The sequence below is a fragment of the Pelodiscus sinensis genome, chromosome 7, assembly GCF_052426305.1.
Source record: "Pelodiscus sinensis isolate ZL-2025 chromosome 7, ASM5242630v1, whole genome shotgun sequence".
In the NCBI taxonomy this organism is placed as follows: domain Eukaryota; kingdom Metazoa; phylum Chordata; order Testudines; family Trionychidae; genus Pelodiscus; species Pelodiscus sinensis.
The window spans coordinates 3,962,334-4,034,422 of NC_143058.1; the positions used below are offsets into that span (position 1 = coordinate 3,962,334).

At 48.2% G+C, this 72,089-nt stretch overlaps 1 long non-coding RNA gene across 5 annotated transcripts; it reads right to left on the bottom strand.

The window, feature by feature from the left end:
- Positions 1-2,127: 2,127 nt before the first annotated feature.
- Positions 2,128-32,397, bottom strand: LOC112546075 (uncharacterized). 5 transcript variants are annotated; one of them, XR_012905101.2, is made up of 5 exons: positions 32,170-32,397; positions 31,366-31,611; positions 24,826-25,117; positions 23,975-24,193; positions 2,128-2,142 (listed from the first exon to the last, which is right to left on the bottom strand). It is a non-coding gene; the product is annotated as an uncharacterized LOC112546075 (long non-coding RNA). The 5 variants fall into 5 exon arrangements; XR_003089705.3 differs by lacking the exon at positions 2,128-2,142 and adding an exon at positions 20,788-21,578; XR_003089704.3 differs by lacking the exon at positions 2,128-2,142 and adding an exon at positions 20,788-21,578 and having other exon boundaries at positions 23,864-24,193.
- Positions 32,398-72,089: the final 39,692 nt, after the last annotated feature.

The following is a 72,089-nucleotide window of genomic DNA, read 5'->3' on the forward strand; positions in this document are numbered from 1 at the left end:
GGGTTGGAGAACCCAGGACTGTCTAGCAGGGTGGGACGGGAGGTCCGCTTAGGCATTGGCAGACCTCCACTGCAGGACAGGTGGGTGTCAGGAGGAAAGTGTGTTTGCAGAGCTGGGCTGAGAGAAGTGGCTTTTACCCATGAAAGCCCAAGACCTAATATATTTCCTAGTCTCTAAGGGGCCACAGGACTGCTCGTTGTTTTCAAAGTTACGGAGCAACCCAGCTCCCCCTCTGGTACGTAAATCTCGCTGGGAAGCGAGTAAGGTTTCCTCGTGGACCCCTCTACCTGATGAGTGCGAAGATGAGAAATGAGGCCAGTTCTGGTGAGGAACACGATGCTGTGGCAGTGGCTGCCCGTGAGGTCTCCAGTGATGCCAATGCAGGATCCGGCGTGCTCCTTACATTGGGCTCCCTGGTCCTCTTCATGGAGACGATGCTTGATCTCAGAGTGTCGGGCATCGTTTTTGATGGGGGGTCCTCTAGGTTCCCCGACCCTTCCCCTGCCTCGCTCTGGTGCCAGCATCAATGCCGCGCCTTACCGAGGTGTTCTTAAGGACGTCTCTGTAGCGCTTGCTCTGCCCGTCCCGGTCCTCCGCCGAGCATAAAAAATCTCTGTAGGCAAGTGTGTGTCAGGCATCCTGACCACGTGACCAGCCCGTCATAGCCGCCTGTGGGCGATTATCCCCTCGATGCTGCAGGAATCAGCCTCAGCGAGGACACAAACGTTGGTCCGTCTGTCCTGCCACATGGTGCCCAATCTTCTCGTATCAGAGGGGTAGCCATGTTAGTCTGAATCTGCAAAAGCGACGAGGAGTCCTGTGGCACCTTATAGACTAACTGAAGTGTAGGAGCATAAGCTTTCGTGGGCAAAGACCCACTTCGTGCATCTGACTACATGCATCTGACGAAGTGGGTCTTTGCCCACCAAAGCTTATGCTCCTACACTTCAGTTAGTCTCTAAGGTGCCACAGGACTCCTCGTCGCTTTTGCAATCTTCTCCTCGGGTATCTTTGGTAGAATTTCTCCAGATCTTTAATAGGACGTCTATAGGGAGCCTATAAATTCAGTTTGTCTCCAGCACCGGCATCTGGAGCCTCCCCTTTTGCCAGCCAGAGAGCAAGTCGGGATGGGTAGGAGGGAGGGTAACCGTATGGCACCCTGACAAATCCAACCACCTCATCCACCCAGCTTGTTCTGCGCAGCTGGCAAAGTCCTCAGCAAAGTGTTAGGGCCCAGCGGATTCAGGGCCGGGGTACTCTGATCCGGGACACCCCTGGGCACTTTCCCAGCAGCTGCGTGGTTAAAATCCCTGTGACCCCCTTTCTCCTGGAGGGGTGGGACCGAGGCTCCCTGCAGCAGCACGTTTTAGGTGCCCGCCCACCTTTTATTTTGGTGCCCTGGGTTTCAATGCTGCCATCACCTTCATTACTGACCATAAAAATAGGCCCGGGCAGCTCGTAAGGTCTAATTTCCAGCTCCCACAATAGCATCCTGCTGTCCCGTTTTGCTTTGTGATCAGATCTGTTTTAAAGGCTACCAAACCACAGGAAGGCACATGCTCAGAGAGGTGCTGGCTCCCTGCCCACCGTCCCATGGCCTGTTCTAACGGCTCGCCCTGGGGAGCGAGAGATGCAGTCATAGGTCGAACCAAGGCGCTCTCCCTTCCTCGTGGCTTTTAAAGGCTGGCTTCACCTAGAACCGGAAGGACTGAGGGCTATACCTGGGCTAGGTCCGCTCAGAGGTGGGGGAAGCGGGCTTATCCTGGCTGCTGGTCCCTCTGGACCAAGCAATTGCAAAGAAAATGTGGCAATCAGCCGACGTCCAGGTTTCTGTGCTGTCTCCAGGCCCGGGAGGGTGGGGATGGAGGGAACTCAGTCCGCCCGGGCAGAACAGTTACACGGCTTGTATTTCTCTGTGCTTGTCAATGGGCACGATCTCTGAGTGCACCAGCGGGGAATGAAGCTGCCAGATGAGCTCAGACCTGCCAGCCGATTGTACCAGCCTGTGTCTGTCCCGCGGGGGGCCGTTCTGCTAGGGAGGTCAGAGAGGCACACACCTGATGACTCAGTGAGGCCCTGGGTGTACGGGATGCTGCCGAATGCCAGGCTGGCGGCGCGCGACCGAACCAGGAAGGACAGCGCCTGCGGAGAGGAGGAGGAAGACTTTTTTTAAAGATAATTCAGTGATCTCGGAGCATTGGTCATGACCCTGCAGCCTTCTCAGTGGGAATGTTTAGCACAGAGTTCTGGGGTTCTATCAGTCCTCCCGATGGGGAGCAATTTACTTTCATGTATCATGGCCCATATGGCCGGGCAGTGAGTGATTTCCTTGGACCAGGACTTAGCCCTGGTAGTCCCGAATAGCTCCTTGCAAACGTGCTGAAATCCCAACTCTTCCTGGGCATTGCAGGACACAGGAGGAAGGAAACGGTTGCTGGGTAGGGGGGAAAAAGCAGGAAGGTCCCACAAACCATACTGCCACCTTGACCTCTGAGGACAGGACAAGCAGCAATGGGCTTAAATTGCAGCAAGGGAGGTTTAGGTTGGACATGAGGAAAAACTTCCTGTCGGGGGTTAAACACTGGAATAAATTGCCCAGGGAGGTTGTGGAATCCCCATCTCTGGAGATATTGACGAGCAGGTTGGATAGACATTGATCAGGGATGATCCAGATGGTCCTGCCGTGCGGGCAGGGGACTGGACTTGATGACTCATGAGGTCCCTTCTGTTCGCTGAGAGCCAGCTGGCTTTTAGCTCAAGCGGCAGAGGCTCATGCACTAAGCTCCAGAGGTCCCAGGTTCGGTTCTACCACTCGGTGGACATGCCGTGGGTGGACACCTCAAATTGCTTCTGCCTGACAGTGCTGCTGCCGGGACATGCACTGAGCCTCTGCCCCTATCCCATAAAACGTTCATGTGGCCCTGGAAAGCCACTTAACAGTACTGGCTGCAACTGGAGGGTGGGCCCAGGCCCAATTAAAGACGAGTCCCAACTGGGGAAGGAACTGGGTGGTTTCTGTTACAGAGAGGAGGAAGCATGGAGCAGAAGGTGGCTGAAGGGTGAGAGAGAAAGGACTCTGAGGTCCCTCTCTCTGGGTACAGAGAACAGAGTTTCAAGGAGGGAGTTTCCACTCTGGCCGTGAAGGCAGAGCAGCGGGGGGGCCTGGGAGAAGGTCGGCCCTTAGGGTAGGCTGGAGTGGAGAATAACCCCATGAGAAGAGACCACCACAAGGCCAGATCAGCTGTTGGAAGGGGGCGCTAGGCAACCAATGAGCTGCGGCACAGTGCTAGGCCATGAGCCTGCAGGCCTGCAGCTTCTTCCCCTGATGCGGACACAGCCGATCCGGCATCGAACCTGGTTTTTGTTTCCCCAATAGCAGCCTCCCTCTGGCTTCCTGAAATGAGGTTTACAGGAACGGTCAACAAAGGCTTCCCCTGTCGACCGATCCACGTCTTGACTGCTGCGCTGTGCCGACGATCAGCTGAGCCGGCACAGCGCGGCAGCCATATTTATTTTAATGACGCCGGGGATATTTAAATCCCCGCTTCATTGACTATGTCGGGTAGACTATTTTATATGCCTCTGTCGGCAGAGGCATGTAGTCTAGACATACCCTAAGGCTGTGTCTAGACTACATGCCTCTGTCGGCAGAGGCATGTAGATTAGACACATAGGCAAAGGCAAATGAAGCCGCCATTTAAATGATCGCGGCTTCATTTACATTTACATGGCTGCCACGCTGAGCCGACAAACAGCTGATCAGCTGTTTGTCGGCTCGTGTGCTAGTCTGGACGTTCCCCCTGCCGACATCAAAGCCCTTTGTCGGCAGCCCCGTTATTCCTCATGGGATGAGGTTTACCGGGGCTGCCGACAAAGGGCTTTGATGTCGACAGGGGGAACGTCCAGACTAGCGCATGAGCCGACAAACAGCTGATCAGCTGTTTGTCGGCTCAGCGCGGCAGCCATGTAAATGTAAATGAAGCCGCGATCATTTAAATCGCGGCTTCATTTGCCTTTGCTGAACAAACAAATCTACATGCCTCTGCCGACAGAGGCATGTAGTTTAGACGTACCCTAACAGTCTACATTGGCAGGCGGGGATATCGTAAAATCTGTTGCGTGACATGAAACCAAGGGGACGTTGTCCAAGTGCAAGGGAGAAGAAACTCTCTCGGGAGATTAACGCTCGCTTGACAGACCACCAATGAGCAGCCTCTGTTCTTACCTCAGACTCAGCGTGGGCTGGGAATGCAGCAGAACGGAGAGGCTCTCCATTGCTCCACCCAGAAATAACACCTCGGGGGATTACTGCAAAACTCGGAGCAGGCAGTGAAAATGATTAGGTGCATAGAAAAATGCTCATCATGACAAGAGACTTGAAAACTGGGCTGGTTTGCCTGAGAAAGGAGACAAATGAGAAGGAACGCAGTGAATGGACCCAAATTACAGATGGGCTAGAGAAAGTTGTTTGGGAGAGTCTGTTCTCCCTCTCTCTTTACACAAAAGACTTGAGAGTCACCAAATGAAGTGAAGACACAGCAGGTTTAAAACAAACAAAAGGAAGTTTTTCTTCACACAGTGCACAGTACAACTGCGGAACTCCTTGCCAGAGGATGTTGTGAAGACCAGAACTTTAACAGGGTTCAGAAAAGAGCTAGATACAATCATGAAGGACTGGTCCATCAATACTTATTAGTCAGGAAGGGTAGGAATGGTATCCTAGCCTCTATTTGTCAGAGGTTGGAAATGGGTGACAGGGGAGGGATCACTGGATGATTTCCTGTTCTGTTCACTCCCTCTGGGACATCTGGCATTGGCCACTGTCGGCAGACAGGACACTGGGCTAGACGGACATTTGGTCTGACCCATTCTTATGTTCTTATAAAAACAAGGAGACATTCAACGAAATGGAAAGGTGGCAAATTCGAAACGGATCAAATGAAATACTTGTTCACACAGAGCATAATTAGACTGTGGAACTCACCGACACAGGATGTCAGTGAGGCCAACTGTTTAGCAAGATTCAAAGACAAGGTTAGGACACTTATATGAAGAAGATGAATACCCAGAGTTGTTATATTTAGGAAGGAAATTTGGGAAGGATATGAAACCTCATACTTCCGGGAACACAATGGGCTCTAACTCTTAGGCTACGTTTAGACTGCATCTCTCTGTCGACAGAGGGCTGCAAATCAAGCATGTTGAAATTGCTAATGAAGCCAGGATTTAATTATCCCATGCCTCATTAGCAGAAACATGGCCGCTGCTTTTTTTGAAACGGAGTTTTTTGGGAAAAAAAAGTCAGTCTAGATGCAGATCTGTCAAAAATAAACCCTTTTTCGACAGATCCTGTATCCCTGAAAAAAACGAGGTTTACGGGATCTGTCGAAAAAAGGTTTATTTTCGACAGATCCATGTCTAGACTGCCATTTTTTTTCGAAAAAACTCAATTTCGAAAAAAAGCGGCGGCCATATTTATGCTAATGAGGCACTGGATATTTAAATCCCAGCTTCATTAGCAATTTCCATGTGCCTAATCTACATCTCTCTGTTAACAGAAAGGTGTAGTCTAGACCCACACTTATAGGGATTAGGATGAGGGGTAGATTATTCCACTTCTAATTATTGGGGGTTCTTGCACTTTTCTCCGATACATCTGGGACTGGCTGCTGTCGGAGACAGGATATATAACTGGGTGGATCAAGAGACTGCTCCAGTCTGGCAATTCCTATGTTCCTCATTAAAACCCACATGCCTTTTGGCTTTTTTGGAAAGTGCTTGGGCTTGAAAATAGCTCTGTTCCAGCTCAATAAAATTAGTACATAGACCTATAAAGTGTAACCCTAGTAATCTCGCTGCACTCCCATCCCCCCTTCCCTCCCTAACCGCATCCCTTGTCCCACAGCGTTTAAAATGCTTTCTTTACAAGGACCCAGCTCCAGAAGTCACCAGGAAGTTGTACATTTGAAACAAATTCAACCGTGCCGTCGTAAAACAAGTTTAATAGCCCAGCTCTGCATGCCGGCACCCACCTCACATCCGCATAGAAGAGACGGTGGAAACAGAGTACGCTGACCCAGAAGAGAGGGACTTGCAAGGAATTCAGAGACGGGACAAAGGATGCTTGGAGGGAAGATCTTGGGGGGGGAGACAGACCCACAAAAAAGCCTCTGCCCTATTGGGACTGAATTTTGGGGTGGTGAATAAAATCCATCCAGGCGACCTCAGTTGTCTTAGAATCATAGAACACTAGAACTGGAAGGGACCTCGAGAGGTCATCGAGTCCAGTCCGCTGCCCTCACGACAGGACCAAGCACTGTCTAGATCATCCCTGATAGATGTCTATCTAACCTGCTCTCCAGAGATGGAGATTCCACAACCCCCCTTGGCAATTTATTCTAGTGTTTGACAACCCTGATAGGCAGGAAGTTTTTCCTAATGTCCAACTTAAACCTCCCTCGCTGCAGTTTAAGCCCCTTGCTTCTTGTCCTATCCTCAGAGGCCAAGCAGAACAATTTTGCTCCCTCCTCCTTGTGACACCCTTTTAGATACTTGAAAACCACTATCATGTCCCCTCTCAGTCTTCTCTTTTCCAAACTAAACAAGCCCAATTCTTTCAGACTTGGTTGGATATAGAGTGAAAAGTGATGCTGGAAGAATCTTAGCTGGGTGACTGTGGGCAAATCACTACTCTTCTGTTGTCCTCATTTTCCCCATCTGTAAAATGGGCATAATAAAGCTGCGGTGTCCCAAAGGAATGTTCTGGGGCTTACAGCTTCAAAGTCCCAAGAGTTCTCAGACAGAAGGCACTACAAAAGGCACCAAGTTACCAAGAGATTCCTCTCTTTGACCATGAAGGGATGTTTCTCTGTTCGTTGGCTGGTGGTGGCAATCAATAGGAAGGCCTTTGGAGTGAGTGAAACATGGTCAGTGGCATGGAAGCCAAGAAAATCTGGGAAGGTCCCACAGGGTTACCTGGCTGGGACATGTCCTGTCGTGCCCTAGAATTAAGTGAATCGCGGCGATTGTAAATACCTATGGCATGGAACTAGTCTGGCCAGGTAGTGCTGCATGGCTATTTACAAGCCAGAGGGAATACGGAGACATGATTCAACAATCTAGCCAGGCTAATATACTGGCCATTCACATTACGGAGGGCTCCAGCACCCGTGCACACAAACAAAACCGTAAATCACTTCACAAAAGAGAGTCGACAGGTTTTAAAGGCAGGTTGCTTTCCATTGCTGCCCAAAATACTCGCGCTCCTTCCGTCCCCAGAGCTCAGGGCTGTGAATTCGTTTCGCTTCTTGGCCTCAGGGTTCGCTCCCCACCGTGTGCTCCGTCATCTCCAAGAGACAAACTAAGACTGTCTTTGCCACGTCCGGCTCCGCGGGAGGCCAGGCTGACTCGCTACAGGTGCCCAGTCTCGGTGAAAAGCAGGTACCGAGAAGACCAGGAACTCTGGGAGGTTCAGAGGGAAGGGTTAACCTAGACTTCCGTGAGTGCAGGGTTGTGAGGGGGTGGGAAAGGAGGGGTTAAAGAAAACCTCTGAGTCCAGCCAGCTCCGCCTCACTTTACCGACAACCAATGCGAGAGAAAAGGAAGGTACCTGGCTCATTTTGGGGCTGACTGGTGAGGGGGCAGGAGCTTGGTTTGGTGACCTGAGGGCACGAACCAGGGCCTGCCAGCCCAGTAGTCATGGCAGCAAGTAAGCCCCACTCAACAGAAGCAACCTATGAAGAAACTCCCACTAAGGGGAATCTGGATTCTTGGGGCCACACCTCAAATTTAAGGACTGAAATAGGGAGTTGCTTGGAGTTTCTGAGAGGAAAGATAAGGGGGCAACCTTCCCCCCCTTTTCCACCCATCTCAGCAGCCTAGCCACTAGGCTACACAGCCTCCAGAGACCCGGCCACAAGGGGTATATGCTTTAAAGTCTGATCTAATTCACATCTCCTTGCCACGCTGCTCAGCTGAGGCGGCGTGTGGCACCGGTTGTCCTTCACAGAAGGAGCTGGTGGCTCTGAAAGGTTTGGCCGAGGTGAGCAATCGATACGCTGGCACTGGGCAGTGCTTCCGGGCCTAGGCCACAGCAGAGACACAAAGCCAAGAGCAGGAGAAGGAACGAGAGAGAGCAACCCTGGATTTTTATTAGTGCCATTTTACAGATGGGGAAACCGAGGTGCAGAGCGATGACCCGGCTAGCCCAAGGTCGCCCAGGAAAAGAGTCTGGGGCGTAGACTTGAGGAGTCTTGACTCCCAGTCCTGTGCCTAAAACACAAGACCGTCCGCATCCTGGCCCTTGGTAGAGGTTCTACCCTGGAAGATACAAGTACCAGCCGTCCTGTCTGACAAATGAACCACATGCTTGTGGGACTGAGCTGGTGAAAGGACCCCAGCTCACCCCTCTCTCCACCACCAGCCATCCTCACGCACCAACGTCCCCCTCTTTTAATTCCTTCATTCCTGTTTTTACTACTCCGCATGAGAACGTAAGTGTGGCCAGACTGGGTCAGACCAAAGGTCCATCTAGCCCAGTATCCTGTCTGCCGACGGTGGCCAATGCCAGGTACCCCAGAGGGAGGGAACACAACAGGGAATCATCACGTGACCCCTCCCTTGTCGCCCATTTCCAGCATCTGACACACAGAGGTTAGGGACACCCTCCCTACCCATCCTGGCTAATAGCCATCGCTGGACCTCACCTCCATCATCCACAATAAAAAAGAGTGCTCCTCCAAAGCCCTGAGCATCCTTGACACCCTTTTATACAGCTTCAGCGGGATAGCCGAGTGAGTCTGTAACAGGAAAAACTTAAAAACCAACAATTAGTCTAGTAGCACCTTAAAGACTAACAACACGTGTAGCTGGTATCATGAGCTTTCCTGGGCACAGCCCACTTCTTCAGATGACTGGAGTATAGTGAGTCCAGATCTAAGGATAAATAAGGGATGGGAGTGGGGGAAAGGGGAGGGGAGGATGAAAAAGAGAGACAGTGAGTAGATAAAACTTAAAAAACAACACTCAGTCTAGCAGCACTCTAAGGACCAACAAAACATGTAGATGGTGGGTAAATAGTTCAAGTAGTTACAGGAATCTGTTAAGAACCATTAGCACGTTGGTTGGTTGGTTGGTTAATATATGGAGATATACCATCTCACAGAACTGGAAGGGACCTTGAGAAGTCATTGAGTCCAGTCCTCTGCCCTCACAGCAGGACCCAGTACCATCCCTGACACATTTTGCCCCAAATGGCCCCCTTAAAAATTGATCTCACAACTCTGGGTTTAGCAGGCCAGTGCTCAAACCACTGAGCTTTCCCTCCCCCCTTTAAGTTATTAAAAGGTTGAAGATAGCGTGTGAGCCGTCCAATATCCTTGGTTAGCCCATTAGCATAAGAATTAAACGTAAAGTGCTACCAGACTATTTGTTGATTTTTAAGGTTAGCCTTTTATACATATACTCAACAACTAACTAGAACCACCAGTTGTCCCAGACAGGCCGGCCTTCCCGGAGCAGGGTTCACCTGTCCCCCAGGCCTCGGCCATCGCTAGGTATTTTGTGCCTGGTGTTAGCATGCCCCACATATTAAAACTCCTACAGTTCTGCCTGTCTCGCTGGCCCTTCACATGGGGCTGGAAGCCATTCCAAGAATACTCCCCTGGAGGCCCTAGACTTTCATTTCTTATTAGCCGCCTAAACTTGGCTGACGAGCGTTGTTGTTCTGCAACCGTTGTGCCAAAGTAACAGTCGCTGGAGGAATGGAAATGGGTTGCCACCGTGTTTTAATGTTTGGCCATGGACATCCATGCCAAGAGCGCTCTGGTTTGGCTGGGATCTGGGATCCCGGTCTAGTAAAACTGCATTCATTGCAAGCAGCTCTTTGGATATTTTCGCTGTTTGGGACAGAGGGAGTCATCATCTTTCTCGCCCGGCTTTCGGAGGGCCCGTCCAGTATCTTGGTGGAAAGCAAGCAGCCCCAGCATCCTCCATTGTGTGGGTGGAGATCTGGAATGTGTGGCGGGATAGAGGGTTTTACTTCGGGAGCTCTGCTCGTTTCAAGATGGGAACCACGCCTCTGTCCTCGACGTGTGCCATCAGCTCGGCAAAGACTATTCCCAGCGACTTCTTCGCCGTTGTTGCTTTGTTTCTTTTCCTTCTCCCTAGCTTTGTTCCACCAAAACACCAGGCGTCTTGCAGGACACGTTCTCCTGGGCCACAAAGTCCCCTGCACTTAGTTTTTGCGAGCAAAATGCTGATCTCGAAGGTCAAGTGCACCCTTTGGGATTCGGTGATCCAGGCCAAGGGTGGTAGCTTCAGAGAGCTCTTGTGAGGGGATGCACCTTTCGCAAATAAAGTCTGTTCACTGAAACTTAGGTATTTCCTCCGTGACCTGCAGTTTTCAAAGCCCTTTTATTTTTTTCTCCTCGGTCCTTTTAAGTTTGAGCCTGTGAAATTTGATGTAGCAGGAGATGTGCCAAAGTGCCCTGTTCTGAAGTATTTTCAACAGCATCGCCACCCTCTGATCTCTCTGGGTACGTCTACGCTGCAGGGCTAACGTCCAATTCAGCTGCACAACTTCAGCTATGTCAATTGCGTAGCTGAAGTCGAAATAGCCTCACTCGGCATTTGGCGCTGCCTACACAGCCGGAAGTCGAAGGAAGAACACTCCTCCTTCGATGTCCCTTACTGCTCGTGGAATGGAGGTTGCCAGGAGTCGGAGTAAGAAGTCCTCCAGCTCGACGTGATTTCAGATTAAAGGCTTGTAGCGTTGATGCGTATTTAGTTATTTTGAAATAACACTGCCATGCAGACGTACCCTATATGCCTACGGGTAGGGGCAGTGCATTCATCTTTTGGAAACACCTGGTGTTTGGATAGCCAAATCCTTGCTTTCTTTCTGATTCTGCTGGATTAATTAGCCATGCGTCTGTGTCGTCCTACCCGTGTGCACTGGGACAGAGCAGGTGCGATAGAGCAGGTTAAAGGGCTTGGTGGAAGGGGAGAGAGGCAGCCCTTGCAGAGAGAGTCAGCAATCCTGGCTAATTAGGGCAGCTTAGTCAGGGCAGCTACAAATCAATTAAGGTCCAGGTGAAGCTGATTGGGGCTGCCTTGAGGCCTACTTAAAAACCCTCCCTACAGGGGGGAGGGAGAGGAGGAAGAGAGAATTTCATTTTGCCTGTCTACACTGGCCTCTTGTGCAAGAACAGTTGTGCAAGAGGGCTTATTCCTGAGCGGGAGCATCATAGTTTTTGTGCAAGAAGCCCTGATGTCACATATTAGAATGTCAGTGTTCTTGTGCAAGCACTCCCTGCCAGTGTAGACAGGCAGCATGTTTTTGGGCAAAAGCAGCCGCTCTGGTGCAAGATCATGCCAGTGTTGACACAGCCCTCGTGTTTCGTGTTCACGGAGCCATCCTTTTACAAAACACGGCTTGCCAATATGCTTCAAAATGCCACTTGCTGGTAGGTGCAGCACCAATTACACATGGCAGCAATGTAAAGCCACTGGATGGAAAATAAATTACATCGCATTGAAGGGTGTATAGTTCCCGTTTGCCAGTTGCTGGGGTGTCTGTAGCAGCGTAGCATCAAAAGCATGCACGGCACTTCACAAACAGGTGGCAGACATAAATGAGTTGCCCCAAAAGAGCACAATCCATCAAAGGTGGCAGGACAGACTCCTAGGGTATGTCTACACTACCCTCCTAATTCGAAATAGGAGGGTAATGTAGGCATACCGCAATTGCAAATGAAGCCCGGGATTTGAATTTCCCGGGCTTCATTTGCATAAAGCCGGCCGGCGCCATTTTTAAATGCCGGCAGTTCGAACCCCGTGCCGCGCGGCTACACGCGGCACGGAGTAGCTAGTTCGGATTAGGCTTCCTAATCCGAACTAGCTGTACTCCTCATTCCACGAGGAATTCAAATCTCGGGCTTCATTTGCAATTGCGGTATGCCTACATTACCCTCCTATTTCGAATTAGGAGGGTAGTGTAAACATACCCCTACAGAAGATCGGATCCATCCCCTAGAAAAGTTTTGATTAATTTCAGTCTGTGATCATTCATTTTGCCCTGCACGTCTCTCAACCAAAAGTCTGTCTGATCCCGTGTTTCCTTGTTCGAGCGGTTTCCGATATATATTTGGACAGGGCTAGGGGATGAGGGTTGAAAACATGGTAACAGCTTGTGAAAATCAATCTCTTTCCCATGTATTGTTTGCTCCAGGGACCTACTTCCTTAGTGTCGAAAAAAGGTTTTATTATATTGTGTTGTCCCAGAGGGGGGCAGGGGCGGGAAATCTCATCACTTTACATATGAATGAAATAGTTCACCAATGTGGTTTTGATTGTTTGTTGGTAGTATTATTAAAAATGTAAGTCTTGGAATTAGATCTAGAATGTGGAGGCTTATAGAGCAACACAAAACACGATTGTTGTCGAATAACTGAATCCATTTCATATCCCAAACCTTTTGCGGAGTTTATATATTAAAATATACGCACCTCTGTGCATGTTGCCTGTAGCATCTGTATACCAATGTATAAGGAAGAGCTCTGTGTGCCCCCAAACCTTATCTCTGCCTCTTCCACCAACAGGAATCACTATAAAAGATATGACTTTACCTCTCTTTTATATTCTGGGACCCACATGCCTACAGCAACACGGCCAACATAAAAATGTATAGGTTGAACCTCTCTAATCTGGCTCCCTCAGGACTTGACTGGTGCCGAACCAGAGAGTTTGCCAAATCACAGGAGGTCAGTGTTGTCTAGCACCATGACCAACACTTCCACTGTTTACTGGGGTCTGAGAAGACATTTAGGGTAAGTTAGAGCTAAATAACAGCACAGAACACTGAGAGCCACTGTAGCTGTAAACAAACTTTATGGGACAGCAGGAAACTTGGCCACACCCATGATAAGTGGACATCTGGCTACCTGAAATCATGCCGGACCATGGATGTTGCCGGACCAGAGAGTGCCGGACTAGAGAGGTTCAACCTGTATTGCAGGCCTACGATAAGGCTAAATAAAAACGATAACGCTTAATGAATAAATATTGTGCAATTGAGTTTCACTGCTGTTCCCAGATGCCCCATGGAGTTCTGAGTATTAGACCATGCAGTTTTGGATTTAGGCCACAGACATTAGGTCTTCAGGAGACTAACAAATGCAGTCCTAGTCTCAGCATTGTTCTTACAAGAAGACTGGCTTCCACCCCAAGGTGCATGTGCTACTACGGTCTGGGACTTGGCACGTGATTGGCCAGCTGCCTTCCTGTTTCCGTGATGAGCCCTGTATGAGGCCTGCTGTCCCAGCTCTTTCAGTGTCCCAGGCTCAGCCAGCCTTTGCCAGCCCCCAGATTCATGCGTGTTGGCACCCACAAGCCTAGTCGACACTAGACCAGGCAGGTCAGCTGAAGGTCCATCATCCAGCTACGTAAAAAGTGTAGCTGGATCTGGATTACCTTAAACTGAGCCACCGCACACAATGCAGTCAGTTTCCCTTACTCCTCACAGAATGAGGAGTACACGACGCCGGAGAGTGGGACTGCCTTCGGCGTTTGATTTGGGGGGTCTAGACTAGACCTGCTAAATCAAACGCTGAAAGATCGACCTCTGGAGGGTTGATCTTCTCTGTAAGGCAAGCCCTCTGTTATCCAGAGCACCCACTCCACTTACTAGGTGCTGCTGAGAAGGCAGGCAACAGCCTTCTTGGGGGCTACTACGGAGGCAAGCCACGGAAAAGACCCCCTGCACAGGTCCCTGGCAGCAGGGAAAGGGTGGGGCTTTGCCAGGAGAAGGAAGGTGGGGAAAGGCAAGGGGGCAGCAAAGGAAATGGCAAATGGGGTACGACTGAGATCTATGAACTGGCTCTGTCCTGTGAAATACAGAGCCTCTATTACGGCGAATACACACCTCGTGGGGATGCCCACACTTCAACACCAGGCGAGTCACTGTGAATGTTCCCAAGAAGACAGGTCGGGGGTGGCTTTTTTAGACCCTAAAGCAATCTCAAATCAGGCAGGAGAAGGAACGCCCAGGCTAAGGTGCATAGAGCCATAGAATCCCAGGGCTGGCAGACAGCTCAGGAGCCATCGAGTCCAGCCCCCTGCCCAAAGCAGGACCAACCCAACTCCATCATCCCAGCCAGGGCTTGGTCAAACCGAGACTTCAACACCTCTAGGGATGGAGATTCCACCTCCTCCCTAGGGAACCCAGCCCAGTGCTTCCCCACCCTCCTAGGGAAATAGTTTTTCCTAATATCCAACCTAGACCTCCCCCACTGCAACTTGAGCCCATTGCTCCTTGTTCTGCCATCTGCCACCACTGAGAACAGCCTTTCTCCAGCCTCTTTGGAACCCCCCTTCAGGAAGTTGAAGGCTGCTCTCAAATCCCCCCTCACTCTTCTCTTCTGCAGACTAAACAAACCCAAATCCCTCAGCCTCTCCTCATAGGTCATGTGCTCCAGCCCCCGAATCATTGTACGCGTGGTTGATGAAGCCACATAGGCCACAGGACAGGAGAGTGACACGGTGGGTGAGGCAATCTCTTGCATTGCAGCAGCTTCCGCTGGACAAAGAGAAGCATCAGGCCCCGAATACGAGCTCCGTGTAAGCTGGAAAGCATGCGTCGCCCGCTAGCAGGAGTGGATCCAATAAATGATATACCCGCACCCATCTTGTCTCTCCGGGCAACTTCAGAGAATGAGGCAGATGGCCGAGCCGTCCCCTCAGGGCGGCTGGCCAAAACAAGAAGCGGCCATTTTGATTACCCGCAACAAGAAGTCTGCTCACATTCATTCCGGAGTCTTGGGCATAGGTCAAGGACATGAGGGGAATCGTACGCAGCCAGCACCCTTCCCAAAGGATTCATCAGCACTAGCTTCCTGGAATCCTCCTGGAAAAACTTCTCGGAAGAACAACAAAGCCCCAACCATGGAGCAGCAGGCCTAGGCTGGGAAGGAGGTCATCACGGCACTTGCACCCAGCATGGTCTGAAGAAGCGGGGCTCTCTTGGCGGTAATACGGGCCAGCTCCTCCCTCTGCCCCATTCCAGCCAAGGCCGTGGGACTCGCAGGCAGTTCGGTTCCCAAAGCCGTTGAAATAAGAACCCGCCAAGGAAACGGGAGACATCCCAGACTTGGAACGGATTCCTGTCCCCCAGGGGGACAAGCTGGGCCCGGCCATGAAAAGGAAGGACCGTTATCACGCTCTTCTCCCTCTCCCGTCTCCCTCTTGCCTGTCTCTCCCTTCTGAGAGTGCCAGCATGCAACAGGGGGATCTTGCATGTTAGAAATAGGCCATATTCCCACAGCCAAAACAAAACCCAGAACTGGACACGCACTGAAAACTCCCACTTGCTATGGGAACTGCATACCCACGTAGCTGAATAAAGAGCCAGCGAGCTAGATAGCTTGAGATTTTGTGAAACCTAATAGAGTCTCCTCACACTATCTCCAGTTCTAAAACTGTGCTTGGCTTGCTGACTTTGCCAGCTGACCCAGTGGGTGTAAACAGAACAGGTAATCATTGCGTGATCCCTCTCCTGTCATCCATTTCCAGACAAACCGAGGCTAGAGACACCATTCCTACCCATCCTGGCTAATAAGTACTGGCGGACCTATCCTCCATGAATTTATCTAGTTCTTTTTTGAACCCTGATAAAGTCCTGCTCTTCACCATATCCTCTGGCGAGGAGTTCCACAGGTTGACTCTGCGCTGCATGAAGAAATGCTTCCTTTTGTGTGTTTTAAACCTTCTATCGGTTGATTTCATTTGGTGACCCCCTAGTTCTTATGTAATGGGAACAAGTAAATTACTTATTCTTATAAACTTTCTCCATACCTATCATGATTTTATAGACCCCTATCCTATCCCCCCTTCGTCTCCTCTTTTCTAAGCTCAGTCTCTCTCCGGATATCACTACCCAATGTAAGTTGTAGCAAAGGACAGAGGAAAATAATGCACTCTGATCCTTCAGGTCCAATCCTGAGTAAGAACTGCAGGGTTTGGTCTTTTAAGGGCAAAATGGCTCTTTCTTGGAACAGCTTCATCTCTGAATAATACTCACCCCCATGTGGCAGTGCCTAAAAATAGACTTTTTTGAGTCAGGATGGAGGCAGAATGGTGAAACCAGAAACAAGTGAAGAGCAGGAATGACTCTGTTTGGAGATCAGACCATGGGCAGGGGGCAGGAGAGGGGGAATAGATCAGACCATGGGGTGGGGGGGGAGTAGATTTCTATATAGGACTTCAGATGTGGGCCCGATTTGGTCCCGAACGTATCAACGTATTTTGGATGTGCTTATAAACCACATAAAAAGGCATGATGTAAAAACAGGACTAGAGTTTTATAGGGGAAACTGAAGAGAGAGATGCCAGGTTACGCAGGGGCTGTGTCTACACTGGCAACTTATTCCGGAAAATCAGCCGCTTTTCTGGAAAAACTTGCCAGCTGTCTACACTGGCCGCTTGAATTTCCGGAAAAGCACTGATGATCTAATGGAAAATCATCAGTGCTTTTCCAGAAAAACTATGCTGCTCCCGTTCGGGCAAAAGTCTTTTTCCGGAAAACTGTTCCGGAAAAGGGCCAGTGTAGACAGCACAGTAGTGTTTTGCACAAAAAAGCCCCAATCGCGAAAATGACGATCAGGGCTTTTTTGAGGAAAAGCGCGTCTAGATTGGCCACGGATGCTTTTCCAGAAAAAGTGCTTTTCCGGAAAAGTGTCCTGCCAATCTAGACGCGCTTTTCCGAAAATGCTTTTAACGGAAAACTTTTCCGTTAAAAGCATTTCCGGAAAATCATGCCAGTCTAGACGTAGCCTAACTGTATTGAACCTCGTGGCTAATCCATCAGTCTCCAGTTATATTTGGCATGATGCAGGGGAAAGGCCCTGATGCTGGGGCTTGGATCTGATTCCTATCTCGGCCTCGGGCCCACTGTGTGACTTGGGACAAGTCATTGCCTCTCTCCATGCCTCAGTTTCCCCTCCCGCCCTTTTTCTGCCTCAGCCATTCAGCTTATACAATCTTCGGGGACGGGGAGGTTCCTGCCTTTGATGGAGTCTCTTCCTCTTTGGTTGCTGCTACATCACCCCTGCTAGAAAGAACATTTCCCGGGGGCGTCTAATGAGATTGGAGAAAGGTAACACTTAGGAATCTGGCTTACACAAAATGGCAGTTACTTTCTAAAAAGGTGAGTGGGGCAATAGATACAACTGGAATCCCCTGGCCATGAATTCTTCTCAGGGACATTGTAAGGATCCACCCCTCTGCTCACCAAATCCATCCTTGCACCCGGCCATGCTACCTCTACGCTCGGTCTAGAAACAAAAGGATGAACTTTCCCGGTAATGCTGATGGAAATAAAGTTTGTCTCCACTCTACCAGGAAAAATTGCCTCCCTTGGTTGTGATGCTGAGAATCAGTCTCCGACGCTTCCCTGTTCGGCCCATGCGTGCCCCTGGAGAGAGAGGGAGCCCTTGTTTCGGGGTGTCCTTTATTAAAAATGCAGCCGCACCTTCTCCAGTTCGTTAGCTAAGCTGGCTAGCTAGCCAGAGAACTCCACTTCTCTGGGCTTGCATGAGGTTGCTCCTCCAATAAACCCCGTGTAAGCCTGGCACCGAACAATTTCTTTCCAGGGACCGAGTTCTCATTCTCAGTGTCTTTTCCCAGGTTGGAGGGGGGCGTTGCGGGACTGTGTTGCCCGTCCTCTGCTTTTTAAGGTTGACCTGGAGCATTTAAAAGCATGTGTTTCTCACTCTGAGGTTACGATACTGTAATTTCCTTTACCCAGGGCTCAAGCGCTCCAGAAATGACAAATTAAAGCTTTTTATGACAGCCAAGTGTAACCAATACACAGTATTTCTCCTGTGCAGCAGAGCCTTTGCTGGCTGGGGAATTTTTTTGCTGTTGGAAACGCACGCAACTGGGAGCAGACGGAAGTGAACAGAGTGTGCTCTTCCAAATGATTTTTTGTGAGCCAGGTAGCAAAGTTTCCCCCAGCTGCACTTGTTCATCGGGATATAGAGAAGAAAAAGAAATCCAAGGTAGCAGGCAACACTCTCTCTCTCACACACACACACACACACACACATGCACACACACACACTCTCTCTCTCTCTCTCTCTCACACACACACACACACACACACACACACACTCTCTCACACACACACACATACATGCACACACACACACACACACTCTCTCTCTTGCACACACACACACACACATGCACACACACACACACTCTCTCTCTCACACACACACACATACATGCACACACACACTCTCTCACACACATGCACACACACACACTCTCACACACATGCACACACACACTCTCACACACATGCACACACACACACACTCTCGCTCATACACACACACTCTCTCTCTCTCTCTCTCTCTCTTTCACACACACACACACACACACACACAGGTCTGTATTTTTTGAAACAATGACTATTATTTCTTAGCAGAAAACACCTCGAGGGCTACATCTAGACTGGCATGATTTTCCGGAAATGCTTTTAATGGAAAAGTTTTCCGTTAAAAGCATTTTCGGAAAAGAGCGTCTAGATTGGCACGGACGCTTTTTCACAAAAGCCATTTTCGCGATCGGGGCTTTTTTGAGCAATACAAATCTGAGCTGTCTACACTGGCCCTTTTGCGCAAAAGCTTTGCGCAAAAGGGACTTTTGCCCGAACGGGAGCAGCATAGTATCTCTGCAAGAAGCACTGATTTCTTATAGTAGGAAGTCAGTGCTTTTGTGGAAATTCAAACGGCCAGTGTAGAGAGCTGGCAAGTTTTTCCGGAAAAGCGGCTGATTTTGTGGAAAAACTGGCCAGTCTAGACGTAGCCTTCAAGATTATGGTGGCATTTAAGTAGCTTAAGGACATGCTACCACAGTTCGTAGACTCCTAGGGTCGGAAGAGCCCTCAGGAGGCCATCGAACTCAACCCCCTGCCCAATGCAGGACCAATCCCAACTCAATCATCCCAGCCAGGACTTTGTCAAGCTGGGATTTAACAACCTCTAGGGATGGAGATTCCACCCCCTCCCTAGGGAACCCAGCCCAGTGCTTCCCCACCCTCCTAGGGAAATCGTTCTTCCTAATCTCCAACCTAGACCTCCCCCACTGCAACATGAGACCATTGCTCCTCCTTCTGTCACGTGTCACCACTGAGAACAGCCTCGCTCCATCCTCTTTGGAACCCCCCTTCAGGTCGTTGAAGGCTGCTCTCAGATCCCACTCCTTCTTCTCTTTCGAAGATTAACCAAGCCCAAATCCCTCAGCTTCTTCTCATAAGTCATGTGCTCCAGCCCCCTCATCATTTTTGTTGCCCTTCACTGGACCCTCTCCAATATATCCACATCCTTGCCATCATAGGGGCCTTGAATTAGATGTGATACTCCACATGTGGCCTCACCGATGCCGAATAAAGGGGAATAATCACTTCTCTAGATCTTCTGGAAATGCTCCTACGAATTCAGCCTAATATTCCATTCACCTTCTTGGCTACAAGGACACACTGTTGACTCATATCTGTAATCCCCAGGTCCTTTTCTGCTGAACTGCTGCTTAGTCAATCGGTTCCCAGCCTGTAACTATGCTTGGGATTCTTCCGTCCCAAGTGCAGGACTCTGCGTTTGCCCTTGTGGAACCTGATCAGATTTCTTTTGGCCCAATCCTCCAATTTGTCTAGGTCACTCTGGACCCTATCCCTACCCTCCAGCATGTATCTGTTGGCATTTGACTGGAACACCAATGTTAACACCCTGTTCCTGAAATACCAGCCAACAGATTTTTAGTAACCATAAGGAAGTCAATAGTTTTATGTCTCTAATGAAAGACCGTACACCTAATAAATGGGGCCAAAAATGTTGACCAAAACATTTGAGGTGAGCACATGTTGCTGATTTAGTAGAATTGTTCATCTGGAAAAAAAAATTAAAACTCTAAAACTAAGCAAACTGAAAAGTTTCATTTCACTGGTTTTGAAACATACAATTCCATGTTTGCTGTTGAAAAGGACTTTTGACTGTGAAATCACCTGACATTTTATGCTTTTAAGCCTTCAAAAACTCAAAATCAAAACAAAGCATTGAGTGGTGGGAAACATTTGTATTTGACCCCCATGTTGGGTTTGGATTTGATTTTGAGGCCTGGAAACATTCCCAAAAAAGTCATTTGGTTTCCGACCCAAACCAATTTTTTATTTACTTTTCAAGATTCCCAGTGAACTGAAAAATCTGCTATGTGCCTGGCATTTACAGATCCATCTGCAGCATCACAGAACCTAACACCAGACTGGAGCTTTGGTTTATTAGGAACTGTGTGACCTACTGAATTAGCGACTTGAGAGACTCGTTTCTCCACTGCTGCCTTGTGCCTTCTACAATCATTGTCACATGTGCAAGTCAAGTGTAAAATGATACCCAGACAAGCTCAACTTATTAATATTTGTAAGGCGCTTTCAAGAGCAAAATATTATGAAATTGGAAGCGATTTTTACAGTTCTAACCACACAAATGGTCAAAACAGAAGAACAGCCATCCTGGGTCAGACCAAAGCTCCATCTAGCCCAGTATTCTGTCTGCTGACAGTGACCAATACCAGTTGCCCCAGAGGGAGGAAACACACCAGGTTATCTTCATGTGATCCGTCCCCTGCCACCCATTTCCAGACAAACAGAGGCTGGGACACCATTCCTACCCATCCTGGCTAATCGCCATTGATGGACTTAACCTCCATGAATCTATCAAGCTCTTTTCTGAACCCTGTTCAATTCATTCTCTTTATTATTCTGAAAACATTCTATCCTTCTTTCAAGCATCTTTCCTTGTGTCCTACGCTTCTGCAGCAAACTCTTCAGCAATAGCAGTGCAGAACTTCCAAGCATCCGAGCTGAAGAACACAGCATCCGCCCTAAGGTTACCATCTGGCTGGATGTAGATTTCATTGACTGTGTCATGGACCTGTGTGAGGATTAGCATCCTCTCGGCTTTGTTTCATCTTTCATAACCGGAGCAGACGCTGTGCTCGGAGAGGTCACTGGCATGAGGGAAGACTAACGGTGGTCGGGGCAAAAATGATGCCATGGTAGTGACAGGAAAAGGCAGGAGAGTCGTCTGATTGGTCGCAAAAAAACCCAGCGCCTCACCTGCTCGCTCTGCACCTCCGAGGTGGGAGCAGTGGAAGAAGCAGAGATGAAAACTAGCAGGCTGTCAAGGGTGGAGTATTAACGAGTCCTTGTCGGTGAGGTGACACCACCTGGCCTTTAGGCGCTCCACCTATTATGTCATAGGCCATTTCCCTGCGGTCTCCTTGGGTGCAGCATGTTCTTCCGCGGACAGGGCGTCCACCTCAGCCCATCCCTTCCTCCCACAAGGAGAGGGAGGCAGGAGGAAATGAGGGCAGAGAAGCAGGCCAGAGAAGAGCTGGGAAGGGCCTTCCTGTTGAGCCATTTCAGGGAACATGGCCCAGCTGCTGTCATTTACCTCCGCAGAGGCTGGTGGAGAACGTGATGCCTTCCACAACGTGGCCAGAATGCGACTCTACTGCTCCACCTGCCATGAAAGGGCAGGTCAGCTTGTGATGTTCATAGAATCATAGCCTCACAGAACACTAGAACTGGAAGGGACCTCAAGAGGTCATCACGTCCAGTCCCCTGCCCTCCCGGCAGGACCAAGCACTGTCTAGACCATTCCTGACAGGTGTCTGTCTAACTTGCTCTTCAATATCTCCAGTGATGGAGATCCACAACCCCCTTAGCCAATTTATTGCAACAGCGTCACACTGTTGGTTCATATTTAGCTTGTGGTCCACTATGGCCCCTAGATCCCTTTCTGCCGGACTCCTTCCCAGACGGTCGCTTCCTGTTCAGTGTGTGTGAAACTGATTGTACCTTCCTAAGTGGAGCACTTTGCATTTGTCCTTATTAAACGTCATCCTGTTTACCTGAGACCATTTTCTAGTTTTTCCAGTTCATTTTGAATTTTGACCCTGTCCTCCAAAGCACTTGCAACCCCTCCCAACTTGGTATCATCTGCAAACTTAATAATCATGCTCTCTATGCCATCATCTAAATCACTGATGATGATGTTGAACAGAACCACCCCCAAAACAGACCCCTGCGGAACCCCACTTGTTATGCCCTTCCAGCATGACCGTGAACTGTTAATAACCACTCTCTGAGAACGGTGATCCAGCCAGTTATGCTCCCATCTTATAGTAGCTCCACCTAGCTCCATCATGTTCTTGGGATTACGGCTACATTCCGGCTCCTCAGTGGTCTCCATCAGTCCCTCGGACTGAGAGAACCCACACAACATTTGGTACCAAAGCCCTCAACTAGGGTTAGACTCCCAGCTGCTTCTGGATGAGTAGACGGGAGCAGAGAGCCTGGGTGAAATTCTGCCCTGCCCCTAAAGAGGAGCTTCACCCAGCAAGAGGGGGCGTTGCTGATGGAGCATTGTGGGTGAGGTTGCTTTTCCCTTGCTTTTCCTTGCCCCATCCATAGTAGCATAGAATCAGAGGGCTGGAAGGAACCTCGAGAGGTCATCTAGTCCAGTCCCTGAACTCCTGGCAGGCCCAAGGATCAGGAACCTATTGAACGTATGGGCATATGGCAAAGCCTATCTCTTCCAACGGGCAGTGGAGACCAGCTGATGTGGCTAGGGAGGACTATGTTTGGGGGAATCTGCCATGCAAAGGAGTTTTAATCCTTAGTAGACTTGCTGATCCACCATCAGTTGGATGCCGAATGCAAGGTTATAGATCTAGGCAGCAGGAATGCAGGTGGTATGTCAGGACTGGACAGTCGGTCCTAGTGGTCAGGGCTAGACTCCAAGCCAGGCATCAGAGCCAGAATCAGAAACCAGGGATCAAACCAGAACCAGGCCCAGTGCACCTGCACCCTCTCAGGACGCTTCTCGGATGTTCAGATAACTTCCTGTGCCATCCTTTGGTTTAAATGAGGTAGTCTGGCCAATCAGTAAAGCCGGTTATCACCCCCATCAGTAGCCCTGGGGCCAGGGCTTCTGAGAAGGGGGTCAGAGTTCTAGGTTCTGCTCTTTTCCAGTGGTTGTAAGTTGCTCCCTGGTGCCTAGGGGGGGGAGAACTGCCTGCAAACCCATGATGCATACTCTGTATGCTGGGTATGTGCAAGAAACCCCTATGGGAAAAAGCCATGCAGTGTGGACGCTCTTTTGCTCAAAAGCACATCACTTTTGCGATGCGCTTTGAAGTGTAGACGTGCTCTTGCGCAAGAAGTTGTGCACAAAAACTCTTGCGCAAAAGGCTTCTTGCACAAGAAACCTGCAGTGTAGACGTCACCAGGGTGTTTTCAGTGAAACAGAAGGGCTACGTCTAGACTGGCATGATTTTCCGCAAATGCTTTTAACGGAAAAGTTTTTCCGTTAAAAGCATTTGCGGAAAAGAGCGTCTAGATTGGCACGGACGCTTTTCCGCAAAAGCACTTTTTGCGGAAAAGCATCCATGCCAATCTAGACGTGCTTTTCCGCAAAAAAAAGCCCCAATCGCCATTTTCGCGATCGGGGCTTTTTTGTGCAAAACAAATCTGAGCTGTCTACACTGGCCCTTTTGCACAAAAGCTTTGCGCAAAAGGGACTTTTGCCCGAACGGGAGCAGCATAGTATTTCCACAAGAAGCACTGATTTCAGACAGTAGGAAGTCAGTGCTTTTGTGGAAATTCAAGCGGCCAGTGTAGACAGCTGGCAAGTTTTTCCACAAAAGCGGCTGATTTTCCGGAAAAACTTGCCAGTCTAGACGCAGCCAAGATGTGACTGTTAGACATTCCGCACAATAAATGTTTTCCAGGGTCTTTACCTACCTAGAAAGCCGCTTCCTCATTTGTTCTCAGAACGCTGTCCTCAAATGGCCACTATTAGAAGAAACACCTTTAAGGAATCATCCTAACCCTAGAAAAGACTAGAAAAGTTACCTGGTAAAGACCCCGGTGATACAAAGTAAAATCACAGCATACGATTCGTTCAACCAAGTTTACTACCAGGTGGTTCTTATGGCCAGTGGTTCTTAGTCCTTGTGCTCCCAGAAGTCAAGATGGTCCCAATGGGATTGTTTATATGTTACAGGATATAGGACGGGATGCAGCAGAAGGCTTAATACATCACACGTATCCTATAGTGGCAGTGGGTTTCACCTGCAGAAAAGAGAATAGAAAGAAAAGTCTGGTAAAATGCACTTAGCTCCGACACGGTTCCAGGTTGGCAGTGGCAAAAATACATTGGACCCTCTGAGAATTTGAATTATGTGGTGGGCATATGGTCCCATAAAGGCCTCTAGCACCAATGCCACTAATTGGCCCCTTTGCTGAAAATTCCCCCGGGAGACTAAAGATTTAGTGGGACACATAGATTCAGTGGCTGTTGAAGGTGATCGGAACATCTCCTTTGCCGGTGACCATCCTGTGCCATGTTCCGAGAGTAATGGCGTGCCTCCAGATAGTCCAGGTGGTGTCATTCTCTATCCGGATGAGCAGCAAAGAGCTAGGGTTCTGTGGTGGTGACTTCCCAACTCATACCGGACAGCTATAATAAATGTATCGACCATTATATCACATCCATGACCAGCTAGGGCTTTATGGTGATCGCTGCAAATTTCACAGTGGCAGCAGGAATAGAATCCCAGAAGCTACTCTCAAAGAGAGTCTTGCACAACTATTAGCACTAGAGGGCCTATGACCCTCAGTTCAAAAGTTCTGATTCCTTCCAGCAGAGGGTGAACATACACCTTGTAGCTAGTCATAATATTAAATCCTGTATAAGGCTGTACCTCCTTTTCTGCCTCTCCTCCTCCTGCGTCTCCTCCTTCTGCGTCTCCTCCTGCCTCTCTTTGCTCCTTGCTTCCTGTCCCTGGCGTGTCTTCTAAAACGGGAGGTTCTTCTGCTTCGGTGCCTGTGGTATCGCCTGTATCTCATCGTTTCCTGTTTCCAAGATCTCTGCAGCAGCTGAATGGCTGTTTCTCCATGGGGCCATTCGCCTGTCTTGGTGGATGGTATTGGCCTCCTTCAGGTGGTGAGTTGACGCATCTCTGCCATGTATCTCAAGAGGCCAACGATTATGACCTACGAGGGTTAGATTGGGTTTGCAACCCATACCTCATAATGGTCCACTTTGGCCATACATAATCATACGCAGCCAATAGCTTTCCCATCGTTAAAGAAACTGCTTTGCAACTGGCCTTTACCTGCATAATTGTTCTCCTTGGTCTCTGAGGATAGGACAAGAAGCAATGGGTTTAAAACTGCAGCAAGGGAGGTTTAGGTTGGACATTAGGAAAAACTTCCTATCTGTCATAGTGGTTATACACTAGAATAAATTACCTGGGGAGGTTGTGGAATCGCCATCACTGGAGATATTTAAGAGCAGATTGGATAGACACCCGTCAGGGATGGTCTAGATGGTGCTTGGTCCTGCTTGATGTCCTCTTGAGGTCCCTTCCAGTTCTAGAATTCTAGGATTCTAGGATAACAACAACTGATCCCCCCAGAAGAGGAATTAAAACACACAGGAAACAACATCTATGGTATCTGCAGCCCATAGGGAAACACAGTGCTCATAGACCCATACACGCAGCACCATCCTTTGCTGGCCATTTCCTCCTCGTCGGCTCCTCTTTGGTGGGAGAATGAAAGGAAAAGTAATCAAAAGAAAGGGGAAGTAGCAGGACCCACCACCGGGATGAGTGCCGAGGAGTAAAAATGAGGAGAGGGAGGTTTCTAACTCATTTCCATGAACGATGTCTTCCGTGACTTCCCATCAAAGCATGTCATGTGCCTTGTCACAATTAAATTGCAATGAGATCACGAATTGCCCCCTCGGCCCCCGGAAATAAAGAAACAAAGACCATCCTCCCAATAGTTCGGTGTGCTTGTCTCTCTGCTTTTCAGGCTCACATGGTACTTGGCGAAAATAATTACCCAGAGAACTGTTACTGCGTCTTATGGAAGAGGAAATCGAACAATGTGCCTAGAAGAGGCCATGAATGCTGTAGGACCTGCATGGAAATTGAAGTGACCCTACCAGAGTACTGTACATCATTGATGGTCTTCAGAGCCTCATCTTGAGGCTTTAGTGAACTTGGGAGATGAGACCTTTTCTGCTTTCCTCCCAACAGGAGCTTCCATGGGGTTGTTGTTTCAAATCGGGATTGGACGCCACCAAAAAGCTTGGATGTTTGGGCAGAACCATAAGACATGACCACTGAGCGGAAACTAACCAGATCTCTCCAGAATGCCATTTGAGGCATGGATCTGGATTTTCTGCCCAGCCTCCTGTGCTTCCTAACTTCTATCAGACTGAGACCCATGTCTCCCATAGGCAGCTCTGTCAACGCATCATAGAATCATAAAACACTAGCATTGGAAGGGACTTTGAGAGGTCATCGAGTCCAGTCCCTTGCCCCCATGGCAGGACCAAATACTGTCTAGACCATCCCTGATAGATGTTTATCTAACCTACTCTTAAATATCTCCACAGATGGGGATTCCCCGGGCAATTTATTCCAGTGTTTGACCACCCTGACAGTTAGGAACTTTTTCCTAATGTCCAATCTAAACCTCCCTTGCTGCAGTTTAAGCCCATTGCTTCTTGTTCTATCCTCAGAGGCCAAGATGAACAAGTTTTCTCCCTCCGCCTAATGATGCCCTTTTAGATACCTGAAAACTACTGTCATGTCCCCCCTCAATCTTCTCTTTTCTAAACTAAAGAAACCCAGTTCTTTCAGCCTTCCCTCATAGCTCATGTTCTCTAGACCTTTACTCATTCTTGTTGCTCTTCTCTGGTCCCTCTCCAATTTCTCCACGTCTTTCTTGAAATGCGGTGCCCAGAATTGGACACAATACTCCAACTGAGGCCTAACCAGCGCAGAGTAGAGCGGAAGAATGACTTCTCGTGTCTTGCTCACAACACACCTGTTAATGGAATGTTAATGTTAATGCATCAGTCCCTATGGGTCACAGGGGGTAGTAACTTACTGCGCACACAGCCATATTGATTACCGCTGATTGGAAAATGTTCATTTGGAAAATTGAGGGTCGGAAATCCCAGAATAGTCCATAGCCTGATGACCAGCATCTTCATGTGGGAGACCCACGTTCAAGTTCTGCTCTAAGGAAAGGCCTTGAACACGGGTCTTCCACATTCTAGGTAGGTGCTTTGACCATGGGGTATTGCTGATGCTGGAATCTAGTGCATCACCCTTTTCACAAAAAAAGTCAAGAGTTGTGTTGTCATTCTGCATCGGAACACAATTTTGAAGCCTCAGTGGTTTTTTGCCCAAATGAATTGTTCTTTTGTTATCTCAGTGGGGGCAGATGACCAGAACAAGGAGCAATGGGCTCAAATTGCAGTGGGGGAGGTCTAGGTTGGATATTAGGAAAAACTATTTCCCTAGGAGGGTGAGAAAGCACTGGGATGGGTTCCCTAGGGAGGGAGTGGAATCTCCATCCCTAGAGGTGTTTAAGTTTCAACTTGACCAAGCCCTGGCTGGGTTGATTGAGTTGGGGTTGGTCCTACTTTGGGCAGGGAGCTGTACTCGATGACTCCTGAGGTCTCTGCCCCCCCTAGGATTCTAGGATTTTCCAGCCAGTCCTGTGATGTCACTTTGTGAAGTGAGGCATTTATGAAGGGTAGCGGAATATGACCCTTAAAAACAAATCACCCTGAAACTTAACTCAGTCATTTTCAAACCTGGATTCAATGTCATGTTGTTGGTATGCATCAATCACAATGACTGTGACAAAGGACCATGTCACATTATGGATACCAAGTTATGAAGGTAGATAAACAGAATCAGGGGCTTTATTTTTGTCTAGTGCTATGATTGTTATGGATATTTATTTTTTTATTGCTTCTGTCATAAAGACCATAGGGTGTGTCTAGACTACATGCCTCCTTCGACGGAGGCATGTAGATTAGCCAGATCGGAAGAGGGAAATGAAGCCGCGATTAAAATAATCGCGGCTTCATTTAAATTTAAATTTCCCTCTTCCGATCTGGCTAATCTACATGCCTCCGTCGAAGGAGGCATGTAGTCTAGACACACCCATAGTGTTTTGATTGTAAGGAACGCTTTGTCTACTGATATTAAAGGATTTTGTGAGCCATCTGGTATATTTTCATCAAGTCTTACACACAAGTTCTGTGCTTCTTCAAGATGTGAAGGTTACAATTGGAAAAAGCATGTAGTTAGGTCGTTTGGCTCCATCAACTTTGATTTGCTTTCTCATAAACGTATCTATAATATAATAAAAATTCATAGATGTGATGTCCAAAAGGGACAGTTGTATCTAGTCTGATCATAGAACTTCCTCAAAACAATCCATAGAGCAGCCCTTTTAGATAGTCAATCTTCATAGAAAAATGGTCAGTGGTTGAGAATCCTCCATGACTCTTGTAAATTGTTTGAATGGTTAATGATTCTTACCACTATCCATTTATACTTCCAAAAGGAAGTTTTTCTTCACTCAGCGCACAGTTAACCTGTGGAACTCCTTGCCAGAGGATGCGGTGAAGGCTAGAACTTTAACAGAGTTCAAAAAAGAGCTAGATAGATTCATGGAGGTGAGGTCCATCAATGGCTATTAGCCAGGATGGATAGGAATGGATAGCCCCTGTTTCTCTGGAAGTGGGTGACAGGGGAGGGATCACGTGAGGATTACCTGTTGCGATCCCTCCCTCTGGAGCATCTGGTACTGGCCACTGTCAGCAGAGAGGATCCTGGGCTAGATGGACCTTTGGTCTGACCGAGTATGGCCGTTCTTGTGTTCTTATACCTTATTTCCAGTGTGAATTTGCTTAGCTTCCATTTCTATATTGAGCTACGGGCTGCGTAGGAGATATCACTGGGTTCTATGACAGAATGCTGGAATTTGGCCAAGTCACCTGGGTTTCGTACAACACCCCTGGCACTCAGAAAATGATCTCCCAATCTGCCAACAATTAAACTGTGGATGACTGAATCAAGCAAAACCATTCATGTTGATGCCCACAGTAAAGGCCTCCTGCCTTACAATCTGTGAATCAAAGGTGCCTATCAGCTCCCAAAGTCAAACCACCAAACTGGAGGAATTCGAAGTTTGTTGAAGTACCACATCAGCTTCCGTGAGAGAGAGATTTTCTTCCTCTCGATGTGAAGGGAGAACATAAGAAAGACATTTCCAGGCAGTGGCTAAAGACTACAGTGCACATGGTCTTATTCTGTTCTAGAAAACCTGGTTCACAAAGGAAATAAAAAGATCTCCTGATTTCTTCCATAGTTGTTAAACTATTAGTAGTAGAAATTTACAAGCCCTTAACAGAATCTTCTTTCACATTCACGTAAGCCTCAAGTCACTTCTTTGCCAACAGTGATGGGCCAGTACACGCCAGCGCACAACTGTTGTGAGCTCAGAATTATATCACTAGAATCCATGGCATTACGTTTGTCTATGTGTTGTTATTGTTCATGTTTTTAATGCAGTAGGCAGCTGATAGAAGACACCTCATAGGCCAAATTCATCTCTGGTGTTATCTTGACTAGGCCAATAAAATTACATCAGGGATAAAAGTATTCCCCCCTTCCCCCTCCTTTTTTTTTAGTTTAGCCAGAAATCCCAGGAGGATCATGAAATGTCCCTTTTAATAAAGCATTTGAACATTTACGCTTCAGTGAAAGAGGGCAGCACACTTGTGAGGCCAATTAGGACTAATTCTTTTAAAGTGCTTAGTTCACGTGCGTAATTTCGGTCTTCCACACATATGAACCTTTCTGGTATTTTACTGTTAACACTCAGGAGGGTGCTTTTGATCATAATTTTTAGAAATGAATCCCAAAAATGAGTAACCTGGGCTAAACTCAGGACAGAGATGCTCGTTTCTGTAGCAAGAAAACAGTATCGCGCTTACTCCGCTGCTTATCAGGTGTCTACATGGCTGGGACTGTGAGCAAACATTCCGAGCAGGTATCGCATGATAGTTTTGTATTGCTGTTCTACATGCACATAAACACAGCAAGCTTAATTAATAGGCAGCAGGTTCAAACCAAACAAGACAAAATATTTCTTCACACAGCACACAGTCCACCTGTGGAACTCCTTGCCGGAGGATGTTGTGAAAGCCAGGAATTTCACAGCATTCAAACAAGAACTAGATATATTCATGGAGGTTAGGTCCATCAATACTTATTAGCCAGGTTTGGGGTGAATGGTGTCCCTAGTCTCTGTTTGTCAGAGGCTGGGAATGAGCGACAGAGGAGGTATCACTTGATGATTCCCTGTTCTGTTCACTCCCTTTGGGGCACCTGGCATTGGCCACTGTGGGAAGACAGGACACTGGGCTTGATAGACCTTTAGTCTGACCCAGTGTGGCCGATCTGATGTTGAAAATGTCTGTGGGATTGAGAAGGAATGTCCTAGCCCTTTAAGAAACAAACAGGAAATGACAACAAAAACAGTCTGGGTATCATCTGAAGAAGTGGGCTATGCCCACGAAAGCTCATGATGCCATCTACAAGTTTTGTTAGTCTTTAAAGTGCTACCCGACCATTTGTTGGTTTTTAAGTTTTTCAGACTAACTCAGCTACCCCTTGTGGCTGTGTCTAGACTGGCCACTTTTTCCGGAAAAGCAGCTGCTTTTACGGAAAAACTTGCCAGCTGTCTACACTAGCCGCTTGAATTTCTGCAAAAGCACAGACGATCTCATGTAAGATTGGCAGTGCTTTTGCGGAAATACTATGCTGCTCCCGTTCGGGCAAAAGTCTTTTTCCGAAAAACTTTTGCGCAAAAGGGCCAGTGTAGACAGCAGAGATTTGTTTCCCGCAAAAAAGCCCCGATCGCGAAAATGGCAATCGGGGGTTTTTTGCGGAAAAGCACATCTAGATTGGCCACGGACGCTTTTCTGCAAAAAGTGCTTTTGCGGAAAAGCGTCCTGCTAATCTAGACGCGCTTTTCCGAAAATGCTTTTAACGGAAAACTTTTCCGTTAAAAGCATTTCCGGAAAATCATGCCAGTGTAGACATAGCCTCTGGGTATAATTAAAGTGACTCCTTCCACTTCCAGAGGCTATTCATCTGGCAACAGGAAGCTGATAGGGGAGCGACAAGGGCTGGTCATTTCTCTCTGGCTCCCGTAAATGAGTATGAGCAGACACAGAGACTTTGTGGAAGTTAAGTTGAGGAACACTGAGTGGAGGTGAGGGTCTTTCCCCGTCTTGCCCCAGTCGGTGAAAGGGGACGTACCGATGTCCAACTGAGGGAAGTAAGGTGGAGCTGACACCTGGCCACAAGGGGGTGTACCGGGATGGCCTACCCTTTCCCAAGGATGTGCTGACACACCATGCATTTTACAGCTTTACTGGCAGGTTGGTGGCAGGAAGCCTCCTGGGTCTTGCAGAGTGCCCCGTTAGCTGGCTTGTCTCTTGTGGTGTTTCCGGTGAGGGGCGTTGCTGATTTTCACCCTCAAGAAGCAGGAGGCGTGTTGGCTGGGGGATTGCTGATGAGATGCACGGCTCCAGACCGGCCCACAGACAGGCCTCGCAGATCATCTCCTGTAGTAGTACGTCGTCATCACACGCACGTACCCTGCCACAAAAAGACAGAACACGGCCCTCCCTGAAAACCCAACCAGTCAAAGAATCGGTAGCCATAAGCAATACAAGCATTGTGTGAAAGTAAAGACATTGCTAACTAACGCAGTGGGGGGCCGATAGCCACCACAGACCCTGGGGCAAAGTGTGGGGAGGGCCAGCTCCGCCTCTTTCCAGGGGGCGGAGCCACAGGAGGAAAGGGCAGGGCTGGAAGAAGCGATCCCTTAACACCGCCTGCGCCGCAGCGCTAGGGGTCCCCCTCCGGCCTTCAGAGCACCCCGTAGCACCCCGCATAGTGAATTCTGGCCCAGAGCTCCTGGATACTGCTGCTACTGCTAGAGTCACCTGGGACAACTGCTCTCTTTGCCCCTCCCACCACAAGGAATTACACCGCACACCCAAACAGCTATCTAATCTGCCTGCACACTGACCAATTAGCTGCCCCATGCTGGTTTCTCGGCATATAACTCCCTTTACTACTCACTCAGTCCCTCCGCTTCATATTCAGTAGCTACAGAGAACGCGTTAAGTATGAAACGGGCATGGTGTTTACCCTTCCTCTTCTTTAATGGTGGTCTTCTACAGGTGCACCTTCTCCTGTTCTTCCTTGTCCTTCTGCGGGAACGCCTCCTGCGGCGGTGGCGGCGGCGGCGCTGGCGTCGGCATCTCGCCATCTCTGCTTCGGCTTCGTTGGCTCAAGCGCCCAGGAGGCGAGGTCTCATTGCTTGGTGGGGCCAAGCCAACCTGTCTGCTCGGATGGTGTGTGAGCTTATGAGGGGGACTCAACTAGACTCAGGCAATTATAGTCTGTAGCGACTATGATGTCATAGAGGGTCTGCCTCCCGGGGTGATATCTGCTGGCACAGCTAGGGAATGTTCCTGGGAAGCTCTTGCCAACCAAACCGGCCATCGTGAACGTTGTGGCGATGGCCACATGTGGTTACAAAACTGATGTTGTTTGCTGTGGATTCCAAATGAAGCACCTTTGTACATTCAGTGCTCAGTTAGTAGAGTAGCTGGACCCCACGATGGGGTCTTCCTGTTTGTACATCAGCCTCTTCCTGTTTGTACCTCAGCCTCTTCCTGTTTCTACCTCAGCCGCTTCCTGTTTGTACCTCAGCCTCTTCCTGTTTGTACCTCAGCCTCTTCCTGTTTCTACCTCAGCCTCTTCCTGTTTGTACTTCAGCCTCTTCCTGTTCATGCCTTTTGCTAATATTTTCTGACACATTCCGCTTGCATCCCTTTTGTCTCAGGGGAGTCCCAAGCTATGTGAGAAGCTCTCCCCCCCCCCCACCCTACAGAAACAACAAGGAGTCCTGTGGCACCTTAGGGCATGTCTACACTCCAGAGTTATTTTGTAATAACTACCATTATTGCGAAATAACAAGGTGAGCACCCACACCGCGAGCCCATTATTTTGAAATTATTTTGAAATAACGTGCTTCTTATTTTGAAATAATAACCCCCTCGTTCTATGCGGAATACAGGTGACCCCCAACTTATGACCACCCGCCTTACAACCCCCTGCATTTATGACCATTTTTTCATGCGAGATAGCACCTAAAAAACCCCAGTTTATGTCCACAGCTTGCACTTATGACAGTGTACGACACCTATGGGAAATAAGGGTTCAACTTATGACAGCTTGACTTAGGATGGTTCTCTGGGAACCAATTAGGTCGTAAGTGCAGGGGTCACCTATAATGCCTATTTCAAAATTGCTAGTTGGAAATAGAGTTAGTGTGGATGCTCAGTGGCTGTTATTTTGAAAAAGACTGCTCCCCAGAGACATTCAGAGGAATTACTCCCCAGTGCTTCCTGCAGCTCTAAGTCGAGATAGCACATCCACATTAATGGAGCCTGCCTTGGACGAATTTCAAGGCTTGCCAGTAGTGTGATCGAGCTATTTCAAAATAGTGATTTGGGGAGTTGTTATTTCGAAATAACCTGGCAATGTAGACATTGCCTTAGAGGCTAACAGATTGATTAGGGTATAAGCTTGCATGGGAAAAACCCACTTCATCAGATGAATTGGAGTAGAAGTTACAGAAGCAGAGAGATATAGATATAGATATATAAAATATGGATGGAGTTGCTTGTGTGAATGAGGATCTCAATGGGTTAATGCCACATTTCTGAAACTGTGGGTCCTGACCCCTACGGGAGTCGCGAGCAACTTAGAGTATGTCTACACTAGTCCCCTAGTTCGAACTAGGGAGGCTAATGTAGGCATTTGAAGTTGCAAATCAAGCCCTGGATTTAAATATCTAGTGTAGACATACCCTTAGAGGGGGGTCGCGGTGTCACAAGGTTTGAGAACCCCTGGGTTAATGTGTTTATAAAATTCACACAAGCAAATTCTTCCTTGTATGTACCCCTGCAGTTTGGGCTGCCAACCCCAGTACATACCTAAGATCTTGGACAGGACTGTATTTGGGCAGATGTTTCATCCCACTGCACATACTGCCAGGGCCAGACAGTTATTTTTTACTACACTAGCGCAAACAGATTTTGCACATTTACACCTACCCGGGTTGAGATTTACACCTCCTAGCCATAGTGTAGACATACCCTAAAACACATGCAAAACGTCAAAGAACCAAGTAGGCCAACTACACAGCCACCCAGGAGGTGGTTGACATAAGAGTGAGCCCCAAACCACCCCACCCGCCTACAAATTCCCAAGGGGTAGCCGTGGCAACGGCACATCCGGAGTTCCACCCACCAGATCCTGGTGTCATGGAGACTGTATGTGGCAGTGTCTAAAAACCTCTCGAGTCCTAGTATCCTATGCAAAACGGTTCCGAGGTTGATGTCCCACAATGCAATTTGCCAGAGGCATTATAGCTGCTGCTGACATTTGTAGGTGGACTATATCTCCGGAGTGCAGCTGGTGGACTGGCCAGCCGCCGAAATGTCGCTCTGGCTTCAGAAACACCATCACAGCCCTCCACCTCACCTCCCCCGTGTTGTCAGTGTGAGCCACTGGACAACACGTGCTTCTAGGAACCAGGGCAGCATTCTTTGGAACCAACCCTGCCTTTTGCGTGGTGGGTAGGCGCTTTTCCTAATTTCCCTAATCATTGATTATTCCTGTTTACCTTCTGATAACAACTGAGTTTTCTGGACAGCTTCTCTACACTTTCCCCCCACACACACTTAATCTTATGGCAATGATACTGGCCTTCAGCAGATAGACAGCGTCTGCTGCCCTGGCGTTTCACGGACCTCAAAAGATAAACACTTTTTTAAAGAACGTGCAGCGCTTAACCTCTTCAAAGCCTGGCACAGCCATCCTCTCTGCCTCCTGGCAGGGCAGTTTGTCTTAGACTCTTAGAAATGTCAGGCTGGAAGGCCCCTTGAGAAGTCTGTAAGTCCAGCCCCCTGCACTGAGGTTAGGGCCAAGTGCACCTAAGCCAGCCCTGACAGGGGTTTGTCCATCTTGTTTTTAAAGGACGAACGGCAGTGGGGATTCCACAACCTCCCTGGGATGCCTGTCCCAGCACTTCACTACACTATCGTGTGCCATTTACTGCAATGGTGTCCAGTCTGGGGGCAGCACTGGAGCAGGACACGGAGGGAGGCGCAGGCCGGGGGTGCACAGGGTGGTCGTGTAGCTGGCAGGACAGAAGCGGCACTTTTAAGGGGAAAGCACCACTTTCCTCCACCAGCCCCTTGCTCTGTGTGAGTCCACCGGCCCCACGAGTGAGCAGGGGCTGGGGGCTGAGTCATGAGGGGCAAGGGCCACCGGACTGGCACTGAGCCGGGGGAAGCAGCCGAGGGCTGCCGGAGCTTCTGGAGAGGGTCACAGGTCTCCATAGCTCTGGCACTGAGCCTACAGTGGGGGGGAGGGTGGGAATGGGGACTGTCGGACCCCATAGGCAACATATAACTGCAAGGGGCACCATGAAATTTCATGGTGACCCATGTGTCTTCGTGTTTTGCATCTAGGTAGGGACTGCCTTGGCTTCGCCCGTTACTTTGTGTCCTGTCTTCTGAGGACATGGAGCACGGTTGCTCACCACAGCCTTTCACGTATTTGAAGGCTACCCAGTCCTCACTCAGGCTGCTTTTCTCACACTTTAACGTGCCCTGGTTTTTTAACCTTTCCTCGTTGGTGCGGCTCTCCACCCTTGATATAATTTTTGTGGCCGTCCCCTGGATCCTCTGTGAGTTATCCACATCTTTCCTAAAATGTGGTGCTCGGATTTGGACACAGTACTCTAACTGAGGCTTCACCCAGGCCAAGTAGGATGAGACATTTACCTCCCATGTCTTACATACAACACTCCGGCTACATCTACACTGGCACAATTTTCCGAAAATGCTTTTAAAGGAAAATTTTCCGTTAAAAGCATTTTCGGAAAAGCACATCTAGATTGGCAGGATGCTTTTCCGCAAAAGCACTTTTTGCAGAAAAAGCGTCCATGGCCAATCTAGACGCGGTTTTCCGCAAAAAAGCCCTGATCGCCATTTTCGCCATCAGGGCTTTTTTGCAGAAAACAGGACTGTGCTGTTTACACTGGCCCTCTTGCGCAAATGATTTGCGCAAGAGGGCTTTTGCCCGAACGGGAGCAGCACAGTATTTCCGCAAGAACACTGACAATCTTACATGAGATCGTCAGTGTTCTTGCGGAAATTCAAGCGACCAGTGTAGACAGCTGGCAAGTTTTTCTGCAAGATCAGATGATTTTGCGGAAAAACTTGCCAGTCTAGACACAGCCTCCTGGTAAGTCACCTGTGATGGGGTGGGCTAGGCTCTGAGGCCCCCTGCTGGAGGCCTTGTGGCCCTGCCACACCCAGCCCGAGAAAAGGACAGTAGAAAGGTCCTCCAAGCTGCCTAGAGTGTTGTCTGGGAAGCAGCCAATCAGGGCCCAGCACATCAGTATAAAAGCTGCAAGGCCAAAGCAAGAGCAGTTCCTTGCTAGAGCTGGAAGGGAGTGGATGGGGCTCTGGGTTATCTGCTGGGATTCCATTAGGCCAAGTCCTTGAGGTTACAATGAAGAATATGCTGAAGCCACAGAGAAATGGCTCGGGGGATTGTAGTAAGTACTCAGTGTATTTAAAGCGGCATGGCAGATGGCTGCTATCGACTGAGACAATGAACTGGGTCCCGGAGTAAAAGGTGGGCTCCGGGTCCTCCCTGCCAGCCACTAGGAAAACAGCCTGGATTTTGATGCACCCCAGAAATTAAACTGAACGCTTTTAGTGGCCCAGCTGAAGAGCTGGGACCAGAAAGGTGCAGAGAGGCAGAAACGGTGTCCTGGGAGTCAGAGCTCCACACCAGGCCCAGGACTGTTTATAGAGCAGGGATAATCTGAGAGAGCCCAGAAGGGACAGACAGTTTGGTCTAGGCCCCTGCTGGATTGAAGAATGAGCCCTCAGATAGGACAGCAGATGGAAGGACCTTACAGAGGATGCTGAACCCCCAGAAAGGGTTCGCTTTGCTCTTGTCATATGGACAGAGCGTATGCGACTTGGCCCGAGGGGTGAATCAGGAACTATCCACTACAAACTTGAGAGAGCAAGTATAGGCCCATGCACTGAGATAGGGGGTGCTTGTGAGAGGGGCCCTGTCACAACCCCCCACAATGAGAGTCACCGTTTTGATAGCAGCCTCACCTTGTTGACTCTCATTCAATTTTTGATCCACTGTCACAATGCGGGATCCACTATTTAGAAAAGCTGGACATGCACAAATCCATGGGCCTGGCTCGAATGCATCCGAGGCTCTAATACTAAGATGGCTGGTGTCATTGCAAAGCCATTGGCCATTATCTCTGAAAGCCCGTGGAGATGGAGGAAGGTCCCGGACAACTGGAAAAAAGGCAAATATAATGCCCATCTCAGGAGCGGATTTACCGTGAAACTAACCGCAGTGCCATGGAGTCTTCAATAAGAACATAAGAGCGGCCACTCTGGGTCAGACCAAAGGTCCATCCAACCCAGTACCCTGTCTGCCGACAGTGGCCAATGCCAGGTGTCCCAGAGAGAGAGAATTGAACAGGTAATGATCAAGCGTCTCTCTCCTGCCATCCATCTCCACCCTCGGACAAACAGAGGCTGGGGACACCATTCCTTATCCATACCGGCTAATAGTCATTAATGGACTTAACCTCCATGAATTTATCTAGTTCTCTTTTAAACCCTGTTACAGTCCTAGCCTTCACAACCTCCTCAGGCAAGGAGTTCCACAGATTAACTATGCACTGTGTGAAGAAGAACTTCCTTTTATTTGTTTTAAACCTCCTGCCCATTAGTTTCATTTGGTGGCCCCTAGTTCTTATATTATGGGAACAAGTCCATCACTTTTCCTTATTCACTTTCTCCCCACCACTCATGATTTTATAGACCTTTATCATAAAATATTGGTAATTTTGTCAAATTGCAGGAAGAAACCTACCCTGATGACTTTACATTGTGGCCAAAATCTTTTTTGTTGGCTATGACAGAATATTTCCTAGTAAATAAAAAAAATATTGGTCATATGGAAAATTGAAGAAAAGAGTATGAGTTTGGAGGACAGATGCAATTTAGAGGTCTTCTTGTGTCCCATTTTCTGAGATTGCAGAAAAATGGGAAGACAAAAATGAGATTTTGGTTGATTTTTTTTTAAACCGCTAAGGCAGTCTACTGTTATTTTTGCAAATTATTCCTTCACCATAGGAAAGCAAAACAAACATTCAACTGGCACTTTAATTGGAAAAATGTTACAAGACATATTGCTGTTCATGAAACTTCCAAAGCTCATGTTAATGCTATGTGTAAGTTCATTCAGAGGTATAAATTATCTAAGAGAACTTATTCTGTGTTATTGGCTCAGTTTAAAAGGAGTGTTCTTATTGGAGGAAAGTGCTGAGACTGTTTTTTGCCATGTTCAATCTTCAGTCTTCATTGGGTCTATTTCTAAGAGCACATGATGCGTCATCAGTGTTAAATCAAAAGGTAATGTTTTAACCTGCCTTAAATATCTTTGTGGATTTGATGATTTTCTCAAAGAACGTTAAAAAATGTTCAATACTGGGGTCAGGGAAGACCCAACTTTTTAACACAACAAACCTACGATGAGCTCCTCACTCTAATGACAGAATAGCTCAGAAACCCATTCACTGATAAAGAGAAGGATGCCAGGTACTATTCCATGAAGTTGATTCAACGCCAGACGTAAGTCAGGTAGACCAATTAACCTTCATTTTTAAGATCTGTGACCAGCATTGATGAAGCTATAGAGTGATTTGGTTGTTGTATCCTGCAAAAAATCCCACGCTTCTGAATGTCTACAGACAAGTGGTTAGGAAATCATTGCAAATTTAGGTTTGGACATCAGAAAGTGACATAGAATTTTGATAGTGCCGCAAATATGGCAGGAAAATATTCAGGTGTACAAGCGAGACTGAACAATGCAAACCCCTCTGCTTTATTGATAATACCTTCCAGCCATTCCTTCAATTTAAGCTGCAATGCTGCAGCCAAATCTTTTGAGGAAGCTACATGTTGTTTTGACTTTGTTCAGGTTTCCACAGATTGGTGGAGTATTCTACAATCACCTTGGAGCAGGCAAATGGAAAACATTTGATAGTCAAAAGAATTTGTGGCACCAGGTGGTCAGCTCATACAGATGCTGTTTGATCTTTGAAAATGAACTATTGTGATATAAAGAAAACCTTACTTGACACAGCTACATCAAATTCTGAGAAAACACATGGAAAAACTGAAGCAAAATCCTTAGCAGAAAAGTTTGAAAAGTATGATATTGCTGTTTTTACTCTTTGATGGGTCTGCTTACTTCAAAGAATTAATACCATCAGCAAATCGCTGCAAGAGGTTGAAACAAATTTATCAACGGCTGCAGAATTGTTAGCCTTAGTTAAAAATTTTGTCATGGAAGATGGAAATGACTCTAGTGAAAACAGGTACTAACATTAACAGAAAATATAGGTTTCTCTGATATCTTGATGAAAAGCATAAAAAAGCAGGAAACTACTTTTTGATGAAACTAGTGACAATTAAATAATGTCAAAAAGGAAAGAGAAGATCTTTGCTGAGACTATCAGAGGTTTTTGTGAGACAGTATTAGTGCAACTGCAGAGAAGAGAAAGAAAACTGTTGATTTATTTTATGTATGTGTTCGACCAGAGTATGGACAAAAATGCTAAAAGCCACTACAGTAAGAAATTAAGTAAATTCTCCCAAGAAGACAAAGGCACAAATCTTTTGGAAGATAAAGTGAAATATTTCATTCATTTTATCAAAAATGATGAGGCCTGTGCTTTGAGATCACAAGTGGATTTGTACAGACTGTTTGTGGAAACCAGTGTGAGAATATTTTTAACAATACCTGTCACAGATGCTTCTGGTACGCGTTCTTTTTCCCTGCAGAAACAAGTTAAAACTCATTTGCAACATATGATGAGTCAGGACCATATGACAAGTTTGGCAATATAGACAATGAACAAAATATTACTTAGGATGACTTAAAAACATAAGAATTTAAGAATGGCCATAGTGGGCCAGACCAAAGGTCGATCTAGCCCAGTGTCCTGTCTTTTCACAGTGGCCTGTGCCAGGTGCCCCAGAGGGAATGAACAGAGCAGGGAATCATCCAATGATCCATCCCCTGTCACCCGTTCCCAGCTTCTGACAAACAGAGACTAGGGACACCATCCCTGCCCATCCTGGCTAATCACCACTGATGGACCTGTGCCCCATGAATTTACTTAGTTCTTTTTGAACCCAGTTACAGTCCAGGTCTTCACACCATCCTTAGGCAAGGAGTTCCATAGGTTGACTATGCATTATGTGAAGAAATACTTCCTTTTGTTTATTTTAAACCTGCTACCTATTAATTTCAATTAGTGGCCCCCAAGTTCATGGGTCATGGGAGCAAGTAAATTACTTTTCTTTATTCACGTTCTGCACACCTGTCATGATTTTATAGACCTCTACATTTCCCCTCCCCCTCCCCCCAGTCTCCTCTTTTTTAAGATGAAAAGTCCTAGTATTACTCATCTTTCCTCATATGGCAGCCATTCCATACCCTTAATCATATTATGGTTGCCCTTTTCTAAATTTTTTCCAATGCCAAGATACCTTTTTTTGAGATGAGGTGACCACATCTGCATACAGTATTCAAGATGTGGGTGTTCCATGGATTTATACAGAGGCAATAAAATATTCTCTGTCTTATCTATCCCCTTGTTAATGATTCCTAACATGCTGTTTGATTTTTATTTGACAGCTGCTCCAAGTAGAGTAGATGTTTTCAGAGAACTATCCACAATGACTCCAAGATCTCTTTTGGGAGTGGTAACAGCTAAATTAGTTCCCATCATTTTATATGTATAGTTTGGATTATTTACATATTGCTGGGATTATAATATATATAGTTGGGATTAACTGATAATTTTGTAAAAATAAAAGCATAGAACAAACTATCTGCATATTTTTTAAATTGAATCATTTTCTTCAGAGGAAATAACATTTTATTTTTCCATCCATGTATCATCTATACTTTCTATGTTTACACATTTTTCACTTTAGCATAATGTAAATACAGGCTTTCATCTAGACTATAAATTCTCAAACTGTGGTCAGGGAACTCCATTCAGGTGGACTGAGGAAAGGTTATGAATTTTTTTTATAAAACGCACGTATCCAAAACACTTTACAATAGTTCACTAACAGTACAAACAACATTTGGAGATCATTAAGTGGGCCACTGAGACTTGCAAATGGCTTGTGGGAAAAAAAGTTAGACTGCAAAACCAATCAAGGTACCTCACTTTATTTTCATTGACTTTCTACTATTTATAATACAGGAGGAGGAAGAAGAAAAAAAGAATGAAAAATAGGAGGTGGGGGAGATCAGAGCGAATGTTCTTTTTCTTGGTTGCGTCTTGAAGGGGAGCTCCAAAAATGAATCTACCCACAGGGCCCACTTACTCTAAATCCACAACTGGCCTATCTTACAAAGAAGAAGAAGAAGAAGAATCTGAGGAAATGCAGATCGGTCAGCCTCACCTCAGTCCACGGAAAAATCAGGAAGCAGGTCCTCAAGGAATCCATATTGAAATACTTGGAGGAGAGGAAGGGGACTAGGAACAATCAAGATGGCTTCACCAAGGGCAAGTCATGCCTGACCAACCTGATTGCCTTCTGTGATGAGATAACTGTCTCTGTGGATATGGGGAAAGCAAGAAACGTGCTATATCTTGATGGTAGCAAAGCTTTTGACACGGTCTCCCATAGCATTCTTGCCAGCAAGTTAAAGAAGTGTGGATGGAATAGAATCATAGAATTATAGAGCTGGAAGAGACCTCAGGAGTCATCAAGTCCAGCCCCCTGCCCAAGGCAGGACCAAACCCAACTAAATCAACCTGGCCAGGGCTTTGTCAAGCCGAGACTTAAACACCTCTAGGGATGGAGATTCCACCCCCTCCCTAGGGAACCCATCCCAGTGCTTCCCCACCCTCCTAGGGAAATAGTTTTTCCTAATATCCAACCTAGACCTCCCCCACTGCAACTTGAGACCATTGCTCCTTGTTCTGCCATCCGTCACCACGGAGAACAGCCTCTCTCCATCCTCTTTGGAACTTCCCTTCAGGTAGTTGAAGGCTGCTTTCAAATCCTCCCTCTTCTCTTCTCGTCTCGTCTCGTCTCGTCTCGTCTCGTCTCGTCTCTTCTCTTCTCTTCTCTTCTCTTCTCTTCTCTTCTCTTCTCTTCTCTTCTCCAGACTAAATAAACCCAAATCCCTCAGCCACACCCTCTTACCCCCAGAAAACCTCCCAGACTAGAACAATATTGGGTGTGGATGAGTGTAGACCAGGGCTCCTCAATTTTGGAAGCTCCGGGGACCACGACGATACTCCCAGCAATGCCGAAGGCCACAACTTAAGTGTGGTTGCAAATGCATGCAAATATATCTGCAAATATTTCAGACTGATGGGCGTAAATACAAAGATGAATGCAAGCCTGCACAACACGCAGGCCCCATTTAAATCAGTTCTGCTGCTATTCATAAAATGCAATATTTACTCAATTTCCACCCATATGACAGCACTTTTAATGAACAATGACAATTGAGGAATTTAACTACAGGCAGTCCCCGGGTTACGTACAAGATAGGGACTGTAGGTTTGTTCTTAAGTTGAATTTGTATGTAAGTCGGAACTGGTACATATTGTAGGGAAAACGCTAGCCAAACATTTCTCCAGAGCTCAGTTTTATTCTCCCACACCTCACTTCCCTCAGTCCTTTATTCTCAAGCTGAGGTGTCTGCTGAGAAAAGCCGCTCTGCGTCTCCCTGGTCTGCTGGGGGGGGGGGGTGCTAGCTTTGCGTCTCCCTGGTCTGCTGGGGGGAAGCAGCTAGTGCGGGGTTGCCTCACCCCGTTTGTAAGTAGGGATCTGATGTAAGTCGGATCCATGTAACCTGGGGACTGCCTGTATTAAAACTCATCTCAACAGAAGACCATTATATTGACTGCTTTTTTGTTTTGGCTCCCACCCGCGGGTTGCATGTTAAGCCCCGTGTAAACCCAAACTGCACCGTGGGCCGCAAACGGGCCCGCATGCAGCTCGCAGGCCATATGTTGAATAGCCCTGGTGTAGACACTAAACCTTACCCATGGGCTAAAGAAAAAGCAATAACAGATGAAGAGCAGAAGCAGCGTTCCTTCTGTCTCTAAGGGTATGTCTACACTAGCCCCCTAGTTCAAACTAGGGAGGCTTATGTAGGCAATTGAACTTGCAAATGAAGCCCGGGATTTAAATATCCCAGGCTTTATTTGCATGTTCCCGTCCGGTCACCATTTTTAAATGCCACTAGTCCAGACTAACTGCCCGAGGCTACACGCCGTAGTTAAATGGTAACTCAAACTAAGTCCTTAGTTCGAATTACCTGTTTCTCCTCCTGGAATGAGGTTTAACAGGTAGTTTGAACTAGGGCTTTAATTCGAACTACCAGGTCTTTGCCGTGTGTAGATGCAGGCAGTTAGTCAGGACTCGTAAACTTCAAAAATGGCGACCGGCCAGAAGTTGCAAATCAAGCGCAGGATATTTAAATCCCGGGCTTGATTTTCGACTTCGAATGCCTACATTAGATTTCCTAGTTTGAAGTAGGGGGCTAGTGTAGATATACCCTAAGGCTACATCTAGATTGTATCCCTTTTTTGTAAAAAGGATGCAAATTAGACGTATCACAATTGCTAATGAAGCGGGGATTTAAATCTCCCCAGCTTCATTCGCATAAAAATGGCTGCCGCTTTTTTTTGGCTCGGAGCTTTGCCGGAAAAAAGCGCCAGTCTAGATGCAGATCTTTCGGAAAATAAAGCCTTTTCCGAAAGATCCCTTATCCCTCTTACAATAAGGATCCCTTATCCCATTGTGGGCTGAGGGGCTGGACGGGAAGAACATTTAAAATGGTCCTAACATGATGTAAATGTATGGGGGCCACCAGAAGGGGGGAGCAGAGATGTCCCCCTCTCGCTCCCTGTGGCCATGAAGAAAAAAATCAAGTGCGCTTTTAAAAGCGACTTGGAAGCCCACGAAAGACGGGTTGTGTGCAAGGAGGGGGAGGGGCTGAGTGCTTTGGGGGAAGGGCCGAACTTAACGCCGCCATGTTGTCTAGTTCTCCCTGATGTTATTGCTGGGGTCACGCAGGCTATGGCAGAGCTTGTGTCTCTGAGAGCAAACACGAAATGGCTCCATGGGCAAGGCCGTGAAGGTTGGGCGGGTTCTCCCGACCCTTTGTTTCTCCTTCATACAGATGCAGGCCACACCCCCTAGCGGGCCTACCAATGGGGGAGGAGCAAAGGGAGCAACCCTGACTCAAAGCATTTTCGGATGCCCAGTCAGCCTTTAAATCCCCGCTGAAGCGTCGTGTGAGAGAGAAATATTGGAGTCGTGTGGCGAGTTCTCTGAAAACACCCACTCGGTGGGCAGCGGCAGTCAAAAAAGCAAACAGCATGTTGGGAATCATTAACAAAGGGATAGAGAATAAGACAGAGAATATCTTATTGCCTCTATATAAAACCATGGTACAGCCACATCTTGACTACTGAGTACAGTTGTGGTCGCCTCATCTCAAAAAAGATATCTTGGCATTGGAAAAGGTTCAAAAAAGGGCAACAAAAATGATGAGGGGTTTGGAGCGGGTGCCATATGAAGAGAGATTAGAAACACTTGGATTTTACAGCTTAGAAAAGAGGAAACTAAGCGGGGATATGACAGAGGTCTATAAAATCATGACCGGTGTGGAAAAAGTGAATAAGGAAAAGTGATTTATTTATTCCCACAATATAAGAACTAGGGGTCACCCAATGAAATGAATAGGCAGCAGGTTTAAAACAAACAACAGGAAGTTTTACTTCACTCAATGCTGTGACAGACCGGGCCGTGTCTGGGCACAGCTGAGGGCGTCCGCTCAGGGCGAACTGCTCGAATCCGGGGCTACTTACAGCCCCCGACTGGTGACCTCTCCACACAGGCCACAAACCAGTCCCATCGAGCGCTTCAGCTGCCTGCCTGAAGCCTCCCGAGCAAAACCCCTCCGAAACCCCAGCAATATCCGTGCCTCAGATGGCCCCGGGCCTCATACACAGGTGGGGGGTCCTAGCACCCAATCCCACCTACCCCGAACAAGTTCTGTCCGGTCCCAAGAAACCAGCCACAGATCCCTGGTCAATTTACCCTCTGGACCTTACCCACAAATCACGCTGGGCCAATCCTTTAGAATCTATATCTAAAGGTTTATTATTACAGGAAAGAAAAGCATGAGAGTAAGGTTATTAAAGTACAGTACGTTACATGCACCGAATCTCTCAGTTCTCGATGCAGGCTCTAGCAGAGATGTTACAGCTGCTGGTTTAAAAGTTCTTATTGCACATCCTACGATCAGGATGGGTTCATGGGTCTTCCGGGCTCTTCAATCCCTGCAGTGCTGCCTCTGGGATGAAGTGCTGAGCTGAGAACAAAATGGCATCGACCACATGGCCTCTTTATACCTCCTTCCTGGCCTCTTCTTGTATGCAGCAAGTCACCTGGTCAGAGGCCAATCTCTGTGTTTCCTGCTGGCTGCTCTCAGGTGACAAATCCCATTCTTTGGGTGTGTCCATAGCCTATTGAGAGCCATTGTTCCACAGGGCTTCGCTACTCAGCCTGTCCATAGCCATGCTTAACCACATTCACGGAAATATTCAGCTTCCACACAGATTACAGATTACAGATTCCTACCTACACACACAGACATTATATACTCACAAAAATAGCGTACATAAGATTAACAAACAATAAGCTCCCATTCAATACCCCACATGGCTCCCTTTCATGCCAATTTCTGGGGCCAACACCCCCACCTATGGGTGCAGCAGCGATCTGGCTGCTTCCCTCCAACTCAGTAATGTGACAAATGCACAGTCAACCTGTGGAACTCCTTGCCATAGGATGTGGTGAAGGCTCGGAATTTAACAGAGCTCAAAAAAGAGCTAGATAGGTTCATGGAAATTAGGTCCATAAATGTCTGTTAGCCAGGATGGGTAGGAATGGACCCCTAGCCTCTGTTTCTCTGGAGGTGGGTGATGGGGAGAGATCACGTGAGGATTACCTGTTGTGTTCCCTCCCTCTGGGACATGTGGTATTGGCCACTGTCGGCAGACAGGACACTGGGATAGATGGACTGTTGGTCTGACCCAGTGTTGCTGTTCTTATGTTATGTGTGGCATGCTCTGGGAAGAACAGAGGGTTGGGGGTGGGGCATGCTGTGGTCTGGATGGCACTGAGGTCTAGCTGTCTCTGGCCCCGCCCCATCCGCTTGAGGCCCCTCCCCTTCCAGGAGCATGAAACCACCCCTCCCCACCTCTTGCCTAGGGCCCATGAAGGCCGTCTCACAGGAGTCCTGTGCTATGCTCCGAGAGGCCAACCCAGGTCCGAACATCCCTGTAATCTGTCCGTTTGGTGCGGACGGTGCCGCTGCCACGGGCGGGCCGAGACTTGAGCTCTGCCTCACAGATTAAAACTCTCCACCCCCTTAAATGTTGACCTGGCTCCAACTCCAGAGACCAGCTCCACTTCCAAGCCATCCCGGAAGAGGTTGCGCTTACAAGGGGTTTTGTCGGTTTTCTCTCAAGGGAATGTTAAGGCTCGTGCCGTATCTTTGATGGACTGAGGTCCCTCTCCATGGAAGTCCACAAAACGAGCAGAAGAGAGGCTGCCCCTTTCCCGTTGTCTCCCGGCTGTCCCGGAGGGACCCATTCGATCTTTAGTCTCTCTCCCTGGCTGATTTTCTGATGTGCTCCCGCTCCGAGCTGAACAACTTCAAGACACGTTGAAGGATTCCCCTTCCCTTCCCAGCTTTCCCAAGCAGGATGATGGCATATAGAGTGTGCATTTGTGGGTGTTCGCAGTCTAATAACGTCCGCACTGAGGGGCAGGAGAAGTTTAATGGCCAGTCTGGTTGGAACATTCGTCATTGTGCAAAGGAGATTAAATAAAATAAACAGGAAGGTCCCTTCTTTGCAAACTTGGAAAGACTTGGGGTTTCTGTCAGTGTCATCTGCAGGAAATTTTGGCGAGCGAAAGCTCTGGAAAGTCCGAGCTATGAAGAGCCAAGTCCTGTGTAAAAGGGCTTATCTCTTCACCCCCTCACTTCCCTGGTCCTTGTCACACGAAGCAAGAGCAGCAGTACCCGAAGTCTGGTGAGGCAAACAATGTGATGTTTATTGTTTTGTTTCCAGCCAGCATGACTCCCGTTGGCTTCCTTTCTTCCCCTGTGCCTTTCTTTTTTCCCTTGTTTTTTTCCCCCACTCGCTTCCCGTTTGGCCCGAAGGGCATGTCTACACTAGGAAATGATTTTGAAATAACGACGTTTGAAATAATAACGCCGGAAATACCAAAATCGAACTCGCGTGTCCCCCGCTACAGAGGAGCCTCGAAATGAGTCCGAGGTGGGCTCCGTGAATGTGGATGCGTGATCTCGATGTAGAGCCCCAGGAAGCCCTGGGGAACGACTCGTTCGGATGACTCTGGAGGTGATTATTTCGAAATAGTAGCAAGGGAGCGTCCGTACGAATGCCATTTCGAAATAACGATTTTGAAATCAGCGTTATTCCCCGAGGAGAGCCGGAGTAGAGATTTCAAAATAACGGGCTTGGTCATGTGGACACTCTGATTATTATTTTGAAATAAGAATATAAGAACGGCCACACTGTGCCAGACCAATGGTCCGTCCAGCCCAGTATCCTGTCTGCCGACAGTGGCCAATATCAGATACCCCAGAGGGAGAGAACACAACAGTTAATCCTCACGTGATCCCTCCCCTGTCGCCCATTTCCAGAGAAACAGAGGCTAGGGACGCCATTCCTACCCATCCTGGTGACTAGACATTGATGGACCTCATCTCCATGAATCTATTTAGCCCTTTTTTGAACCGGCCTCCCTGGGGGCGTCAGGTGGCTGAGCCGATGGCTCTGGATCTCCACAGTGACATGAATTATGGGCAAGCTTAAGGCTGGGTGCAACAAACTCATGTCTAGAGCCCCAGCTCTTGGAATCATTGTGACCCACACAGCTGCGGGGTGTGGTACTGTCCCCTCTAGTGGCACTTACACCACATACAGAGAGGTCCTTGCATAGGGAGACAAAGGGAGATTGTCCTAAGCTTTCGGGTGTGCTTCCCAGTAGCTGTTCTAACTACAGGTTGGATAGACATCTGTCAGGGATGAGCTAGATTCTAGACAGTGCTGGGTCCTGCCGTGAGGGCAGGGGACTGGACTCGATGACCTCTCGAGGTCCCTTCCCATTCTAGGGTTCTAGGATTCTGTAGCAGCAGAAAAATGGTTCTATGCCAACATGACACTCAGTACGTTACATTGAGCGTCAACGCCTGGGCCTTTGGCATGGTCACGTCCTTCAACCGCCTCCACCCAGAAGCTGGCTGGTGAAAATTAAGACCAGTGCCCACAATCGGTTGTGTTTCTCCCATATTGCCAGACCCCACCCCCCGGCCATGCCCAATGCCCTTTTTCTCTGGAGTCAGTAGATCGGGTGTGTTTGTTCTGGTGTGTTTCGTCAGTAGATCGGGTGTGTTTGTTTTGGTGTGTTTAGTCAGTAGATCGGGTGTGTTTGTTCTGGTGTGTTTCGTCAGTAGATCTGGTGTGTTTGTTTTGATGTGTTTAGTCAGTAGATCGGGTGTGTTTGTTCTGGTGTGCTTCGTCAGTAGATCTGGTGTGTTTCGTCAGTAGATCTGGTGTGTTTGTTCTGGTGCGTTTAGTCAGTAGATCGGGTGTGTTTGTTCTGGTGCGTTTAGTCAGTAGATCGGGTGTGTTTGTTCTGGTGTGCTTCGTCAGTAGATCTGGTGTGTTTCGTCAGTACATCTGGTGTGTTTGTTCTGGTGTGTTTAGTCAGTAGATCGGGTGTGTTTGTTCTGGTGTGTTTCGTCAGTAGATCTGGTGTGTTTGTTCTGGTGTGTTTCATCAGTAGATCTGGTGTGTTTGTTCTGGTGTGTTTCGTCAGTAGATCTGGTGTTTTGGGCTTTTCTTTATTTGTGCTCTCCTCCAGACTGTATAGCTTCCCTTTGTCACAATTTGTCACTTCTCTCTCCCACAGTTAACGTCATGGCTAATTCTTTTCAAAACCGCGGCCCATGTGGCTAATTCTCGGGCCTTGCTACATTCCGCTCAGTGGTTTGCGAATTGGCCTGCTAAACCCAGGGTTGTGAGTTCAAGCCTTGCGGAGGCCAGTTAGGGATTTGGGGCAAAATCTGTTAGGGATGGTGCTTGGTCCTGCCATGAAGGCAGGGGACGGGACTTGATGGCCTTTCAAGGTCCCTTCCAGCTCTAGGACATAGGTATCTCCATTCTTTTTTTTTATTTACTATTTCGACCCTGTGCTTCTGGGTTTGGGTCTGGAAGGCAGCGAGCCATTTCCCAGCGTGGTCGCATAGGACTCCCTAGTTCTTTGCCATGAGAAAGGCAGGTCTGAGAGCAGGAGGAGAGTGGGGAAGGAATCCCTTCATGGGTCTTCACCATTGTTCTCTCCCCAAGAATGTGGTACCCTGTGATGGGGTGAGGTAGCCCCGCACTGAGCCTGCAAGGCCCAGCCAGGGTTACCTGGCTGCAGAGGCCCCTCCCCTGCAGCTCTACTGAGCATGCCCGGGCTGTAGCGCCACTATAAATGCCTGGGAAAGGACTCAGTTGGGGGTGGCAGCCGGAGGAGAAGGACCTGGGAAGGGAGTTCCCGCACAGCTGCCACCAGAGACTCCAGGAGAGGCCGGGGGGGACGCAGAGGCAAGCTGGTGCATCCCAGAGGCTGCCTGCCGAGGAGATACCCATCCAGAGGGCACAGCAAGCTGGACAAGTACGTGGGAAGGAACCCCAGCGAACCAAGTAGGAAGTGGCCCAGGGCAGGAGCGGGAACCGCCTCTCCCGCCCCAGGAACCTCGGCACGTTTCGGTCGAATTGCCCCTCCGAGGGAGTGACACGGCATCCGGTCACTCGCAGGGTCCTGGGCTGGGACCTGGTGAAGTAGGGTGGGCCCGGGTCCCCCTACTGAGGGTGCGTCCACACTACAATCCTGAACTGTGTTTTGGGACTCAGGCCAGAGGGCCTTGGTCTTGCCTTAAAGGGCCAGACTTGAACTGTATTTCGGACTCAGGCCAGCGGGCCTAGCCTTAAGAGGTCCTGCGGAAGAGCCAGGAGGGATTAGCCTCCACATACCCCCGTTGAAAATCAGTGTGTCAAAACCTCTGTCCCCAGCCAGGACTTTCTGACTTGGTCCATCAGAGCTGAGAAACGTAAGCTTGAATCCTCAGGTGAAATTGGGGGAGGGGGTTGCAAAAAGGAGCAGAGAGAAAGAGGTTTCTGAAGACAGGACAAGGAGTAATGGGCTTAAAGTGCAGCAGGGGAGGTTTAGATTGGACATTAGGAAAAAATTCCTAACTGTCAGGGTGGTCAAATATTGGAATAAATTGCCAAGAGAGCTGGTGGAATCTCCCTCTCTGGAGATATTTAAGAACAGGTTAGATAGACATCTGTCAGGGATGGTGTAGGTGGAGCTTGGTCCTGCCTTGAGGGCGGGGGGCTGGACTCGATGACCTCTTGAGGTCCCTTCCAGTCCTATTATTCTATGATTCTATGATTCTATGAAAAAGAGAGAGCCAGGAGTGGAGGAAGGGTTAACATGGGGCAGACCTGGGGAGCACAGCAGGGAGGAGGTGACAGTAGATGGAGTGAGAAAGGAGGACAGAGGTAGGGCTGTCAAGGGAGAGCAAGGACCGAACCAGAGCCAATGAGAACGGTTGGAGAAGAAACACGGTGAAGAGAAATGATTCATCCCATGGCCAGCACGCGTAGGGGCACAACTCGGATTAACAGCATCTCGCCTGACTCCCTGTCCGCGAGGCCGCCTGGCCTCCGCAGGAGCACTCGGTTCCAACTATAAAGAGACCACCCGGCCTCAAATGGAGCTGGCATGGTGCACTGCATTGTATGTTAATTAAAATGTTGCTGGCAAGTGATCGGATGAGTTATTTCCATGGGAAATACACTTTCCTGAACACAGTCGACTGGGCTTGCAAGTTAATGATTGATCTCCAGGGGGAGGTTGAAACCTTGTACTCTGGCTAAACCAGCCAGCTTTAAGCACTGCCTTTTCCCCCTTAAAACAACTCTTGGGAGGCTATCCCCAGGTTACTCTAATGTTGTGTGGTCCCTTCTCCCCAGCTCTCTTCTGAGAAGTCATCCTCACCTGTGTCCTGAAGATACAGCTCAGCTGCCCCCGGCTGTTGTCAAGGTCACTGGTTGACTCAATTAAAGATATCAACCCCACAACTCTCTGGACGGTCTCCCAGTCTCTGACTTTGAAGGACAGCCTCCGTGTGAAAATCAGTCATGAAACGGCAGCACTGACTTTAGGTGTGAGACACGATCGAGTTTCTTTTACTGTCCTTCCCCCTGGGGTTTGTCCGTTGCGGGACGGAGATGAGTGTTTGGAGGAAAGGCGCTGGACCCTGGCAGGATGGAATGGAGGCTGATGGGAAGTGGAAAACATTTTGAAGTTCTAAGCAGCCTCCGAGCATCACTCGCTATCAAAACTAAGAGCTGTCAGAGGCGCTCTTTGCAGTCCTCGCTGTTGCTGGGGTATCAGAGAATCCTAGAGTCCCCAGGTTGGCAGAGACTTCGGGAGTCATCAAGTCCAGCCCCCTGCCCAAAGCAGAACAAATCCCAACTCAATCATCCCAGCCAGGGCTTGGTCAAGCCAGGACTTATACACCTCTAGGGATGGAGATTCCACCCCCTCCCTAGGGAACCCAGCCCAGTGCTTCCCCACCCGCCTAGGGAAATAGTTTTTCCTAATCTCCAACCTAGATCTCCCCCACTGCAACTTGAGCCCATTGCTCCTTGTTCTGACACCTGCCCCCACTGAGAACAGCCTCTCTCTATCCTCTTCGGAACCCCCTTCAGGGAGCTGGGGCTTCCTTGGTACCAGGCCCTGCTCCCTTTTACTTTCACCTCATTGAACAGGTGCCATTCAGTTCAACTGTCTCTAATTCATCTACGCAGACACGGACATAGCGTGAGGGCTGCCCTGCTGGCTGGCAGGCGGAAGACCGAAGTGGGACTCCCCGGAACTAAAAATGACAGTGTGAGCTGAAGAGCCCCCCAGCCCTACCGTCTTTCGTCCTTCCACAGAGCAATGAGGAAGGAGTCTGAATACATGTGCTCTCCGAGCGGTTATAATTGCACCGTTCATGACAAAGCATCCCCAGGGACTTTAAAACTACATCGACCAGGATCACCACCTAGCCCTTGAATGCAGTAGCCTCTGGGGTAGAGTCTGGAACAGAGGCTATTGAATGCCCCAGGATCTAAGACAGGAAATAAAGAACACTTCCTCCAGCTGATTCCAGTGTCAAGCACTTTGGGATCTAATGATCAAAAGGACTAGGTCAGATCTAGCTACTATTGTAGAATTTTATTGTTGCTCACCACCACCACGCTATGCCCCAAGGAGAGGGCAACACCCCGGCTTTTCCAGCTGCAAAAAAAATCCAGGCATCTGCCACACGGGTTAACGGAGAATCACTGTCATCAGTATAGTGCATATGGTACACAGCTGAACAGCTATATTCAGTAGAGGTAGAGGCACATCTACGCAAAGCCTAGCCAATTCATTACTTTATTCCCTACTGTGCCTTTGTAGCTTACATGTGTCTATTTACAGCTCTGTTCTTATGAAACTGTTAAAACCTGACAGAGCAATAAATTACACATACTGTATTTCCTCAGAGACATACTCCCATGATCCGAGGTTACAACCCACTAGATAACAACTTTGAGATGAATGCTATCATGGTTTATATTTTCTACCACAGCAACATACCGGATACTTTTTTGGTTTAGTACCAACTCCCAGGAAAAAAATGACAGAGCTAAATAAAGTCAAGGTTCACAGCACGGACAAACCTTTCGGTAGGACCCTGGTTGCTTTTCAAGTGTTACCGACTCCTTTATTTTCCCATGTTTCATTCCAAGACAATAATTGTTCTGCAGATGTTCCCTTCTGAACTGTGAGCTAATCAGGCACAATTGCAACAGCTGAGCTTTGTGGTCTGCTTTCAGATGTCACCAGCAAATCCTCCACACTCGGCCGTGGGATTGTGATGAATGCTCAAGAAAGAGGACCTTTGTTTCTGACACCCACTGTCTGTCCACACCTCATGGCAGAGCTGCAAACTCTGTCCCCTGACTTGGGAACGAGGGGGACACTCAATCAAATGGATGCCTTAGAAACATGGCTGGCCTTAGCATGAGGCGAGCTGAGGCGGCAGCCTCAGGTGCCAGACTGTGGGGGAGCACCACTAGGACCCAAAGTGTAGAAAATTGTGTCTGCTGCTGGTGCATATGAAAGTAGCAAAGCAGTCCCATGAGAGGAGTAGAACAGGAAGAAGGCAGAATTGAGACCTTTCAAAGATTTGGCCCAAGCGAGGGAGGCATGGGGGCATCATTTGAGCTCCCTGCCTCAGGAGCCAAAATGTTGTGGGCCGGCCCTGCCTAGAAATATAGGACACATATTGCTTCGCATGTGCTGGACTTGTGGAACTCACCTCTGCAGGAAGTCTCTGAATCAAACACAGGGGCTGGAATTTTTAAAAGAGGGGAGAATGTTTATGACCACTAATAACATTTCTAGTTATGCTACTTACATCTACCATTTGTAGTGGGGTCCTTTGGCATCTAACGTCTCCCCTCACCTTAAATAGGAGTAAGCCCAGTGGCTACCTGAGGACATGCTGTACATATTATGGTCCACCCCTATCTTGCTATTGGCAAGCAGAGTTCTGGACATTAAAACCAGGCTTTTAAATAATGAGTGACTGACAGCGAGCCTCTCTGTCCGAACTCATGCACATAAATACGCACCGGATTTTCAAAAATGCTGAGCAGCTCCTGAGATTATGAAAACCAGGCTACTTCTTGACTGCCTTCTTGACTGTGAAGCCAGTCAAGGTCTGAATTACAAACATGCACTTTACAAAAAAATTAGACTCATTTTTTGATTCCCTCTCCATCTGCCTGCTTTTATTTTAGACCTACCATTTCCCCAGCCAGCTGGCATCCATTCCTCTGTGTGTCATGGTCCATACCCTGCTGGAAGTAGTGGGAGATTCTCCTTTCCCTGGGGTGGAAACAATTAAGTCTTGGGAGTCAGTGGCTCTGAAGAGTGTCCCTATTGGTGCAGTGATGCTATGGATGGCTGGGGTGGGCAACATGCACACAACATGTCGGACTAAGGGGATACACATTTGTTATGCTGTTTTAAAAACCCCATGCACTGCACTGCTCCTGTAAATGGCTCTAGTTAGCTCTCTTTCCTGGAGAACAATGGAGGGATGTTTTCTGCTTAGTCACATTCTCACACGCACAAAAAAGGCCCGGAAAAGAAGCCAGATATATCACTTGGGCTCCTGTCCAACAACCTCCTCGAAATAGAAAGCCAGCAAGGGAAAAATGCTTGGCCCGTGCCAGACTCCAATGCCTGTGTCTGAGCAAAAGCTTCAGAGCCAAAGCTGAGCACTGCAATTTCAGGCCATCGGGTTTCAGGGAAGTCTTGCTCGTTGGTGGGAAAGGCAGCCAGCACCACTGCAGATCAAGACAGAGGATCGCTGATGTTCAGATGTTCCTCTGAGCGTATGATGAACGCACGCTAGGTTCCCCTGGTGCGGCTCTGGGTTTGGCCGATGCTGGCTTTCAGCTATTTTGCTGCAGAAGGGCTTGCCAAAACTATTTTGCTTGCAAGCCATTTTCCTCCCAAGCTAAATCCCATCCTCACTAGAATCCAGTCTTTCCAAAATGGGGCTACTTAACCGGGACCCGAAATTCACAGGGGGTCTTTTGAGACATTTTGAGTTCAATTAAGAGATGGCATCCAAACTAAATCTGGAACTAACCCCCCATAAATTGCAGGAACATTTGGACCCAGATCTCAGGGCACAGTAATGTCTCTGAAATGTCAATGTTTTCTCTGGAAACATCCACTCGGTGGGCAGCGGCAGTCAAAAACAGAATGTTGGGAATCATTTAAAAAGGGATCGAGAATAAGACAGAGAAGATCTTATTGCCTCTGTATAAATCCATGGTACACCCACATCTGGAATATTGCATACAGATGTGGTTGCCTCATCTCAAAAAAGATACCTTGGCATTGGAAAAGGTTCAGGAAAGGGCAGCAAAAATGACAAGGGGTTTGGAACGAGTGCCACATGAAGAGAGATTAAAAGGACTGTGACTATTCACTTTAGAAAAGAGGAGACTAAGGAAGAATAGAGGTCTATACAATCAGGATAGGTGTGGAGAAAGTGAATAAGGAAACATTATTTATTTGTTCCCATAACATAAGAACTAGGGGTCACCAAATGAAATTAATAGGCAGCAGGTTTAAAACAAACACAAGGATGTTTTTCTTCATGCAACACAGAGTCAACCTGTGGAACTCCTCGCCAGAGGCTGTGTGAAGAGCAGGACTTTAGGGGTGTGTGTAAACTACATGGCTCCGTTGACGGAGCCATGTAGATTAGGCTGATCGGCAGAGGGAAATGAAGCCGCGATTTAAATAATCGTGGCTTCATTTAAATTTAAATGGCTGCCACGCTCTGCCGACCAGCTGATGATCAGCTGTTTGTCGGCAGATCGGGGCAGTCTGGACGCACCATGGTCGACAAGGAAGCCTTTGTCGACCTGCGCAGGGTTCAAAACAGAACTAGATAAATTCATGGAGGTTACGTCCATCAATTAGCCAGGATGGGTAGGGATGGTGACCCTAGCCTCTGTTTGTCAGAGGCTGGGAATGGGTGACAGGGGAGGGATCACTTGATGATTCCCTCTTCTGTTCACTCTCTCTTGGGCATCTGGCAGACAGGACCCTGGGCTAGATGGACCTTCAGTCTGACCCAGTCTGGCCGTTCTTATGTTCTGTCGCATCAGACTAATCAGGCCATTAATCTCGGTATCCTCCTCACAGCAGTGGCTGCTCTATAGGCTCATGTAAAAACCTCTTTCATATACCCGGCCCATTTTGCAAGGAAGGCTGGGGTGGAATTTTCCCCTGTAGACAATCAGCTAATTCCTTAGTACCTGTGTGCGTGCAGCCCCTGGAGCATGCGGCTTGGGTAAGTGCTAACTATTATCACCAGTTGGCACCCCAAGACCCGAGCTCTGATTACCCCATCTCAGCAATTACACAGGAACTGCCGTGCCAGCCTGATATCGGCCATACAATTATCTGGGCTCCTTGCCAAGGCCAGAGGCGAAGGTTTATCGCTGTGACCCACGGTGCTAATGAGTCCAGCTCCACACAGGGCGAAAAGTGTTGTCTCTCATGGGACCAAAGGAATGGGCTGGAAAGCCGCTCTCCAAGGTGGTGGTGTATTTACGTGTGTACATTAGGCTGCTCTGGGTTTGCCACAGAATTATCATGGGGATCTTGGCAGAGTCAACCTGTGGAACTCCTCGCCAGAGGCTGTGTGAAGAGCAGGACTTTAGGGGTGTGTCTAAACTACATGGCTCCGTCGACGGAGCCATGTAGATGAGGCTGATCGGCAGAGGAAAATGAAGCGGCGATTTAAATAATCGCGGCTTCATTTAAATTTAATTGGCTGCCGCGCTCTGCCGACCAGCTGATGATCAGCTGTTTGTCAGCAGATTGGGGCAGTCTGGACACACTGTGGTTGACAAGGAAGCCTTTGTGGGACACAGACCCACGCCCCCCCTCCCTCAAACATTGCGGCCCCCAGGAATGTGGTTCCTCAGAGATTTAGAAAACGCCAGGGCCCCAAGGGTGGCGAGTATCCTAGGCAGGGGGAAGCTTTGCCTTCCCAAACCACCAGGCCCCAGAATGCCTACTGTAGGCGTACTGAAGGCAGAGGGTAGCAGCCCCCAGCGCCCGCCCTACCCATGTTCCGGGGCTGGAGAGGTGGGGCTCCACGCCCTCCTCCCTCCCCATGGTGCTGGGGGTAGGAGAGCAGGGTTGAGGGTGGGGCTGGGGGGCTTGCTTCCCCCAGCTCTACCTTCACCCACCGCCCATGCACCTAGCATGTCCACACTGCTTCCCCGATCCCCGCACTCCCCCCCCCCCCCCGACGCCCGTATCTTTCCCCCTTCGGTATCTGCCTCCGCGCAGTGCAAACGGGGGCTCAGAAGGCGGAGGCTTGTCTTCCCTTCCCCGCAGATTCCCTGCTGGATGCTGAGGGATGAGATTCATCGTACAGCCCTTCCCCCAGCTTGCTCTGTCCCCGTGCAAGGCAGCACGGCACAGGGCGGTGGCATATAGGAGCTGGTCTGCTGCCCCCCGAGAGGCATATGCACCATCTGCCCAGCCTGTGGAGGGAGAGGATCCAACCAAGCCCCCGTGAAAAGGCTTCTCCGACATTCAGACCTGCCCTAGCCAGGCAGGTTGGGGGGCGGGAAGGTTGGCTGCGCCATTAAACAGCGGCTGGTGTCCGAGCTGGGTGAATAACGCACACGCCTTGTTGGATTTTAACTGGGGTTCACCCCGGCCGTGCCCAGCTCCCTTTGGGGCTCGCTGCCCATGGGTTTCCCAGCACTTTGAGTGTGGCTGGCCCAAAGCTTTGCAGACTAGCCAGTTTCAGAGCCATACGTTTGCCTTTTGGAGGGAAGCCAAAAGGGGAAATGTGGCCAGGCCTGAGGTGTTGAACTGTCACCCGGCGAGGGGACAGAAACAATTCCCTGGGACGTACGTCATAGGCCTCAATGAACTGCACTGCTCCCATTTGGGGCATTTATGATAACCCCCCAGATTGCAGAATCCAAAAAGATATTGGTCAAATCCTAAAATTCTAGGGCCGGCAGAGACCTCAGGAGTCATCTAGTCCAGCCCCCTGCCCAAAGCAGGACCAACGTCAACTCAATCAGCCCAGCCAGGCTTGGTCAAGAGATGGAGATTCCACCCCCTCCCTAGGGAACCCATCCCAGCGCTTCCCCACCTGCCTAGGGAAACAGTTTTTCCTAATATCCAACCTGGACCTCTCCCACCACAACTTGAGCCCATTGCTCCTTGTTCTGCCAACTGTCACTACTGAGAACAGCCTCTCTCCATCCTCTTTGGAACCCCCCTTCAGGAAATTGAAGGCTGCTCTCAAATCCCCCCTCCCTCTTCTCTTCTGCAGACTAAACAAGCCCAAATCCCTCAGCCTCTCCTCGTAGGTCATGTGCTCCAGCCCCCGAATCATTTGTGTTGCCCTCTACTAGACTCTCTCCAATGCATCTATATCCTTTCTGTAACAGGGGGTCCAGATTTGGACACAATACTCCAGATGCGGCCTCACCAGAGCTGAATAAAGGGGAATAATCAACTCCCTCAATCTGCTGGCAATGCTCCGACTAACGCACCCCGATATGCCCTTCGCCTTCTTGGCAAAGAACCGGGAATCACCGTTTGCTTGCGGATATTCCACAGGCTTGGAAGGAAGCAACATTTGGCAAATCCATAACTGAAAATTTCTCTCTGCTCTTATTAGCACCTTTCTGAGAGAGAAAAGTTTGAACTGAGTTTTCCAACGTGAGGAGCTCACTGGATCATTCATGTTTATTTTCAGTAAGTGTTGGAGCACTGGGGAAGTTCCAGAAGACTGAAAGAAAGTTAATCTTGTGCCAAGTTTTTAAAAGGGTAAACAGGATGACCTAGGTAATTATTGACATTGATCCAAGGAAAGATAAGGGTGCGGCTGATAAGGGACTTGATTAATAACGAACTAAAGGCAAGTAATGTTACTGATGCGAATCTACATGGGTGTATGGAAAATAGAGCCTAGCAAACTCACTTGGCCTCTTTTTTTTTTTTTTTTTTTTTGCAGCAAGATTAAATATTTGGTTGATCACCATAATAGGGTTGTTGTTATCTCCTTAGACGTCTGTAAGACATTTGTCGTGGTACCACGTGACGTTTTGATTCAAAAAATTAAAATGGTAGAAAAGGAACGTGCCACACATTCCCGGACTCAAAAACAGGCTAAATGAGACATCTCAAAATGTAACTCTACTGGGGGAATCATAATTGTGTGGGGCCAGTTTCCAGCGGGGCTCTGCAGGGATTGGTTCTTGGCTTTGCATGATGCTATTTAACACCTTTATTGAAGACTTGGAAGAAAGCATAAAATCATCATCAATAGTCTGCAAATGATCCAAAAATTGGGGAAATGATAAATAATGAAGATGTCTGGTCACTCACCCAGAGCGATCCAGGTTGCTTGATAGATTATGTATTTTACTAAAGCTAAATGAAGGAACAACGAATGTTGGCTAATCTTCCAGGTAGGGGACTCTTTCCTGGGAAGCAATGATTCAAAGGTTAGGGGGTCATGGTGCGTAATCAGTTGAAAGTGATTGTGGGATATCTAAATAAGAAAGTCTTGACTAGGGCCAAGTCTACATGGATGGAGAAAATCAATGCAAGATGGGCAACTCCAGCTACGTGAATTGTATAGCTGCTGTCAACATTCCTTGTATCGATTTTTGGGGGCAGCCCCCCAACAAGAGGTCGACAGGAGAAATTTTCCTGTCAACTTCACTTCCTCCTTGCAAAGAGTACCAGAGTCAACAGGGACTCCTCCAGCATTCAATTTAGCAGGTCCTTGCTAGACCCGCTAAATCGAACACTGGGAGATCGATCTCCTGAGCATTGATCTTACTGGAAGTGGAGATGTGTCCTAGGAGAGAGCGGTAACTGTCTCCGTTTATTTGGTCCTGCTGCTACAGCTGCTAGAATCCTCTGTCCAGTTCTGATGACCACAGTCTAGCAGACCCGTGTCTACTACAATCCAGTGGCTGGAAGTCAAAGCTGGACAAACACAGACGGGAAATAAGACACATGTTTTAACAGAGGGAATAATTAACCATTGGACCATTGATCATAGATCATAGGTCCCTTCCAGTTCTAGTATTCTATGATTCTATGTGAATTCTCCATCACTGGGATTTTTCAAACCAAGACTGGTTGTTTTTTATAAAAGATCTCAAGGAATTATTTGGGAGGATTAGACAGAAAATCAGACTGATTGCAATAGTTCATGCTGGCCTTAGAATCTAGCAGGCATTCCTGAGTAACACTTTCCTCTGAGCAGCCTGATTTTATCATGTGAACCCTTGGTCTCGCAAGGCAAAAAAGTCGAGAAAGTTTTCACCGTGCCATGACCTCCCTTCCAAGGCAAAGCATCCTGACGGATGCTACTTCTCTTGCTCTAGAAGGTATGACAGTGCACTGTTTCCCAGAAGTGGGCGGGATAGGATGCCTATGGATCAGATCACGCCTAGGAACTCAAAGAACGCTACATTGTGCACGTGCTTGGTGAGAGACGTCTCTCGATGTGGAGGCAAGAATAAAGCCCGAATGTTGCCTAGCCTCAGCTCGTTCTCCCCACGTCTGAACACGGAACAGAATGCCTGACAAGTCCTGACCGACTCCACGGCAGTGTCGCTTGCGAGGTTCGCTGGCATCACTCCCTTAAGCAAGTCACACAAAGGGAGAAAACAATCAATAGCCACTTCCTTGTCATCGCTTGCCGTGGACGATGCGTCCCGGTGGCTGACCTGATTGCGGCTTGCAAGCTGTTTGGGTTTCGTTATTTTTTAAGAACACGAAACAACGGAAGGCTCACAAAGCTCCCGTTATTTGATTCGGCCAGGAGGGCTGTGCAGAAGGGAAAATGCTTTTATATTTATAATAGCTGAGAGCCCATATATTTCTCTTTGTTATCTGAGGAAGACTTGGAACAGGGCCAGTGGGAGTAAATCAAAGACTCTTTTTTATTTTTGGTAATCCCCTTGAAGCCTGTCCAGTTCAGTGCAACCTAGTAACTCTTTCCTCTCTCATCACGGGATGAGTCATTTTCATAGAATCATAGAACCATAGAATACTAGGACTGGAAAGGACCTCGAGAGGTCATCGAGTCCAGTCCCCTGCTCTCACGGCAGGACCAAATACTGTCTAGACCATCCCTGATAGACATTTATCTAACCTGCTCTTAAATATCTCCAGAGATATTTCTCTCTATCAACGTTGCCTGGCCAGAGCCACAGGACTGTGCGAACAGAAGCCTCCAGCAGCAGCAGTGCAGCCTTCTCCCTCACCACCCCAACAACGTACCTTGGTGCTGACTTGGCAAGTGAGGTCACACGGCCTGGGGGACGCCATCTTGTTTTTCCAAAGAGCATTATCCATGCCGTGGGACCTCCTATGGGGGGGTGAGGGCACAGCCAGGCTATGCGAAGAAGGCTGTTGTATAGAGCAAAATGGCTCCCTCTATACAGGCCGGCTGACAGGGGGAGGCAAAGGGAGCGATTGCACTGGAGCCTGGCAGGAGCCGCAGTGATGTTCGGGAGCTCTGGGCCCCTTCGAAATGCCAGCGGAGTGCAGCTCTACCTCTGCACAGCTCTGAGGGCTGCGGGGAAAGGTGGGCTGCGGGGAAAGGGAGACCAGAGGAGCGGAAGGCCTGAGCGTGAGAAGGTGAACTCTGTGTGTGAGCAGAGGACTGCAAGCAAGGCAGAGTGCTGTGGAAGAACAGGATAGGCTGCTCAGGTGCCGGAAGAAAGGTGCTGAGAGGGATTGTTTGGGGAAGTGGTCCAGAAAAAAGCCAGCAGACGGGGAGTAGAAGAAACCCTACTGTTACTGCTGCCTTAGGGTCCCTGGGCTGGAACCTGGAGAAGTGGGCCAGCCTGGTTTCTCTCCTCCAGCTCTCTCCATGCCACTACAGAGTCTGCGCCAGAGAAGGAGATTAGGTCTACAGAGGGGTTTCACCCCAAACTAGACTAGCCTGTGATGAGTATAGCTCAATAGACTGCGACCCTGGCATATACAAAAAGAAGAAGTGGTCGTGTGAAGGGTCATAGTGAGCCGCTGAGGCAAACACTGTCGGCCAGTAGCTCAGGACCCATGCCGCATGGTGGGAGCTTTGCCACAATGGAGTAATATTTCTCTCTCTCTAGTAGGCAAGGCCCAGTTGGGTCAGCAGGGTGTTTAAATAGCCAACCCACCATTGCCTGGTCTCTACCGACCCTTACGTTAAAAGCAACGTTAAGAATGATGGATGTCGCAAATGGGGCACAATTCCATTGTCGATCATTTCTCTATTTCCCCTCATACTTTGGGTTTTATGGTTGTGTGTTCCTACACACAATGATCTAAAGTGTGCAGTGCACTGGTGTTATAACAGTGTGGTTTCATAGGGTATGTCTACACTACCCCGCTAGTTCGAACTAGCGGGGTAATGTAGGCATACCGCACTTGCAAATGAAGCCCGGGATTTGAATTTCCCGGGTTTCATTTGCATAAGCCGGCCGGCGCCATTTTTAAATGCCGGCTTGTTCGAACCCCGTGCCGCGCGGCTACACGCGGCACGGGCTAGATAGTTTGAACTAGCAAGCCATTCTGAACTATCTGTACACCTCGTGGAACAGCTTGCTAGTTCGAACTATCTAGCCCGTGCCGCGTGTAGCCACGCGGCACGGGGTTCGAACAAGCCGGCATTTAAAAATGGCGCCGGCCGGCTTATGCAAATGAAGCCCGGGAAATTCAAATCCCGGGCTTCATTTGCAAGTGCGGTATCCCTACATTACCCTCCTAGTTCTAACTAGGGCGGTAGTGTAGACATACCCATAGAGGTTAAGGCCCAAAGGAATCATTCAATCCCATAGTATGATCTCTATGGTACAGGCCACTCAATTCCACCTGGTTACCCCTATACTGGGTTTGGTTGTGCCAGGACAATGGGAAGTGCCTGGAATTGGATTGTTTCTCATCAAATGGAAAGGGAGGGGTTTGGTAGAAGGGACAGTTATACTGTAGCATGACCATAGGGGACAGCAAACCAGGACCACTATAACCCCATTGGGCCAGCAGTGGACAGGAGTGGAGAAAGGGACAGCTACCTACTATATATGTCAGAGGATATGTCTGTGTGTCTGTCTGTCTTCCCCAGGCAGGGTTCATGCACCAGTCGCCTGTCTGTGCCTGCTGAAGCTGCAGTGGCCATGCACAGGCGTGTCTTACTTGGCCCCAAGCTACTACAGTGAAAGGGCTGGAGTTGTCTTCACTCCCTGGGGCAGCCTGCATTCTGAACCCCTCATCCCCCACTTGACCCTAGAGAAAGACCCGGGGATGACAGTGGATGAGAAGCTGGATACGAGTCAACAGGGTGTGACGGACCGGGCTGTGTCTGGGCACAGCTGAGGGCGTCCGCTCAGGGCAAATTGCTCAAATTCAGGGCTCCTTACAGCCCCCAGACTGGTGACCTCTCCAAACAGGCCACAAACCAGTCCCACAGGGCGCTTCAGCTGCCTGCCTGAAGCCTCACAAGCAAAACCCCTCCGACACCCCAGCAATATCCGTGCCCCAGATGGCCCCGGGCCTCATACACCGGTGGGGGGTCCTAGCACCCAATCCCACCTACCCCGAACAAGTTCTGTCCGGTTCCAAGAAACCAGCCACAGATCCCTGGTCAATTTACCCTCTGGATCCTACCCACAAATCACGCTGGGCCAATCCTTTAGCATCTAACATCTAAAGGTTTATTATTACAATAACAAAAAGCATGAGAGTAAGGTTGTTAAAGAATAGTACATTACATGCATCGAATCTCCCAGTTCTCGATGCAGGCTCTAGCAGAGATGTTACAGCTGCTGGTTTAAAAGTCCTTGTTGCACATCCTAGGATCAGGATGGGTCCACAGGTCTTTCTGGCTCTTCGATCCCTGCACTGCTGCCTCTGGGATGAAGTGCTGAGCTGAAGACCAAGATGGAATCCACCACATGGCCTATTTATCCCTCCTTCCTGGTCTCTTCTTGGCTACAGCAGGTCACCTGGCCCACGGCTACTTCCTGTGACCCCTGCTGGTAGCCCTTAGGTATGAGTCACCACTCCTTCTTTAGGTGTGTCCTTGGCCCATCGAGTGCCATTGTCCCACAGGGCCTCGCTGATTAGCATGTCCATAGGCCGGGCTCTGCCCAATGCTCAACCACATGCAGAGAAATATTCAGTATCTACACAGATTACAGATTCCTAACTGCACACACAGACATTATACAATCACATGACTAGCACATGTAGGATTAGCAGACAGTGAGCTTTTATTCAACACCTCACATGGCCCCTTTTATACCATTTTTGGGGCCAACACCCCTCCCATGGGTGCAGCAGTGATCTGGCTGCTCCCCTCAAAATCCAGTAACGTGACACAGCGTGTCCTTGTAGCCAAGAAGGCTAATGGCATGTTGGGGGGCATCAGGAGAAGCATTGCCAGCAGATCTAGAGAAGTGATTATTCCCCTTTATTCGGCTCTGGTGAGGCCACATCTGGAGTATTGTGTCCAGTTCTGGGTCACCCCGTTACAGAAAGGATGTGGACGCAGTGGAGAGGGTCCAGTGGAGGGGAACCAAAATAATTAGGAGGCTGGAGCACATGACCTATGAGGAGAGGCTGAGGGATTTGGGCTTATTTAGTCTGCAGAAGAGAAGAGTGAGGGGGGATTTGAGAGCAGCCTTCAACTTCCTGAAGGGGGTTCCAAAGAGGATGGAGAGAGGCTGTTCTCAGTGGTGGCAGATAACTGAACAAGGAGCAATGGTCTCAAGTTGCAGTGGGGGAGGCCTAGGTTGTATATTAGGACAAACTATTTCCCTAGCAAGGTGGTGAGGCACTGGGCTGGGTTCCCTAGGGAGGGGGTGGAATCTCCATCCCTAGAGGTTTTTAAGTCCTGGCTAGGATGACTGGTCCTGCTTTTAGACCTCCTGAGGCCTCTTCCACCCCTATAATTCCGGGATTCTAATAAGAAAGAAAAACAAAACTTAGTTAAGGACCCGCACAATGACGGGCAATTCTTCTAGTCTGCTTTCTAGATTTTGAGTAGAAATTAGCCACCAGGAGGTAATGTGTCTCAGTGACGCGTACAAGCGGGAGTGTGCAGTCAGCTTCAAGGTTGTACTGTCTAACCTTGCCGCAGTTGAGGGGAAGCTATCAGAGACAATGACATACAATTGAAACTCCCTACAGGTAGAAAAGGAACTCTGCTACGAGGCAGGGGTTTGCCCTGCCGGGGAACCAAAACAAAAGACTGTTTTCAGAATAACAGTGCAGGGAAAGGCACTCTGTTTCCTCAGTGAGGAAACTCCTCAGAGAGGTGGCCACTTGGATCCCGGTTCTTGGGGAACCAGCTAGCTCTACAACTCACTGAATTTGGGAGCGGGGGAGTCTACTTTATTAAGTCTGAAATGTTCCTACTCTCAAGCGGGTACCCAACTCTGCATTTCAACTGTTATTGTTTTGTATTGGAACTGCTGGTTTCCACCACTTGCCCTCATTTTTAGTTACATCTTTCTTCTCACTTAAATCGACCTGCTTTCGTTTTGTTATACGTGCTCCCAAGCAATGGTCCCTCTCGTTTTTCCACTCATGTGCAGAATAAATTTTGTTACATGCACCAAGGCATGTGCTGATGTGCACCACCAATAGAAACACATGCTATCCAGTGTGAGCACTCTGCTAATCAGCTGGGCAGTTGGGTGGCTGCTCAAGAGTTCAGCTTACAGGGAACGCTGCTTCCAAATGTGGTGAACTTTGCAGGAGTGGTGATTTAAGGTAACCCTGTTACACTTCACCTTTGAAGGCAGAGTTCCTTGGATTTCCCCCATGTTCGGGGACTGAGCATGGCAGCAGGGGTACCATTGAAAGGGATCTAGGGACTATGGTGCACCCCTTCTTAATCCACGGGGCAAAGACAGAGCTGGGATCACCCAGCGGAGAGACCTTGAGTGGCTGAAAGGCTGAGGGTCTTAGAGAACGGAAGCTCAGCTACCTCAAGAAAAACTCTTTTTGGCTAGATGACCACAAGCTGACTCACGGCTCTGAGAACCCCAGGAACAGGCCCAGTTACATGGACAAATCTTCAAACCAACTGTGCATGGTCAGGCTTTGATTTAAGGTGCCAAGAAAACAACAATAAGAAAGAACAAAAGTAAAGCTCTCATTGACAAACATGGGCCGTAAGTCTCTACTACAGGCCTCAGCGGCTCTGAGAACAAGACAGCCACTGAACCTTCTACATATAGACTTCTGAAAAATTAAAAGGGGCCTTGCCTGGAAAACAAAGAGCATCGCAGCAGAGGGTGACTTACGTATGACTTTGTTTCCCCAAATAGCATGAAAATAGATGGGAGGGTAAGAATAGGTTTTGTATCCTGATGCTGACAGTTCCAGTGATCCATTCTTGGTAGTACTTTGTACTGGATACGTTCAGCTCTCAGCACTGAAGGATTAACACCAAATGACTTTGCTGACACAATGCCTTTGGTCGCTCTTTAGTCAGAGGTATATCTATGCCAATTTCTGAACTCTGATCTTATGAAACTGTTGGCGTATTAATTAGTTTTTACTACTGTGAAGTCTTTGTACTACACAGCTTTGATTCCTGCTTTGCTTGGTATAAGAGAGAGACTTACGCCCTGCAATCTATTCTGAGGGTTCACCTGTCATGATTGGTTAGATTCCCCAAATCAGTACAGCTTCTCTGCTGCTTACCGCTTCATTTAGACTGGTGGCTTTTTAAATCACACTGGCCAAATAGTTTTTAAAAGATTCTATGCTCCTCCCTACTCAACGCTTTGAGATCAATGACTCTATGACATGTTATCTTGTCTGGAAGCAATGTAAGTCCTTTCATGCAATGGAGTGAAGGAAATCTTCCTCTTTGAGTTCTACATAATGGTCTTTCTGGGAAAGGACACTTGATGTTAAAAAAAAACTCCAGGGTTATATAGAGCACTGGAATTCCCAGCAAATGCCATAATTGGGGGGGGAGGGGAGGTCATTCCAAAACAAAATACAAGCAAAAAAGGACTTTGAAATTTCCATTAAAAAATCCTAGGAGGGGATATCATTTCAAGTGGCTCAAAATATTTCATTGTGATTTTGACTGTTTTTAACTTTTTACTGTATATTTTTTAATTGCCAAAAGTGTTTTCAGGCTGGAAACATGCTGTTCCCAAATGGAATGTTATGACTTATTGAAATACTTCTCTCCCCCCCCCCCATTTTTTCCTTTCATCATGAACTTTTGTCTAAATCAACAACAAATAATGCTTCACTTTCATCTAATTGGCATATTCCAACAGAAAATGCTCAGTCAGAAAATTTCTGAACACATCTAGTTTCTACAAATGCCTATCAATGAAACACATGAGAGCTTCCCGCATAAAATCAGTAGCAGTAGCTCTTAGTTTAGGTTTGACTATTCAGATACTTGGCCCAAACTCTGTACTCACATAGTATGTAATTCCATGTATGTCTATGGACATTAGCATAGTGTAAGTTATTGAGGAATTTAGCATATTACTTTCCTGTGGCATTGGTACACTACTAACAAAGTGAATCATAGAACTGGAAGGAACCTCAAGAGGTCATCAAGTCCAGTCCCCTGCCTTCATGGCAGGATCAAGCACAGTCTATACCATCCCTGATAGATGTCTGTCCAACCTGCTCTTAAATATCTTCAGTGATGGAGATTCCACAACCTCCCTAGACAATTTATTCCAGTGTTTAACCACCCTGACAGGTAGGAACATATGAATATAAGAACGGCCATACTGGGCCATACCAAAGGTCCTTCTAGCCCAGTATCTTGTCATCAGACAGTGGCCATTACCAATGCCCCAGAGGAAGGGACCACAACAGCTAATCCTCCAGTGATCCCTCCCCTGTCTCCCACTTCCAGACAAACAGAGGCTAGGGACACCATTCCTAACCATCCTTACTAATAGCCATTGATGGACCTAACCCCCCCATGAATCTATCTAGCTCTTTTTTGAACGCTGTTAAAATTCTATCCTTCACAATGTCCTCTGGCAAGGAGTTCCACAGGTTGACTGTGCACTGAGTGAAGAAAAACTTCCTTTTGTTTTTTTTAAACCTGCTGCCTATTCATTTCATTTGGTGACCTCTAGTTCTTATATTGTGGGAATAAATAAATAATGTTTCCTTATTCACTTTTTCCACACCAGTCATGATTTTATAGCCCTCTATCATATCCCCCCTTAGTCTCCTCTTTTCTAAGCTAAAAAGTCCCAGTCTTTTGAATCTCTCTTCATATGGCACCTGTTCCAAACCCCTCATCATTTCTGTTGCCCTTTTCTGAACCTTTTCCAAAGCCAATACATCTTTTTTGAGATGAGGCAACAACATCTGTACGCAGTGTTCAAGATGTGGGCGTACCATGGTTTTATATAGAGGCGATAAGATATTTTCTGTCTTATTCTCTATGCCTTTTTTAATGACTCTTAACATTCTGTTTGCTTTTTTGACTGCTGCTGCACACGGAGTGGATGGTTTCAGAGAAGTATCCACACTGACTCCAAGATCTCTCTCTTGAATAGTTGTAGCCAAATTAGTCCCCATCATAGTGTATGCATAGTTGTGGTTATGTTTTCCAATGTGCATTACTTTACATGTATCAACATTACATTTCATTTGCCATTTTGTTGCCCAATCACTTCGTTTGGTGAGATCTTTTTGAAGCTCTTCACATTCTGCTTTGGTCTTAACGATCTTGAGCAGTTTGGGATCATCTGCAAATTTTGCCACCTCACTGTTTACCCCTTTCTCCACATCATGTATAAATAAGTTGAATAGGATTGGTCCCAGGACAGTCCCTTGGGAGACCCCACTAGTTACCTCTCTCCACTCAGAAAACTTCCCATTTATTCCTACCTTTTGTTTCCTGTCTTTTAACCAGTTATCAATCCACGAAATGACCTTCCCTCTTATCCCATGACAACTTACTTTACTTGAGAGCCTTTGGTGAGGGGACCTTGTCAAAGACTTTCTGGAAATCTAAGTTTTTCCTAGTGTCCAACCTAAACCTCCCTGACTGCAATTTAAGCCCCTTGCTTCTTCTCCTATCCTCAGAGGCAAAGGAGAACAATTTTTCTCCCTCCTCTTTGTAACACCGGTGTAGGTACTTGAAAACTCCTCTCATGTCCCCTCTCACTGTTCTCTTTTCTAAGCTAAACAAACCTAGTTCTTTCACTCTTCCCTCATAGCTCATGTTTTCAGTTATTTTTGTTGCTCTTCTCTGGACCCTCTCCATTTCTCCACCTCTTTCTTGAAATGTGGTGCCCAGACCTAGACACAATGCTCCAACTGAGGTCTAATCAGCGCAGAGTAGAGTGGAATAATGACTTCTCGTGATTTGCTCACAAGAGGACCTCCTCACCCATTCCTGCAACGCTCGAGTTTTTCTTCAGAGGGTTTCAATTCAAACGGCTAAAGAGACCTAATCCTTCTTAATTTGGGATAGCGGACAAGCTCACAGCCCAAGGGGACATGCCCCAACTGCAGTAATAGGCCCCAAATATAGAAAACGCCATCATGAACGGGCTGCCCATTCCCACCTCTGGGTTGGGTCCGCTGGGAATCACGGATCCTCAGTGTTTCTTGCCCCAAAGAAGTTTTCGACAGGGTTTTGTGTCTAAAAACGTGCGCAGACGGCTTGCTCGCCACATGGCTGTGAGTGCGTTCCGCGGTGAGGGCTCTGTAGAAATGAGGATGCTTTTCGACGCTTGCCTTCTGCAAAATCTCTCTCTTCGCAGAGCAAAACTTGGAACCTTGAAAGCAGGAGTAAATCAAAGCTGCATTTATTTAGTTTTTTGCCAGTCCTCTTGGGTCCTGTCCAGGCCCCTGAGTAACTGTGGTCTTGCTGTTGCTATAGTTACCTCAAGACACAACTGCCCCATGGCCCTAATCTGGAACACACTGCTGTTCCCCATTCAGCTCTACCAGGGTATCTTAAGCCAGGTTCCCTCCAGGTTCAGGGAATCCCCTAAAAAAACATGTCTCGCTTTGAGGAGTCTGGAATGAGGCCACTACAGTCTTTTTTCTGCCGCATCCAAATCAGGGTGCAAAATAATTCCTGCCCAAGACAGAAGAATAGTAGTAGAAATGTAGCCGTGTTAGTCTGGTGTAGCTGAAACAAAAAACAGGACTACGTAGCACTTTAAAGACTAACAAGATGGTTTATTAGGTGATGAGCTTTCGTGGGCCAGACCCACTTCCTCAGATCAAATAGTGGAAGAAAACTGTCACAACCATAGATACCAAAGGATTGTTGTTGTTGTTGTTGTTGTTGTTGTTGTTCGTCCATCGTATTCGAAGAGGACCTTGACATCTAACGGGTTGTGGACTGTCCACGGTGTGTCCGCAAATGGCTGATAAGGCCGATACGGGCACGGAATGTTCTGCCACATGTCGGGCAGACATGTGTAGGCATCACTGTTGCAGCTTTTGCAACTCTGGCTTTACGGAGTGCTCGCTTCTCTTGTGCTATGGTTGTCCTTCTGGCTTCAGATGTTTGACAGCTTTGGTAGATCAGCGTGTGCCATGTTGATCGGTCTTGTGCCAAGGTCTCCCAGGAGGTGGTGTCAATATCCAGGGACTTGAGAGAGGCTTTAAGCGTATCTTTGTATCGCTTCTTTCATCCCCCGTGCGATCGCTTCCCTTGAAACAGCTCACCATAGAAGAGCTGTTTAGGGATGCGATGATCTGGCATCCTTGCAACATGGCCTGCCCAGCGTGTCTGAGCTTTCATCAGCAGGGTGTAAACTGACGGCAGGCCTGCTCTAGAAAGGACTTCTGTGTCTGGCACCTTATCCTGCCACCAGATCCTCAGAAGTCTGCGGAGGCAAATCGTGTGGAAGTGGTTCAGTTGCCTAGCGTGCCTCCTATATACAGTCCAAGTCTCACTGGCGTACATCAGGGTAGTTAACACTACTGCTCGATAGACTTTAAGCTTTGTAGCAAGGCTTATTCCACGGCGGTCCCACACTTTGGTCAGCAGTCTGCCGAATGCAGAGCTTGCCTTGGCGACTCTGCAGTTGACCTCGATGTCAATTGTCACTGAGCGGGAGAGGGTGCTGCCAAGATATGTAAATTGGTCCACTGCTTGCAGCTTTTGTCCCTTCACTGTGATGGTGGGCACCTGATGTTGAGCTTTCGGAGCTGGCTGGTGTATCACTTCGGTTTTCTTTGTGTTGATGAGAAGGCCGAAGTTGTCGCATGCTGCTGCAAATTTGTCCATGCTGGCTTGCATTTCTTGCTCTGATCCAGCATTCAGGGCGCAGTCATCAGCAAAAAGGAGATCTCATAGCACAGTCTCCTTTATCTTGGTGACAGCCTGGAGTCTTCGCAGGTTAAACAGTTTCCCATCGGTCCTGTATCTCAGTCTGATTCCCAAGGAACTGTTCTGAAAGGCATCTGACAGCATGGCTGAAAACATTATGCTGAACAGGGTCGGTGCCAGCACACACCCTTGCTTGACGCCGTTTGTGATGGGAAAGGCCTCTGAAGCTTCTCCATCATCCAGAACACGAGCCGTCATGCCGTCGTGGAACTGACGTACCATCAAGATGAATCTGTCAGGGCACCCAAACTTCGACATGATGCGCCACAGACCTTCGCGACTGACAGTGTCAAAAGCCTTGGTGAGATCCACGAAGATGGTGTACAGTTCACAATTCTGCTCTTGACACTTCTCTTGGAGCTGTCGGGCTGCGAAGATCATATCCACCATGCCACGCTCTTTGCGGAAGCCGCACTGTGTCTCGGGTAATAAACCCTGTTCCAGGTGGTCAATCAGACGATTCAGCAACACTCGTGCAAGGATCTTACCTGCGATGGAAAGCAGTGATATTCCTCTATGATTATCGCAAACTTGTCGATTTCCTTTCCTCTTGTAGAGGTGTACGATGGACGCGTCTTTCAGTTCCTGAGGAATAGATCCTTGATTCCAGAAGGACTGGAACAGCTGAGTGAGTTTGTCGACAAGCACTGCACCACCACCCTTATAGACTTCAGCTGGGATCGCATCAGATCCTGGGGCCTTGCCACTGGACAGCTGGCTGATGGCCTGTAAGGTTTCAGTCTCTGATGGTG